Genomic DNA, 72,089 nt, shown 5'->3' on the forward strand with positions numbered 1-72,089 from the left:
CAGTCTGGGTAAGGTTGAATATTGTTATCAACCATTTCTATCTTGTTATCTATCTTGGATTTTCTGGATCTTTTCTTAAGGGCACATTTTTATAGGGAAAAGGAGAAAGGGAGCATGAAACCACTTGTGTCCTGAAGGAAGGATGATAAGAAAAGGCTATTTTAAGAGTAACAAACTGGGCTACATTATTTTCTCAGTCGCCAGCCCAGCAGGCATCCACGTGAAACAAAGCTTTATGAGGCTCACCTGCAGCTCACTGAACAGTTCCTGCTCTGAATGAGTAGGAGAGTCGATTTATACCAGTCCACCGCCTTCCCACTTTGCTTAATGATGCTTCTCATCCTATTGTGATGAAATCTAGACACAATCATATTCCTGTTTTAACTAGTTGTTCTGGCAAAGGGTCTCTCTCCAGAACTCATTCTCGCATGTTGGCAACATAGTTAAGAAAAACATGCCCATTTGCCAGCTCCCCTCATTGTCTGCCCTAATTGGGGGGTGGGGGTATTGCTGTTCCTCTCAAAGTGGTGAGGAAGGCAAAGGGATGCTGTGAGAGGAGTGACCCCCTGCAGGGGCGATCGCTCCCAGTGTCCTCTTAGCAGAGACGTCAGACTGTGCAGGGCTTCTGTGCGGCTTCTGCATGACAGAATCTGAAGAGTCACCGGGAGAACTTTGGGGTTAGACAAACTTAACTTTACAAACCGTTTATAACTGAGCAACCACGGAACAACCTCCTACACCAAAACCCACGGAGTGTGGTGAAAGCAGTGCCCAAAGATGTGTCGACTTAAAAGAATGTGCTAGAGCTCAACAAGGCTGAAAACTAAGAAACCCAAAAAGATAGAGATGATAACTCAGTTTTTTAAGTAGAAAAATTAGTAAAAATTAAAGCATATGTGAATGAAAAATAAGAACCAATAAAACAGACCATTGTTGATGAGTATGATACAGAAAGGGCTTTCCTGGTGGCTCAGTGGTAAGAATCCACCTGCCAATATAGGAGACATGTGTTGGATCCCTGGGTCGGGAAGATCCCCTGGTGAAGGAAATGGCAACCTACTCCAAAACTCTTGCCTGAGAAATCCCATGGAGAGAGGAACCTGGCAGGCTGCAGTCCAGGGGGTTGCAGAGAGTCAGACATGACTTAGCGACTAAACAACAACAACGATACAGAAAAAGAGATCAAAAGAGAAGTCATAAAAAAATAACATTAGGTATGAAAAGGGGCTTATAAATTGGGTTACAGATGAGATTTTTTAAAATTCTAAGATATGAGAGGCCTTCCTTGCTCTGCACCAGTGAAACCCTACGTGAAACACATTGCTTATTTCTATAGAAAAAGGCAAATTATACTCTCATAACATCTCCCATGCATATCTGTATTATAGTACTTATTACAGTATATAGTTTTTTCATTTGTCTCACCCACTAGCCCCAGAACTCGTTCATGGAAGGGTCTATATCTTACTTATGTTGGTACTTTAGCTCTAGGCATGCCTGGCCTATAGTTGGTACACAATAAATTTTGGATAAGTGAGCAGAGTCAGAGAAGAGTAGCATGATGATGAAAGGGCTGGAAATTTTGCAATGAGGAAAGGCTGGAGGAAAGAGGGCTCTCTGATTCTCAGAAGAGAGGATTACAACACACACCGTAGCTGCCTTCAAAAGTGGAAAGGGCCATCATGGGGAGGAGGGTTACATTTTTCTGCGTAGACCCACAGAATAGACTCAGATGAATGGGTACAGCGAGACAAATAAGGTTCAAAAGGCAGAAGAGCCAACTGGATAATTTGACTTAGAAGATGCCCTTCTTCCCAGAAAGCCTCTATTTAACTTATTTAAGAGTAAGAAATATGTCTCATTTCTCTTAAATTGATTGTAAATCCTCCTGCTTTTCTTCTCATATACGAACCCCCCCACACACACACATACCCCCAAATCACCCGCAGACAGCCCAGGACAGTGGACAGTCAAGAACTCTTTCTGGCCAGCTTCAGGGTATAGCCATGCACGTACTACTTCCCACACCTCTGGTGGATTTCCAAGCTTCAGAAATGAGGCTTGTCAGTTTAGTATGAAGCCTGATTCTCGTAAGACCTAATATTCCACTGAGCTGTCTGCCAGACATTGCCAGTATCAACATTCTGTTCTTCACTCCGAATTGCAATTTAAAATCAATCGGGCTTTCCCCCAAATATCACAGCCACCTGTTTAAATCCTCTTTTCCTCTATGCCCAGCTTGAACATATTTCTCCAAAAATTGGAATTAATGGCTTCATCAACTGTGTTGAATGTAGAGTTTAGACTGACTTTTTCACCTGGTCACAGCTTCTCTCTTGAGATGCTCACTGAATTTATATTTTCTATGAAGACCACTTTCAGACAAGAAATGCAATTACAAAAATTGCATCTGATATTGGTGATGACTTAGGTCTGTATCTGCAATGAACCAAGAAGCAGGGTGTCTTCTAAGCCAGAGAACAGAAGCAGGATGATGAAAAGGCTGGAAATTTTGCTGTGATGTTTGTAGGCCCTTGCCTATCTGTTCATAAAGTGAGAGCCTAAAACCAATAAGAAATCCAGTGCATGTGGGAGGACCCATACCCTCGTAGGTTTCTCTCTAGAATGAGTGCAGGGAAGGTCCACTGCATACTGGTGAACTCCTAAGTTCATGGAGGGGGCTTCTCTGATAGCTCAGTTGGTGAAGAATCCACCGGCAATGCAGGAAACCCTGGCCCTGGTTCAATTCCTGGGTCAAGGAGATCCCCTGGAGAAGGGATAGGCTACCCACCCCAGTATTGTTGGGCTTCCCTTGTGGCTCAGCTGGTAAAGAATCCGCCTGCAATGCGGGAGACTGGGGTTCGATCTCTGGGTTGGGAAGATCCCCTGGAGAAGGGAAAGGCTACCCACTCCAGTATTCTGACCTAGAGAATTCCATGGACTGTATAGTCCGTGAGGTCCCAAAGAGTTGGACATGACTGAGCAACTTTCACTTAAATTCATGGAAGTTCTTTTCTCCAGGGTAGAATCATCAGGGTAAAATCCTGGCAGCTGAACCTCGGGGACAGACAAACATCCCACCAGGGCCAGTTAGGTGACTTATACGACCCAGTGCAAAATGAAAACGTAGGCCCCTTGTTCCAAAAGCAGGAAAAATGCCATTAACGTTAACAAAATAGAAAGATTTTCCCTTTTTTCTGTAATCTCTCTCTCAATTGGTCATGGTGTTTTTAAGATGCTATTTAAAGTTGTTTTAAGTAAAAAATAAATAAAATTTTACATCATGAGCATGAATTTTACTGTTCATTTTTATATTGTACCATGCCAATTCTAAATGCAGTCATCAGAATTTTAACCCTTAGGCAGAATCACCAAAATTACATAATTTTTGCTTCATGGAGTGAAGTTGCATATACATATTTCATTCTTACCAAAATAATGTCTAACACACACAATTATTTTCATTTCACTTCTTGATATGCTGTCGCTATATACTCTACCTTGAGCTTACCAAAGAGTAAGATAGAACTGAAAGGGAACCCTGCCTTGCCCAATCTTTCCCCTTTCTTCTTTCTTCAGCTTTATTGTAGGTGGTTTGGCCAATAGAGGAAAGTATCAGGAATAAGAAAGGGCAGGATACGGTTCCTTGTGGCTGTGTTAGATTTATCTGAACAGAAAGCATGGTCCCTTGGGATGTGCCTCAATGTCCTCTCTTACAGGTTAATGTGCTCTGCTTACCTTGTATTACAATTTTGAGTCTTGTTCAATTACCACATATATGGGTTCATTGGAATTCTGTTCCCCTGGGGCATCACAAAAACTATTCACAAACGCACATTATGTCTAGCTCCTCTCCTCATAATCATGCTCCATCATCCCACTGAGCTTCACTTACAAAACACAAGTTCAAAATGAAATTATTAAGGATTTCAAGATGGTGGCATTCAGTCAAGCACGGGACCCTCCTGAGCACTGTGCCTGGAAAGCTAGCCCTGTGTCCTAGGCATCATTAGGCAGAAAGTGAAAGTCACTCAGTCATGTCCAACTCTTTGTGACCCCATGGACTGCAGCAGGCCAGGCTTCCCTGCCCATCACCAACTCCGGGAGCTTGCTCAAATTCATGTCCATCAAGTCAGTGATGCCATCCAACCATCTCATCCTCTGTCGTCCCCTTCTCCTCCTGCCTTCAATCTTTCCCAGCAACAGGGTCTTTTCTAATGAGTCAGTTCTTCGCATCAGGTGACCAAAGTATTGGAGTTTCAGCTTCAGCATAAGTCCTTCCAATGAGTATTTAGGGCTGATTTCCTTTAGAATTGACTGGTTGGATCTCCTTGCAGTCCAAGGGACTCTTGCAGTCCAAGGGATTTCTCCAAGCAAGAGTACTGGAGTGGTAGCCCTTCCCTTCTCCTGGGGATCTTCCCTACCCAGGGATCGAACCCAGGTCACTCTCATTGTAGGCAGATTCTTTACCATCTGAGCCACCAGGAAAGCCCAAGAATACTGGAGTGGGTAGCTTATCCCTTCTCCAGGTGATCTTCCCAACCCAGGAATCAAACCAGGGTCTCCTGCACTGCAGGCAGATTCTTTACCAGCTAAGCTAACTTTCCCTCAAAACCCTTTTCCCAATCCACTACCTCACCCTCACCTATGATAATATCTGTTTTCTCTGAGTCTGCAACTTCTCCTGTTCAATTATTTCAGAGAAGAAATCTGCTCTATGTTTAAAAACTATACCTTGAATGGGAACCAGATCCACTAGGTGTGTGGGATCCAAGTCCAAGATTGATAAGAGTTTCAGTGGGACAAATATGAATAGAAAGTTAGGAAACTTCCTACAGCCTGAGTGGGGCAAAGGGGGGTGTGAGGGAAGAAGTGGGGAGAAGAGGATATAAATACTGCATAAGAGCTTAGAAAAGTAATGTTATTGACACATTGATTTTTTCTTTAACTGAAAATTATTGAGTCTATCAAAATATATTTTGCACCTTAAAAAATGTCTTTGATAAGTCTGGCATTGTAAAAGTTTGTGACTTCTCCAATGTTTTTGTTGGAGTAGTGGGAAATAACAGATTCTGAAGTTTACAGTCATAACTTTGAACCCTGGTCCTGACACTCCCCAAGGGTAGCTATGGATTAAAAAAAATAAAGCTTTGCTTTTCTCTTCTGAAGATAACAGAGGTAACGATATCTAATCTCAGGTCATGCTTGCAAAAATGAAATGAAATTTGAAATCGTATAACATAGTGCCTAAGAAAAGTTATGACCAAACTAGATAGCATATTGATAACCAGAGACATTACTTTGCCAACAAAGATCCGTCTAGTCAAGGATATGGTTTTTCCAGTGGTCATGTATGGATGTGAGAGTTGGACTGTGAAGAAAGCTGAGTGCCGAAGAATTGATGCTTTTGAACTGTGGTGTTGGACAAGACTCTTGAGAGTCCCTTGGACTGCAAGGAGATCCAACCAGTCCATTCTGAAGGAGATCAGCCCTGGGTGTTCTTTGGAAGGAATGATGCTAAAGCTGAAACTCCAGTACTTTGGCCACCTCATGCAAAGAGTGGACTCATTGGAAAAGACTCTGATGATGGGAGGGATTGGGGACAGGAGGAGAAGGGGATGACAGAGGATGAGATGGCTGGATGGCATCACGGACTCGATGGACGTGAGTTTGAGTGAACTCCAGGAGCTGGTGATGTACAGGGAGGCCTGGCGTGCTGCGATTCATGGGGTCACAGAGAGTCAGACACAACTAAGCGACTGAACTGAACTGAACTAAACACTATTTCTTATGCACGATGAATACATTTCCTGCCTTGCATTATATATTACAAATATCTCTTATGAACATATTTAAGTGAACCAAACAGTAAGTTGAGAATGACAGTAGGCCAAGTAGGGAACTTCAGGAGTTCCAGTGTGTGTCTTAGTCGCTTAGTCGCTTCCAAGTCTTTGTGACCCCACAGACTGTAGCAGGCCAGGCTCCTCTGTCCATAGAATTTCCCAGGCAAGAACACTGGAGTGGGTTGCCATTCCCTTCTCCAGGGGATCTTCCCGACCCAGGGATCAAACCCAGGTCTCCTGCATTGCAGGCAGATTCTTTACCAGCTGAGCCACCAGGGAAGCCAGGAAGCTTCATAGCTGTCAAGACTTTCAGTTTGACCAGAATAGAGCCCTGCAGAAATATGCAGTTTCAATATGTATCCAATACAATGTAAATTGCTTAAAAAGGTAACAACACAAACTTCACATAAGCCAGTACATGACCAGGTGCTAGGTATCTGATATCTGATAGGAGTAAGGGATTTAGAAGGTGATCACTCTGGGACGTGGAGCTTAGCAGGGAAGGTGGCAATTTGGCTAGATAGAGAAGATGAGGCAAAGCCATTACTAGGTTGGCCAAAACGTGTATTCAAGTTTTCTATACCAGCACGTGGAAAAACCCAAACAAACTTTTTGGCCAACCCCATACATAGGCAACCATCCACACTATCTCATAGGAAAAAAAGCCTTAATGATTCTCACAGTTAGGAGTAACCTTGTAATACATATTCTTTATGCTCAACCAATTTGGGGGTTTGTGCTTGCTTTTGATATCATAAAAATCTCTTATGAGAAATGATGGCTTAAAGTGTAAGAAGTAGTAAGTAGGATGAGAGGACTTGACTCTCACTGATGAACACAGGGAAGTTCATTCTGCTCTTGTCCACCCGCATCCGCTCTACAGGAAAACAAATGCTGTGGAACAGCTACGAAGCTCCTTCACAGGAGTTTGCAAAAGGGAGAAGAAACCTTTCCCACTGCTCCAGAGCTTCAGAAAGCAGTAAGGAAATCTACATCACTCCTTGCCAGGGAAACAGGACAGGAAGTAAACGTCTAAAAGATCTCCAGGGAAGGTTCCAAACAGGACAACCCACGAACCCATGAAGCCAAAATTAGGATCTGCTTTTAATTCTGACAACAAGAATATTCCAGAATTTGCTAATGCTTGCTGGTGAAATCATCCCCATCTTTTAGTATATTCTTGGATCCAAGACTGGCCTTCACAGTGGATGGCATCAGTGATCAATTATGAGTTTAAGAGCACTGGAAATTCCCCCGCCCCTTGTAACTGCCATTCTATGGTTGGAAATTCCTATATTTACACTCATATCTGCAAGAGCCCACAATAAAAAGGCAATGCTGTTTAGAGGAGTATCTAGTGTTGGTATTGGCTAATTCTCAGAGAAGATTGCCCTCCGCTGAGGGGAAAAAGGAAAACAAGTCCCGACGTTTCTGAGAACCAGAAGAACAAAAGGGTCCAAAGGAAACAGAGAATGTTCATGAGAACCATGACCTCCTTCTCCACAATACACTGTCCTTGGGCCTCCTCTTAAAAAATAAAAATTAAAAAACTTGCTTCACTTCTAGAATAGTCAAGGTTCCTAGCAGTTTTTCCTGCAGATACTTTGCTCAACCATGACTCCATTTTGCTAATAAACCACCCAGGAGTCCTGTTGTTACCACTCACTTCACAGGTGGAATAACTGGGCCACAAAGAAACACCTGCCTGAAATGGCATGGATCATCAGATACACGAACAGTTTTGCACTTGGGAATTGCAAAATCCCCAATCCACGGAGCCAGAATCTCATGAGCACAGAAAGAGCATCAGCATGACTTTCCAGTTCTATTACTGGCCCTTGCTTTCCAACTGGCTTCACTGCTTGACAGAGAAGTATGGCTCCCATCATGTCCATGCATGGAACATACATGAAGTAGTCTTTTTTTCCCCTCCTTGATAGACAAAAATAGCCATGCCTATACCAATGCAAAGTAACTGCACACATTTTTTTTTTCACTCTTCAGATTTGTCCTTAGAAACTGACATCTACTAATAATAGCAGTTGAATAATTTTTTTTTTTTAATGGACTGGGACAGACAGACTTGTTTTTGACTCCCTGGAACTGACAGTATTTTCTTTGGTGGAGGACCAAATGGAAAACTGTGCTTGGTTTCTGAGACACAGGAGCTCTGTTTTGAGAAGAAATCAAACATCAAGGGTCATAACAAGTGTTCCATGGCAAACCTGTGTCTGATAAGCCTTTTCTGAATGCCCCAATTGCAGCTCCAAATGAACTTCTCTACAGGTGAAACCTCTTCCTTCTAGCACCCCCTACATTTGATGAGGCAAAAGAAAGAAGACTAAGAGTGTAGCTGCCTCTTAGAGGACATTCATGGACATCAGGAGAAAAGCAGAAGAGGGTATGTATACAGAAAGTTGAAGGAATTAGGATTCTTATACCAGAAAAAAAAAATTGGTGTTTAATGGGAATTTAATTGTTAGGTAACTAACATGAAAATGATTATAACAGCAACAATAATAACAAAGCAACAACTGTTCCATGATTAGGAAAAAATACCAATGGGCATACGGAGCATTCTGAAGACCTGGGAAGCAACCCAGAGCAACCTGAAAGTGAAAAGGTGGTAGCTGCTCAGTTGTGTCCAATTCTTTGCAACCCCAAGGACTGTAGTCTCTCAGACTCCCCTGTCCATGGGCTTCTCTAGGCAAGAATACTGGAGTAGGGAGCCATTTCCTTCTTCAGGGGATCTTCCTGACCCAGGGATCGAACCCGAGTCTCCTGCATTGTAGGCAAATTCTTTACCATCCAAGCCACCAGGGAAGCCCAGAGCAGTGGGGAAGAGAATGATGCAGGCTCTGAGAATAAATTCAGTTCAGTTCAGTCACTCAGTCATGTCTGACTCTTTGTGACCCCATGAATCGCAGCACGCCAGGCCTCCCTGTCCATCACCAACTCCCAGAGTTCACTCAGACTCACGTCCATCGAGTCAGTGATGCCATCCAGCCATCTCATCCTTGGTCCTCCCCTTCTCCTCCCACCCTCAATCTTTCCTACCATCAGGGTCTTTTCAAATGAATCAGCTCTTCGCATCAGGTAGCCAAAGTATTGGAGTTTTAGCTTCAACATCAGTCCTTCCAATGAACACCCAGGACTGATCTCCTTTAGGATGAATTGGTTGGATCTCCTTGCAGTCCAAGGGACTCTCAAGAGTCTTCTCCAACACCACAGATCAAAACTATCAATTCTTTGGCGCTCAGCTTTCTTTATAGTTCAACTCTCACATCCATACATGACCACTGGAAAAACCATAGCCTTGACTAGATGGACCTTTGTTGGCAAAGTAATGTCTCTGCTTTTTAACATGCTGTCTAGGTTGGTCATAATTTTCCTTTCAAGGAGTAAGCGTCTTTTAATTTCATGGCTGCAATCACCATCTGCAGTGATTTTGGAGCCCAGAAAAATAAAGTCTGACACCATTTCCACTGTTTCCCCATCTATCTTCCATGAAGTGATGGGACCAGATGCCATGATCTTCGTTTTCTGAATGTTGAGCTTTAAGCCAACTTTTTCACTCTACTTTATCACTTTCATCAAGAGGTTCACTTTCTGCCATAAGGGTGGTGTCATCTGCATATCTTCGGTGATTGATATATCTCCTGACAATCTTGATTCCAGCTTGTGCTTCTTCTAGCCCAGCGTTTCTCATGATGTACTCTGCATATAATTAAATAAGCAAGGTGACAATATACAAAAGTATTGACGTAATACTTTTCCTATTTGGAACCAGTCTGTTGTTCCATGTCCAGTTCTAACGAATTTTAAGCATCCCTTTACTACCGTGTGAGATGAGTGCAATTGTGCGGTAGTTTGCGCATTCTTTGGCATTGCCTTTCTTTGAGATTGGAATGAAAACTGACCTTTTCCAGTCCTGTGGCCACTACTGAGTTTTCCAAACTTGCTGGCATATTGAGTGCAGCACTTTCACAGCATCATCTTTTAGGATTTGAAACAGCTCAACCGGAATTCCATCGCCTCCACTAGCTTTGTTCATAGTGATGCTTCCTAAGGCCCACTTGACTTCACATTCCAGGATGTCTGGCTCTAGGTGAGTGTGAGTGATCACACCATCGTGTTTATCTGGGTCGTGACGATCTTTTTTGTACAGTTCTTCTGTGTATTCTTGTCACTTCTTCTTAATATCTTCTGCTTCTGTTCGGTCCATACCATTTCTGTCCTTAATGAGCCCATCTTTGCATGAGCATAAGACCATGATCTAAAATGGGAGGATTGTTAGCTCTGCTCAGACATTTATTTTTAAAAGTCCATGGGCTACTTTCAGTATGTAAGAGATAAATATTGATAGCTACAAGATGCCATCTGATGTTCTGTAATAAGTTCAGAATACCTATTACTGCATCTGAATTGCTGCCACAGTAACAAAATGATGCAAGGAGCGGGTGGAAGTTAAACCAGGGCTCATCATCTCTCTCTTCAAGTGAGGTGATGATACCCATTAGCTATCAGATGCCCTAACGAATATGAAACAGCTCATCATGTGCAGAGTTTACAAAAGAAATTTTGGAGAATTGGTTCTGTACCTCCTGAATCCCATCACTCATTTAAAAAAAAAAAAAAAAGGATGGACTAAGGAGAGAGAGAGAAATAGCAAAGAGACTGTGTGGAGAAGGTAGTTGCTTTGAGTCTGCCCATTGATAAGGAGTGGAGGGCAAAAGCCTTCTCTGTCAATCTCAGCCTAGATGGGATGAGGGGTGGGGAGGGCTTCCAAGGGACATCAGAAGATCTGGAAATGGGTTTTCTTCTGTCAGGCAACACAGAGGATTGGTTCCTGCCTCATCCCTGAGAAAGCTGAAATAGTCCAAGGAGGTAGGCTAGGCTGGAGGGTGGAATTGGGACTGGCCTGAATTCCCTAGTAAAGATGCACCCATAATCCCTGGGAAGCAGATGTGTGCTAAAGGGCTTTGCATTGGGTCCTGTACACGAAGGTGCGATTGGTGGGGATGGGGCATAGCACCAAGATGTTGGTGATGAATCCACCAGAGCTGCATTCTGACTTCAGTTTAGTTATGAGGACGTTTTGGCTGTAAAAACTACAACAGCATTGAAGGATTTAAGAAAGACGTGAGAAAAAAAGGAAATAACTTGACATTCAGAGCAAAGCAAAATAAGGAAAATTCAGTGATAAACTTTAAGGTAAGGTGTCACACTACTGATAGAAAGAAATTAAGAGTTTTCAGGCAAAACCAGCTGTCAGACAGGTAGAAAATATGATAGAGCCGTTGAGAAAAGAGAATGCTCCTGGAACAGATGGGCGCACCTCTGAGCTTTATAAAGCATTAACTAGCTGTTTAAATAAGTCCTTAGCAGATGTTTTCAATGTAATTTTGGAGGTGAAATGGAAAGAAACAAAAGTCCAAGGCACAAGGGGAATTGATATCACATAAAAGAGACATTCTTGAATTCAGCGTGCAAGTTATTGTCAAAAGTTCCTCTTTTTTTAACTACCCACAGTATTTGTAACATTGGAGTACATTCGCAAATCCTGCAATTAAAATAACGCATATTATATTATTAGTCTTTAAAAGAAAGAGACGTATTTAAATATGTCTTTTACGTCATGTTTAAAAGACATTCAAGGAAGCTACATGGTATGTACAGCTATTCAACTAGATCAAAAAGGTGAGTATAAGCTCCATATCTGCATTGCTACTTGTAAGAGGTTTGTTTTTGTAATGGTACCCTGTTATAAATGAATAAATTTATAGGAGATAGACCACAGAAGGAGACAGGGAAAGATGCTTATAGATCTTGCTAAATGTATTGATAATACAGTGGTGAGAATATACAGAAAAAGAAGAGAGTTGATTATATTATACAGAAAATAAAAGGGGCCATGAGTTTTCTTATGACTCATACACATACATATACAAGCAGATCAGCAAATATTTATAAAGTGCCTCTATATGCCAGGGAGTGAACTAGGTGATGTACAGGGAAGATAAATAACATGTCGGCCCTACCCTCAAGGAGCTGACTTTCCTTGCTGGCTGTTCTTCTCATTACTAGTACATATTGTTATCTGATTTTCCCTATAAATGCTACTCACACCTATAGGGATGGTGGAGGGGGAAGTAAAGATGAGGAGCCGGAGAGATGAAGTAGAAGCATCTATGAAGACTCAGACTCCACACGAGAGAGGCTGGAAAGGAAAATGTGTAAGATCATTACTCCACTGGGATGGAGACCCGTATATTTAACTACTCAGCCCATTTACCTCAATGCCTTCACTACATGTCATCATTTAAGGTGGAAGGAGAGAAGGCATGAGAGAAGAGAGGGAAGATAGCATCCATGCTTGGAAAATCCAGGCATACGTATTGAGAAAGGATGTGAACAATCCAGGAATGAAATACACAGAAATGGAAGGAGGAAACAAATGATTAACTAAACTGCCACGTTCAAAATTCACATCATTCAACGGGTCATTGAATCCAGCAAATCAGTTCAGAACATGGGTTATTTGCCTTTAAATAAACCAGGAGTAGAGCCAAGATTTTGCCACTTACCAGCTGTGTAACTTCTAAGTTTCCTTTTCCTCATCTGGAAAATGGGAATAAAAACAGCACCCATGAAGGGTTGCTTATAAGGAATGAAATCAGATAATGCACATGAAACACACGTATCTCAGTGCAAGGCACTTACAAGAATTCAACAAATGTTTCCTACTGTTATGGATACCAGAGCATCGTGTTCGCACTGCAGAATTGATTGTTGGTGCATTCAACAAGATGTTATAGAGCATCTAAGATATGGCAGACACTGTGCTCAGGATACAACAAACGATAAGACTACCTGGTTCCTACCTTCATAGAGCTTAAATTCTAGGAGATTTACTCTAGAAAGGTGACGTTCTTTGCAACATTTTTGGCATCAGAAAATTTCAAAAGAACCCTTCTAAGACTCATGGCAGATCAAATAACTCTTACAATAAAATAGGACAAACTTCCCTATAGGAGAACTAGAAGGGGAAAAATGAATTTGAAAAACATGAGTCTGAGACAGGATGGAACATTTATCCGACACTGGATCTTGTGGTTAATTTAATGGTAATGACCACGAGCCTTGCTCTTCCACGCTCAGTTCCTCTGATGGTTCCCCTCCTCTTTGCCTTCACTGTCACTCTCCTTCTTCCTTTCTTAGCATCTCAGAGCAGGTACCAGACTCCTTACTGAAAAAAAGCAGAAGAAGGGATTTTTTGAATGTGAGTTGAAAATGAATCTAACTCATGACTCTCTGTTAGTCACCTCTCAAAAAATGCACCTCAAAGAATTTTCTACATTGTTCTTTCTCCCCAAACCAAACAATAATCCTTTTATCTTTGATGATCTGCTCGCCCATCAAAACTTCTTACTCTTTTGCTATTTGTAATCACCTTTAAATTTCCAAACTGTCATCAAGTAGTCCATCTAGGGAGAAAACAAATCCACATACTAGGTAGCACATTGCCTATAGGATTCATGCTTGGTGATAACTGGGTAATCCAAACAGGGAAACAATATTGCTTTAGGCCACACCAGCTCTTGATGGTGTCACTGGTCACGGGAAGAGAGGCAGATTCACAGACAGCATTGTGGGAGTTAATGAATGGCCGACCAGATGGCGCCTGTCAGAAGGTGTTGACTCTCTAGACAACTGAGACTGTTTCCTGGGAGTAAGTGAGAGGTGCGGCAGAAACGGACTGCATCTCAATCACACAGAAGCACAGAGGCTCACTATTAACAAAATCATCACATCGCCAGGCATATTTTTCTTCTTATGACTTTCTGTTGTTTGTTTTATATGATAGACATGGAGGAGGGTCTAGCTGAAAATATACTATTCATAGTAAGCTATGCTATGGAGTAAATATAAAAAACCATATATAAACTGCATACTGGTATTCTTAATATCAGACTCTGTGAGATAATGGTAAACTTGCCTGGAATTAAATAAGGGTATTTCAATGAATATACCATGCACTGCTTAGAAAGAATAGTTGAAACACAATGACCTGTCGATGTTATTGAAAGACATTCAAGCAGGTGGAGCCCACACTGAGGACATGCCGATACTTCTGACTTTCTAACACAACACAAATAAACCACTCTTCCCAGTTTGACCATGTTCACTTGTTGCTTTACACAACAGGGTGAAGTTTTCCAATAACATGCTCACCAATGTCTTTGATAGGTAAACCCTGACACTCAAATGATGACTTCTTAACAGACAGAATCAGAAAAAAACTTCATTGGTTTTTTGTGGTGATCAGAGAATGTTACATCTGGTGTGTTACTGTCAGCTAGTACATGAAATCGGAGAAGGCGATGGCACCCAACTCCAGTACTCTTGCCTGGAAAATCCCATGAATGGAGGAGCCTGGTGGGCTGCAGTCCATGGGGTAGCGAAGAGTCGGACACGGCTGAGCGACTTCACTTTCACTTTTCACTTTCATGCATTGGAGAAGGAAATGGCAACCCACTCCAGTGTTTTTGCCTAGAGAATCCCGGAGACGGGGGAGCCTGGTGGGCTGCCATCTATGGGGTTGCACAGAGTTGGACGCGACTGAAGCGACTTAGCAGTAGCAGTAGCAGTACACGAAATCAACTAAATAAAAGCCATCATCTAACTATGGGTAGGCAGTTGGATCTGAGTGAAGAAGTCAGCAGATTAGATGATCCACTTGTCAACTATGAGACCTCAGACAAGGTGCTTAATCTCTTGCCTTGGATTCCTGGCTGTAGCAGAGATTAGCTGAAATGAATGAAAGGAACTTGACATAGAAGCTGGCATGAATTTAAATCTCCTATCAATGCTTCTCTTTGCTGACTACAAAGAGCACTCAGTCAAGTTCATTCATTCATTTCATTCTTATTTTTCCATTCTCCTTAGTTGCTAATCCTGCATTCATCTTCAATCTTGCATCATCCTGAAAAGGGATCTAGAACTTCAGAGATGTATCCAGAAATTTGCTTTGTTACCTAACACAGGAAGCAATGACTACAAGAGGATGACCAAATATTGACTACCACATTATCCTTTTTTGCTGCTAGAGTCAACCCCCTCAACAAGGATCTACTGGTGGGTTTTTCCCCTACAATGTCTTCTATGCTGAGCACTGAGTAGGTCTTGGGAGCAAAGCATTCTTGCAGAGAGTTTAAACAATGCAGTTAGCAGAAACAGGTGAAGTTCCATATTCTTAGCACTGACCAAAATATGTGTCATTTCATTCTCTCTGAGATGTAATTTTTTTGTTGTTGTTGCTTGTGAGATGCACGTCTAATTACATACACATTTCTCATTACATGGGGTTACCCACTCACTCAGCCTCCATCTCCTCCTGCATAAAAGATTGAAGTAACTCTCAAGATGTGGAACCAGTTGTTTTGGTCAAAATAACAATGGCATATATTTGTTTCCAATAGACTTGATAATGAAATAGAATGAATGACAAAATGAGAAAGATTTTGACAATCCATACACATGCCTTCTAAAAGCAAAGAAAGGCAAAGGGAACACTGAATTCAAAAATGGACACTCAGCGGCCCACCATGAGTAGCATGGCTCGGAATATAGAGGTGATGATGACGTCATTTATGATGCTAGTTCAGCCACGTGGAGTCCGATGTGCAGTGAGCGCCATCAACCTCAGACTTGAAAATGTCATTGTATCTACCTCAGAAAAGCCTCCAGCTTTTAGCTAAATTCCAGCTGAAGACTTCCAACCATGAGGAAGATATCTGTAATGCTAATTCTGAGAGACTACAATTCTACTGACACTATTGTCAAGTTGAGTGAAATCAGTGCTTTCACAGACAATGAGCTGCGGACAGTTCCACTAATATTTGTCTCAGGTCACTCTTCTCTCAATACTATCCTTGTATCTGTCTCACCTGCGTCATTAGTGAGACGAGATTAAGATTCAGGTACACTCAGTACTGCTGATTATCTTCATGTTGACAATAACCTATGCATCACTGCAAAACAGTTGGCCTCCTAAGCCTAACCCATTCACTTCGTCACACATCCACTGAAGGGCTCCCCTCTCAAACATTTGCAGGCCATCTAGATCTAGTTATTTAGAATTATTATGGGCACACTTAGAATGATTACATGCAAGAAGAACATCACATACATGAAACTAAGACATACTATACATATGTCAAATAAAAGTTGAATTTTAACACAGCTTTCCTCCCTAAAGATCTGTGATTTTCACATTTCAAGGTTCCAAATCAGGATTCAGTTCAGTTCAGTTCAGTCACTCAGTCATGTCCGACTCTTTGCCACCCCATGAATTGCAGCACACCAGGCCTCCCTGTCCATCACCAACTCCTGGAGTTCACTCCAACTCACGTCCATCGAGTCAGTGATGCCATCCAGCCATCTCATCCTCTGTCATCCCCTTCTCCTCCTGCCCCCAATCCCTCCCAGCATCAGTCTTTTCCAATGAGTCAACTCTCCGCCTGAGGTGGCCAAAGTACTGGAGCTTCAGCTTTAGCATCATTCCTTCCAAAGAAATCCCAGGGCTAATCTCCTTCAGAATGGACTGGTTGGATCCCCTTGCAGTCCAAGGGACTCTCAAGAGTCTTCTCCAACACCACAGTTCAAAAGCATCAATTCTTTGGTGCTCAGCCTTATTGATTCCTCATTTCCCCATTAGGGCAACAGCTTTTCTCCCCTGGGCTAAAAAGACAGAATGGAGACAATGCTCTGGACAATTTGGGCCAAAAGCCACTTCAACTTCATGTATTTGTGCTGAATAGCATTTTTGCCTCATTTCTCTTTTTCACTTTGCATTTGCAGAGCCAAGGAAAGAAGAATACTGAGAGATGATGATGTCACTTTAGGGTACTATAGGACCGGGCTGTAAGAAGACACTCAAACTAGCTAGTGTATATCATTCCTCGTGGCTCATCATATGAGGCTGAGCAATTTAAATACTGTAATTTCTGATCTTCTGCCCCACCATGGTAGAACCACTTATAGTTAGGTCAAGTAAATGTCTAATTTCTAAGTCGAGTGACTTATTAGAAATTAGTGTCTAATTTCTAAGTAGAGTGAATGTCCCCATCACTGAAGCCTGTCTTCGTCTTCGCCTCCCTGAAATTTCCCCAAACTGCCTAAGAACTCCCCAAATTCCTTTCACATGGGGTTTGTTGCAAAATTCCACTAAGATTGACATATATTCACTACTCTGCATGAAACAGGTAACTATGAGAACCTACTGTATAGCACAGGGAACTCTACTCAGTGCTCTGTGGTGACCTAAATGGGAAGGAAACGCAAAAGAGGAGGGATACATGTATTCATAGCTGATTCACTTTGCTGTACAGCAGAAATTAATACAACATTATAAATCAACTATACTCCAGTAAAGTTTTTTAAAAAATAGTAGAGAAAAAGATCATTGCAGAAAGTACCCTTGATCTTGACATTTCCATCCCTGATTCAGCCCCTGTGTACTTAGGTACCAGAGAATGTCTCTTATTTCTCAAATAAATTCACCTCTTTGCTAAAAAAACAAAAAGCAAAATGCCACTAGGAATAAGTTGTGCGTTTACTCGTTTTTATATTAAGGGATGAGTATCTGTAGAGGAGGTACCTTCTCCCTTCTCCCATTAAAACTCAGCACTGGATGAACAACGTCCTCATGAAAAAGATAGGTCTCTCAGGGTGTTCATCTCCCTCACCACACCCTTTACCAGGGTTTCCCCTGCTGCTGATCCCCAGGAACACTGAGCTCCCCTTTGATATTCTAAAGCACAGGACTAAAGCCACTTTTCTCAGGGTCTCTTAGCACAGCTGATACTGACTAAAATACTCCAGTCTTTACTTCGTATTAAAGTTCAGTGCTGGCAAGGACAGGGGACCCGGAGGAAACAAGAAATGGAAGGAAGAAAAAGAACTAATATTCTAGGGTCTTTTGTCTAGAAGGTTTCCATGCCTAGGAACTATTTCATTTCATTTTCACATCAATCCTATCAGGGAGATTTTGTTTTTCACACTTTATAAGTGGTAGGCTTCCCAGAGGGTGTAGTGGTAACGAATGCACCTGCCAATGCAAGAGACGCAGCTTTGGTCTCGTGGGTCAAGAAGATCCCCTGGAGAAGGGAATGGCAACCCACTCCAGTGTTCTTGCCTGGAGAATGCCATGGGTGCAGGAGCCTGGCAGGCTACAGTCCATGGGGTCACAAAGAGTCAGACACAGCTGAGGGACTGAGAATGCACGCATGCACACGAGTGGTACAACAAGATGCAGAGAGATTTAGTAACTTGCCCAAGACCCACTTTTGGTGAATGGCAGAGCTGGCCTCCAGACCCAGATGTGCATGAACTTAGGTGCATACACCTGGATCACACGGAGCCCAAAGGATGCCCACGACTTCTTGGTTAAGTTGCTTGAGCATGCTAATTCCCCATTCCCATGCCCAGTCTACTCTGTAGGAGAATGTTCACACCTTCCAAAGGGAACCACCTCTCTGGTATCTGGTTAAGCGCATGGGTAAAAAGAAGAGCATCATCCCTCAGTGCCTCTCTGGAGCTGACTCTGGTTTCTGGCTGTCCAGCCTGAGATATTGCTTTCAAGGTGACTGGTTCTCACTGAAATCCAGTAGGTCTTTGATCTTTACAAACAGAGAATAAAACAATACTACCTTAGAACCATACTACCATCCATATATCTTCCACACAAGGGTTACATGCAAATACAACAATAAGAGTATTTCTCCTCAGATAATAATATTGTATTATTTTCTGAGGCAGGTACTAGGTACAACAAGGAGGAGGAATGTGGTAGAAACCCTCATAATCACACAGGTTGAAGGAAGAGCAGACTGGGGTGATGGAAACGTTCCTTTCCCCTCTCTCTCCTAAGAGCCTGCTCATTTCCAAAGGCTCGTCCTAGTCACAGAGCTTTTTTCTGATGTCTCCATGAGGTCCAAATTTACCCATTTTCTAATCTTGTACCATTTTGTTTATACCTTTATTACTGCCCTAAAATTATGCTGTCTCGTGGTATAATTAGTTGTTTACGATCTCCTCCCAAATAAAGTATAAAAACTCCTTGGAGGAAGGACTGTGACTTATCCCACGTATTTCTTAAGGCCCATTAGAGCCAGTAACAGTAGTAATAATACCAGCAGCAATCGCTAGCATTTATTGAACACTTACCTTTGAGTGCCCCAGCCACACAGCCCTTGAGATAAGGATTACCAGTCCTTTTTTAAGATGTAAGAACCAAGGTTTTAAACAGCGAAACAACTTCCCCAAAGTCATGCAACCAATATATGGCCTCAATTCCATATCTGACTAATTCCCGGAGGATGTGGGTTTTTTTTTTTCCCCCAGTGACCACTAAATAAGGGTTTACTGAAGGAATAAGGATAGTAAAACTTCACCTGTTTCCCAATTTTGCTCTGTAAGTGGCCCAAAGTAAATCAACTGGCAGAAGAGGTCTTTTGGTTGCTGTTTTTATTATCTAATAAGGTCCTGCCTACGTGAGCGCCATTTCACTGGCTCATATTTCCAAGATGCTCAAATATAAAAGTATACAAATATTATGAATATAAAAATAAAGACGAGACTGTGTGAAAAGCTAAAGGTGATCAAAATGTATAAACTTCTAGTTATAAGATGGGATACAATGCAGAGCACGGTCACTGGAGTTAACAATATCATATGTTTGCAAGTTTAAGAGACAATAGATCTTAAGTTTTCTTCACCCAAAAATAAACGTAACCGTGTGGTGATGGATGGTAACTAAACTTATTGCCGTAATCATTTCGAGATACATGTATGTATTCAGTCACTTCAGTCACGTCTGACCCTTTGCGACCCTATGGATGGTAGCCTGCCAGGCTTCCCTGTCCATGCAAATCTCCAGGCAAGAACACTGGAGTGGGTTGCCACTTCCTTCTCCAGTGGAACTTCCCAACTCAGGGATCAAACTTGGTCTCCTGCACGGCAAGCAGATTCTTTACCAACTGAGCTACAAAGCTTTTGGTTCTCAGTATATGCATATATCAAATCATTATGTTGTACACCCAAAACCAGTACAAAGTTATATGTCAATTATATCACAATAAAAATAAAGATGTATATAAAGATATAATTTAAAAAAATTTTTATCTCTCCCATGATTTAGGTGGCCCTTCTTGAATGGTATTGTCTTTTTTTTTTAAGAGCCTCAGAACCAGCATTAGGTGCTTTTTACTTATTTTTTTTGACCATGAAGCTTGTGGGATCTTAGTGCCTCTACCAAGGGTTGAACCTGTGCTGCCTGCACTGGAAGCTTGGAGTCTCAACCACTGGACCACCAGGAAAGTCCCAAGGTGGTCCTTCTTATACGGAAAAGACTCTTAGCCTCCAACAAGCCAGCCAACTCACCAGTTTTACATGATGGTCAGTCTCTCTGTCATAAAGGGTAAAACACATCAGAGAATTTTCTGAGATCTATATTAGTATAGATTAAGTGATATGAATCAACAGTGTTATTTTTTAATAGAATGAAAGTCTGTAAGGGAACCAAGTAGTCTTCAGGTTATTTACTATGGGGAAAATAAAATGATTCTTCATCCCTGGATGAATCTCACTTCATGGCATTGCACACAAAATCTACTTACCAGAGGTCAGCGCTGTGAATGTTAAGCAACTTTTGTGTGAGAATATTTAGATTTATCCTAGCTTTTCATACAAAGACTGCCCCTGCTCCACTGAGGCAGAGATGAGTCTTATACCTGGTGATAATATTAATCAGATGTGAAGAGACAAACAATGAGGGAAGTGGAACTGCCATACTCATGGTGGGGAAATGAGAAGTAGAGAAAGAAAAATAAAGATAATAAAGTCACACAAACATGTATGAGCATATACTTGGGAGAGAAAATGGGAAAATAGCTATTAGGCTCAGTTGGTAACATATATAATCTACAAAATGATGGGCTTAAATCAGTATTAATCTAAATTGATATTATAAGGTTAAAAATGTTTTCTGCTTATTTGCTCAATCAACTAATCAAATTGGTTTGTCCTAACAACTTAACTTGGGTTATTAATTATTAATCACATTAGGCTATTGTCAGGCAAAACAAGGAAAAGCTAAAAGTTCTTTTCCTCAAGCTTTCAGTCCCCTTCACGGCACATTTTTTTTATGCTTACCCTGTGCCAGGCACTGTTCCCAAGTCCTGTTGTCCCACTAGACCAAGGAATCCTTGAGGGCAGGAATGTGAGAAAACCATTACAACATAGCAAGGTCAATACTAATCAGAAGGACGGCCTTTGGAAAGCTTCCCAGAAGAGAGATTGATTGAGGTGGTCTTGATTCATGGGTAAATGTTATGTATTTGAGACAACATGGGCCTGAAGGCATTATGCCACTTTTAGAAAAGAGTAAGAGAATCCACTTGTGGCTCAGCTGGTAAAGAATCTACCTGCAATGCAGGAGACCTGAGTTCTATCCCTAGGTTGGGAAGATCCCCTGAAGAAGGGAAAGGCTACCCACTCCAGTATTCTGGCCTGGAGAATTCCACGGACTGTATAGTCGAGAGGGTTGCAAGGTGTTGGACATGACTGAGCGACTTTCACTTTCACTTTCTAGAGAATCCACAGGTCTTCCTAGGTGGTACAGTGGTAAAGAATCTGTCTGCCAGTGTTGGAGGCACAAGAGACAAGAGTTGGATCCCTGGATCAAGAAGATCCCTTGGAGAGCGTAAAAGTGTTAGTTGCTTAGTCGTGTTCGACTCTTTATGACCCATATGGATTGTAGCCCACCAGGCTCCTCTGTCCATGGGATTCTCCAGGCAAGAAAACTGGAGTGGGTAGTCATTCCCTTCTTCAGGGGATCTTCCTGACTCAGGGATCGAACCTAGGTCTCTTGCACTGCAGACAGATTCTTTACCATCTGAACTACCAGGGAAGCCTGGAGAAGGAAATGGCAACTTACCCCAATATTCTTGCCTGGGAAAACCCTATGGAAAGAGGAGCCTGGCGGGCTACAGTTCATGGGGTCATAAAGATTTGGGACACAACTTAGCAACTAAATGACAGCAAAGAGACTCCACATAGTACAATAGTGGCGTCTTTAAGGAAATAGAAGTAGAGGTAGCTGAAGTGAAGGGCAGGGGCCAGGCGCAAAGGGTCTCAGATGCTATGAGGTAGAACTGGGGCTTTATCCCATTGGTGATGCAGAAATACTAAGGAACAAAATGTATGCAGAGAAAAACACAACCAAGATCATAAGAGAGCAAAAAGATAAAGAACTAAAGATTTAGAGTTAAAAGTTCAGTGGGCTTGTCTTGAATAAACAGAAAAATGAGAAGAGCACTTGGGGCAGACACAACAGCCATTCCCAACTCCCTTTTCTCTTGTCTCGCTTGCATCCCACTATAAAGACAAAAATCAGGATAGCAGCTTTCTAGCCTCCTTTAAGCCAAGGTTGGGCATGGGCCGAGTGCCCATGAGATTCTGATCAGGGCACTGAGCTTAAGAAAACTGCAAGAGCTTCTCACATACACAAACACAAAGGAACTGGACAAGCTACTTAAAGATTTTTCTTTCCTAATACAAGGAAAGACTCATCAAGCAAGCTTTGTCTCACTCCTCCACCACTCCCTGCTTTCTTCCTTTGAGAAGCCTTTCAACCTTGTGAATTTTCACACCACCGTAGCTAATTTAAAATCATGGCAGAGGCGTGGGCACTATTTCCTAAACTGAGATCAATCTCTTAAAAAAAAAAAATCATTCCTGGTTGAAGCGTCTCACCTAGTGAACAGACCACCATTAACCATCTAATTACCAGCATTTATTTCCTGATGTAAGTAAACCAAATTTCATTTTGTTTACTACAACAGAGTAAGACAAAAAGCTACAAGTCAGATCCATGGGGACTAGAACAAAGTCCTATATGGGTTTTTGTTCCGATGGCCATACAATATAATTTACGGGAATGAGCACAAGATGGAAAGCCAGTTAGATGAGCAGTTAGACTACCTACAAAATGAGTATGCCAACTCGAAGCCAGGGCCTGGAATAAACACATTCCCTTGGGTCGAAGACATGTTGGACACATGATACCTGTGGATAAGGGCCCATGAGCAGTGCAGGGGAACTACTATACTCTTCTCTTCCTGTCTTATGCCTGCCTTTCCATACGATAGTGTTCTGCCTCTGGATAGTAGAGCTCCCAGGACCCATCTCTTTATGTCACGCACACTCACATAGCGCATGTGTGTGCTCAGTCCAGCTCTCTGCAACCCCATGGACTGTAGCCTGCCAGGCTCCTCTGTCCATGGATTTCTCCAGGCAAAAATACTGGAGTGGGTTGCCATTTCCTCCTCCAGGGGATCTTCCTGACCCAGGGATCGAACCCACATCTCCCGAGTCTCCTGCACTGCAGTCAGATACGTTACCACAGAATCACCTGGGAAGCATCTCTTTATGGTTAGAGATAATAGGGATTATTAGCAAAGTGGGTCTTGAGCCCCCGGAGCTAACCGGAAATCCATGTCCTCAACTGGGTTCTGGGTCAGAGTGAGACTGCTGCTGCTGCTGCTAAGTCGCTTCAGTCGTGTCCAACTCTGTGCGACCCCACAGATGGCAGCCCAACAGGCTCCCCCGTCCCTGGGATTCTCCAGGCAAGAACACTGGAGTGGGTTGCCATTTCCTTCTCCAATGCATGAAAGTGAAAAGTGAAAATGAAGTCGCTCCGTCGTATCTGACTCCCAGCGACCCCATGGACTGCAGCCCACCAAGCTCCTCTGTCCATGGGATTTTCCAGGCAAGAGTACTGGAGTGGAGTGCCATTGCCTTCTCCGCAGAGTGAGACTAACAGCAACTATTTGTCAACTTTAAACTAATGGAATTCTGCCCTTCTAAAGTTGGGATTGGTCCTAAAAATAAGGAGGCTGATTGCCTCCCCCTGAAGGACAGGTGGTGGGGCCCTGAAGGAAGGAAGGAGGACCACTCATTAGGAGAGGAGGTGGGATCCGATAGATCCATCCCTATTGGTAAAATAAAGTCTTGAATCTCTTAAATTTACTCACTCTTGATTGTCCTCCAGCTACTCAAATACCCAACGCAGAGATTTTGCCAAAAAGTAGAGCTACAAAAAGGAGGGATTTTTCTGCGCTTAAATTTTAATGAGGGCCCCTTAGAAGTAGCCTTAAGCTCCTCTCTCCCCTCAAAAATGGATTCCAGTGTATTAGACCCCTGGGGAGATATTAAGACAGAGCTTAATTAAAAACAGAAACTATCAGCTATTTAGCTCTAGACTAGTTCATTTTATACACTATCTAAAAAGGTCGGTAAGGACTATGTTAATAATAGTGAGTAACAAAGTCATACTAAACTAATACCACCCCACATTTATAAATCCATTTTGTAATACCCCCCTTGTATTGTTACATGCTTTATTGTTTACTTTTTCTGTGATTGCTAATTGTTGCATAGTTCTCTGTTGGGGGTTGGAATCCCTTAATACATCTCTAGGAGATTCTTGGTTTCTCAGCTTCTGAAATGACAACAGAGCTAAAAACAGAAGGAAATTCAGTATCAAACCCCTGCTGGTGTGATTCCATATAGCTTCCTCGGAATGGTAAGATTGTGTTTATCCATTTGCACATCAACTCCAACCTGGGCAGGAATATCAATTGCTTTCCATAGCTGCTCTCATCTTTGTTTTTCTGAACGTGAGGCATGCCAATGGTGCATGCTGATGAGCCAGTATCCTCTCAATGAGGAATTGTATTCATCATTGAACTTCAATCTGTCTGAAAAACAGATATTTTTTGATGTGAATATTTGAGGGCAGGTGTAAAGTTTGCTATCAATAAAACAAATGACAAATCAATATAAGATTTTATTTAGAACTAATGTATTTTTAATAAGTTTACTTTGACAAGTATACAGTATGTGCTCATCACTGATTCTGATGAACGCATTGATCAGCAAATGAGATGCTGGCGTGTGGAATGCATTAGCTCAGGCATTCTATTTCAAGGGCTTGAATTTTGACAATCAGAATCTAATCATTTAAATGCCTTGTAATTGTCAAGGTCTGATCCACCAATATGATACATGCCTGAAAATAAGCATTTTTAAAAGAGCGCGGCATAAAATCTCAATAAACTGGTAGCTTCTAACTGTAGGGAAAGAATTCAACAAGAGAGAAGCACTAAACAAGACGGAATGAAAAACGGATCCAAGTTCTGGAACAATGTCACTGTAATGAGGAACAAAAGGTTCACTTTAATGAGGGTTTCCCTGGTGCCTCAGACGGTAAAGAAGCCACCTGCAATGCGGGAGACCTGGGTTTGATCGCTGGGTTGGGGAGATCCCCTGGAGGAATGCATAGCAACCCACTCCTGTTTTCTAGCCTGGAGGATCCCCATGGACAGATACAGCACAGCACAGCGCCCACAGCTGTAGCCGTTGTAACACTGTTGTACATACTCCAGGCTGATTCTGAATGCTCTGGGTAGATTCAAGTGGTGGCTACAAGAACTGCAGTTCTTGGGACATCACGTGCAAGAAAGAATCCTTTGACTTATGACTGCAGCAACGGTGAGCAGAGTCTAGATCTGCATGTGCTCAAAAAGACCCATCCTATCATTAACAAGACACCCTGGGATCCTGATTGCCTATGGCCTGATGTGCCCCATTGCTTTCAGGATCTAGGACTGAGCTTCCAAAGAGTGCTCACTTTAAGAATTATCTGAAATAGTCTAGGACCTCTAGCGTAAATGGGTATCTTTATGTGTACAAACAACCTGGAGTTGCATTGGACAGAAATGCTAAAGGAATAAAAGATAAGCTTGAAAAAGAGGTGCCTCACCCCCACCCCATGTTAAAAATATATATATCACATATTGAGAGTTCCTCATATAGTTTGGATAAAAATCCTTTTTGATAAAATTCAAAAACTGTTTCTAAAATTCTCATGAAAATACAAAGGACCTAGAATAACCAAAACGACTTTGAAAAACACCAAGGTTATAGGACTAACATGAACTGATTTCAAGTTTATTTAAAAGCTATAGTAAGTAAGTATGCCAGTATTTATAATTTTTTATCAACATAAAAAATTAAATAGATGGAACAAAGAATCCAGAAACAGACTCACATATCTATGACCATTTGGTTTTTTGTTTTGTTTCTTTATCAAAACTAGTGCAAGAAAAAAAATCAGATATTCATATGCAAAAAAGGAAAACTTGACATGACCCACATTACATCAAAAAATTGTTTAAAACATGGACTATACATTCAAATATAAAACCTAAAATTATTCAACTTCTAGAAGAAAATCTTGTTGATTTTAGGTTAGGCAAATATTTTTAAACCAGGACTCAAAAAGAAAAAATTGATTGAACAGACTTCATCAAAACTGAAATGTTTGCTAAAATTTTACTATTCTAAAGGTACTGTTAAGAAAATGAAAAGGTTGGCTACAGATTGTGAGAAAATATATGCTTGAGAAAAAAATATGTTTGCAGAACATATATCTGATAAAGGACTTGTATGCAGACTATATTAAAAATACTTATAACTCCATAAGAAAAGCAAACAATCCAATAAAAAAGGCAGAAGATATTAAAGAAGACATAAGGAAGACAAATAAGCACATGAAAATTTTCAACATCATTAATCATTAGAAAAACACTCATTAAAACTACTAGATACCCACAAGAATGACTAAAATAAAGAAAAATTTATAAAGACAGACGATGCCAAGTGTTGGTGAAGATGTCTAGCAACTAGATTCTTATGCATGGCTTGTGAGGATGCAGAACAGAACTGCCACTTTGGAAAATAAGCTGTTTTTTTTATCAATGATAACAATGATAGTTTTTTATCCATTTAAATACACACATACAATATGGCCAGCAATTCCATTCCTAAGTACTTATCAAAAAGAAATGAAAACGTGCCCATACAAAGAATTGTACTCAAGTTCAGAGCTGCTTTATTCACACTAATAACTGTCAAAAGCTGGAACGAACTCAACACTCATCAATTAATGGAGGGATAAACTATTAGTGGTACATCCTTACGATGAAATATGATTCAACAATAGCATAGATGTTCTCAAGAGGCTTATGTAAAGCAAGAGAAGCCAGACACAAAAGACAATATACTCCCTTTAGATGAAATTCTAGAAAAGCCAGACAAAAGGAGAAAAAATGATATGTACATACTGTAATGATTTTTTAATATACACAGGAAGTCAAAAGATATAATACATAAAAACGTTGACAGAGATTGTCCATGAATGGGGTTGGTGATATTTTTAAAGTTATTTTCAATAATTTTCAAATTTGTATGAGAATGTAGTACTTTCATAATATGGCCTTTAAGTGTACAGAAAGGTAAGCAAACAACACATACAAATACCTGTCCAAAAAAGGGACTGCTAGCAAATTTATCATGATAGGTAATTTGTTCTACTATATCACATCTACCTGTTTAGTTCCTGTTTTTCTTTTTTTTTTTTTTTTTTTTGCTCCAAAGAACTGGTCCTTTTGAACTGTGGTGTTGGAGAATAGTTCCTGTTTTTCTTATCAAAGAGCCTCTCAAAAAGCTTTCCTCACCTTACAAGTAATGGTCCAAACAGCTCAGCTTCCACAAAATGCAAGTCATTTCAGCAAGACAGCAAGGGCTGGGAATACTACCTGGGCAGGTAATTCCACGACTGAGTATCAGTACTGCTCAGGAAGGGAACCTTTCTCATTAGCTTTTGCAAATGCTACATTCAGTTTGACACAAAGATGTGTGACAACCAGCTTATTGGCATAGTTTTAATATGAGTTAAAGGTAGAAAACTATAGAAGTCATTTTCTTGAAAGTAATTGCAAAACAAGACATTATCTGTTATCGAAGCATAGGAAATGTGTTGAAAAACTTACAAAGAAAACTGATGCTGGGGGAAATTTTAAGTACATTTCATATTGACAACTCAAAATATGAGAAGAATGCCTGGTGTATGTTTGGGGGAATGTTCGTGCAAGATAACAGACTTTGAATATAAACAAGTACCTAGAAAACATTTTTGAATTACTTGAAAGGATATCTGTTCTTTTAAAAACGTATGGATTTGTGAAGTAACTACCAGTTAATACCGGAGGGGATATAGTTACTGAGCTGAGCAACAAAACTACACATTTCTCCCCCAAATACTCTACTTTTACTGACAAAAATACAAAATGAAAAAAGTAAAAAATTTTTGCAATGAAAAATACCTTGTATGAAATCAGACTCCCTCACCAAATATTATGCATTATGTAACATTCATTTGAATCGCCACTTAAAATATAAGCAATTGTTTCATTGAAGAGATAATAATAATATTTAACATTTGATGAATTCTTAGTCAATGCCAATAGCTATTCTACCAAATTGATATTTTGTATTAATTTATGAAGTACTTACACTCAGAAATGATACTTTTTCTCTGACTTTACCCAGAAATATTAAATTGTAGGATTGGTTTTTCTTACTACCTCTTCCTTTTAAAAACCTAGATAGCATATTAAAAAGTATAGGCATTACTTTGCCAAAAAAGATTCATCTAGTCAAAGCTATGGTTTTTCCAGTAGTCATGTATGGATGTGAGAGTTGGACTATAAAGAAAGCTGAGCACCGAAGAACTGATGCTTTTGAACAGTGGTGTTGGAGAAGGCTGTTGAAAGTCACTTGTACTGCAAGGAGATCCAACCAGTCCATCCTAAAGGAAATCAGTCCTGAATATTCATTGGAAGGACTGATGCTGAAGCTGAAACTCCAATACTTTGGCCACCTGATGGGAAGGACTGACTCATTGGAAAAGACCCTGATGCTGGGAAAGATTGAGGGCAGGAGGAGAAGGGGACGACCAAGGATGAGATGGTTGGATGGCATCAACGACTCGATGGACATAAGTCTAAGTAAACTCTGGGAGCTGGTGATGGACAGGGAGGCTTGGCGTGCTGCAGTCCATGGGGCAGCAAAGAGTTGGACACGACTGAGCAACTGAACTGAACTAAGCCGAACTGTGGGATAAATTAACTCTTTCAGACAAAGTTACCATCCATATCAGAGGAAATGCTCTTACCAAATATTCCTTGGTATTATTACTCTACATTATACAGTACATCTGTCCCATTATTTACGATTCTCTATTACCTGCATTACTCATTCTATTTATTGGCACATGTTGTCCGTCTAGAATATGTCCATTTGCTTCATTTGAAGGTGATACTTGCTCCACATGCAAAAGCTCCTGGAGAAGAAGGGCCAGTTTTAATTTATCTTTATTTTCCTAGGGCCCAGGACAGAACCCTGTAGGTGATTCAGTCGCTTTGAGCTGAACACCGTTAAGCACTAACATTTAAAAATAATTTTCCTCACCTTAGGACACAGTCTAATAACCTTGGGAGAGTCTCAGGTGTGAGGCAATATTAAAGTGCAAGGCTGTCTGCACAGGTAATTAATAGAAGGCAAGCAGGAGCCGGCTGGTTCCCTGAGAAAGTTCAATCAGGGCTTCTTTCATGGGGCAAAACCAGACACCAAGTACAGTATGAAATGACCTTCCTTCCTGTCCTGGCTCAAGGTAAACGGAATTAAGAAGCATGACACTTCTACGTGGCATGCCCAGGCTCTGATCTGGCTCATTACTAAGTAGATAAGCTCAGGCACCTCCGTCTACCTCGCCTAGCCTCATTTTACACTTCCACAATTTTGAAATAACCTCAGAGGTCTTAACAAAGCAATATAAACAAAGCACTCAATCAATGACAGTTATTATTACTACCTCTCTGTAGCCAGTTGGCAGAAGGAAGCTGAACGAATGGTTTGTTTAACCTCAGATTGGTCAGCAGATGGTTCTGGGAATGAAGGAAGCAAAGGACCTCTCTTGGGCTGGAAAATGGCCGAACCAAAGGCAAGGACGCCTGGATTACTTTCACCTGGTGAATCTGTTCATTTCAGTTCAGTTGCTCAGTCTTTGCGACACCATGGACTGCAGCACAGCAGGGTTCCCTGTCCATCACCAACTCCTGGAGCTGTAGGACACAACAAACCTATCAAGGGCTTACTGTTACCAAAGGCACGTTCAGGTGCCTGATGCACAGTGAGATCAAACAAACCAAAACGGACTTGGAGCAGAGAAAGGTTTACTGCAGGGCCACGAACTCCCGGTTTACTGCAGGGCCACGAACTCCCGGAAGGGTTTCAGCAAAGCACTTTTAAAGACAAGGTGAGGGAGAGGTGTGGTTAATTGTTGCAAACTTTTCTGTATCAGAATCCTTTGATCTTGCAGCTGTCCAAAGTCAGGTCATGGTGTTCCTGTAAACCTTGAACAAGACAAATGTTATTCTCCGTTCTGCCACTTTCTATCTCTATACAGACCCTTAAAGGTCAGAGCCCAGGGGATACCTTATCCTGTACATTTCAGGCTATAAGCAACATTCTCTTATAAAAGGTGCAGAGCCTGCTTGCCTAAGCCCAGGCAACAAGAGCCAGAAGGTTAGAAGAAAAGGAATAGATCCAATATGGAGTCAGATTTGTTCTTCTGAGTGAGTCAGTCACTCAGTCATGTCCAACTCTTTGCAGCCCCATGGATGGTAACCCGCCAGACTCCTCTGCCAATGGGGTTCTCCAGGCAAGAATCCTAGAGTGGGTAGCCATTCCCTTGTCCAAGGGTGTTCCCAACTCAGGGATCAAATCCAGGTCTCCTGCATTGCAGGTGGATTCTTGACCATCTGAGTCACCAGGCTAGTCCCTTTGTTCTTCCCTCTTGTATTACTATTCCCAAGTTTCTCCCCCTGCCCACTGGAAGGAGCGTCAATTTTTCTGAGTTGGTGGACATTCTGTAGCCTCCTCTTCCAGTAGATTCAGGAGGACGTGAGCCCCCAGAGGTACCAACCCAGGTTCAGCTCCAGCTGCAGTGACCCTGAGCCTTTCCCCCAAAGTCTGATGGTTATAGGGGGGTGGATCACTTCCAGGCTCCCAGTGAAGCTATACCTAGCTCAGGGGTTGGAGTTAAATATGGATATTTCAGGGAGATGGGCTGGTAAAGGCAAAGAGGTGTAAGTCCCTGTATTGAAGTCATTCTGCAATGTGTAACAAGCAGGACAGATGTGGTCCAAAGCTTCCAGCTTTCAAGCTTGAAATTTGGTGTCTCTCAACTTCTCTAATCCTCGGTTTCCTCAACCAGGCACATTTTCCATTATAACCCTTGCCTTGCCTGCCTCAAAATACTATGTGATAAGTAAACGAAAAGACTCACAAAACTGTATTTTGGAAATATGAGTGTTCATTATTTCCTTAAGTCCTTACTCAAGAAATAGTCAAGTGATGTATCTCTCAACCTCCTTGAGGATCTTGTACTGGACTCAGTCACTGAATTCAGCTCATCTGGAAAATGGGAATGACAACGCCATCTGGAGAGATTTGTGGGAGCTATGAAAATGCAAATACTCTCACGGCCTTCTGCAAAGTCCTAGGTCAGCCAAACTGTACCTTAATTAATTAAATGTTTCTCCCAAGACAATACCTCAAGTTTATGTCTGAAGCATACAGAAAAGAAGCAGAAATGTTTCTGCTGCCATATAGAAAAGCAGAATGGATGCTGCTATCTCTCTTCCTGGTCCCTCTGGGCTACATCTTCGGGTTACCTCTTTTCTCCCCCCTCTATTTTCATACATGCTTTATTTTTGGTTGGCATGAAGACCCCAAAGTTTTGTCATTCTTTGCTCCCTCCTTTTTCATTTGGCTGTTTTATTCCTAACAGATCCTCTACACTCCATTATACCCCATACTTTAGGATTAGAAAGACAAAACATTTCTCTAGGGGACCAAGCTGTGTGCTCAGCTTGTCTGGCCCTGATCCCTCCCAGGTCTGCTCTGGATGTGTTTGCTCAGAGGTGGCGGAGGCGTCATTAAGTTCCCGGTTCCCTTGGAGATTAGGGTTGCAGGTTCGCCCAGGGTGCATTCAGCTCACATATTCTTTCAATCTGTGTAAAAATTAAAATGCAGCAGCTGTGATGCCTGCAAATCTCCGTGCAAGAATGGTCTGCCTGTGCTGACCGAGGAAATCAAGTCCATTAGGACCACCAGGGCTCATTCTCCCTTCCAAGAAGAGAAGACTCATAAATACTAGCCTGCTGTAAACAGCAAGCAAAATGTTTTTATTTTTATTTTTTGGCTGCGCTGCTTGACATGCTGGATCTTAGCTTCCCAATCAGGGATGGAACCCATACCCGCTGCACTGGAAGCAGAGAATCTTAACCACTGGACCACCAGGGAAGGCCCAAGCAAACTTTTTAAAAAATGTATTCCCTTTGGCTTTTTAATCTTTGGCTTTTGAATATGAGCAAAGTAATATGTTCTCAGACATCAGAAGAATGAAATCAAGGCTCTGAGAAATGAGTAGATCAGGATTTGAATAGAACAAAATATTCCAAACTTTATCAGAAAATCCTGGACCATCTCACTCTATTTCTCCTCATATCCAACATCCCCAAACCATGTATTCTTTCCAATGATACAAAAATTTAAAAGATCATTTAAAAGATGCTTAGACATTTAGCATCACATAGGGTATGAATATTAAAACTTTAATTTATTATAATTAAATCCCAGTGCTTGATGGGGATACAGCATAGCACAGCTGTTTAGATTGGTTACAATATTTTAATCTTTCTGAGGTCATGGTATTTGATGAGGGGCATACAATGGTGATAATCTGAGTAATTCCTTTGCTGTATCACTCCATGAACTGCCTTGCACCAATTCAGAGAACTCATCCTTAAGCTCCTATTCTTCTGGAATCACTTCTAGCACCAAAATCTGTTTCAGTCAGTGTTTAATCAGAGAAGAACTAGTGAGAAATAGATGATAACTAAATAGACAGGTAAGTGAAAGATGGTAGATAGGTAGATAATTTATTACAGAAAATTGGTTTATGTTTGTGAGGGCTAAGTCAGTAAGAAATTCAAAGGCCAGGCGATCAGGAAGTGTCCTGAATGGAAGCATCCTGAATAGAATAAATCTCCATGGCACAACCCAGTGCTGTCATCCTGGGTCCCAATTTCTTCTCTCTGAAAGGGAAACCTCAGTCCTGATTTTAAGTCCTTCCTACTGATGCAGTCAGGCCCATCCAGATTATCCCATAATCTCCCTCACTTAAGGTCCAGCAGTTATAGGGACTAGTTATACAAAATATATTCACAGCATCGGTATTTGATTGAATCACTGGTCTAGCATAGGAAAGACTAGTCTACTGGACTTTAGACAAGTTGACACATGAAAACATTATCACAAATATTTTAAAAATCCAATACCTAGGTATAAACCCTAAAAAACCAAATTTACAAGACCTCTGCTTTGAAAAACTATAAAATTATAAGGAGAGCTATGTTATAAGATGTAAATGAATGAAGAGTTACACCACATCCATAAATTGAATGGCTCAGTATTAGAAAGCTAATAATGCTCTCCAAATTTAGCAATAGATGAATACAATTATACTTAAGTCCCCAGCAAGCCCATATATATATAAAAATATATATATATATATATAATGTACATTATATAACACATACACATATATATATAAATTGACAAATAAATTGTGGCAAGAAGGCAAAAATCACTACAACAGTTCTGAGCAACAACAAAAACCTGGATAATTTGCACTCTAGATATCAAGACTTATTATAAAGCTATATTCACTAAAATAGTATAAATTACCATTAAAATATCAAGAGAACAGAATAGAATGCAGAAAGTGAAATATACACATGAGGTCACTCACTGCAATGCATTGGGGAAATGACAGAATTTTCTACAGATGGTTCTGGGTCAACTGGATAACCATGGAAAAAAGTAAATCTTTATTCTCACCTCATATCATACACACACACAAATCTGTCCCAGAGATACTGTAGATCTCAACATGAAAGGTAAAACAATAAGCTTTTAAAAGAAAATACACGAGAATATCTTCATGACCTTGGAGTAGGCAAACATTTCATAAGCAGGACACAATGAGCACTGACTGTAAAAGTAGGTTTATCATTGTCAAATTTAAAAATTTATATTTATCAAAGGGCACCATTAAGAATAGAAGAGACACAGAAATAGACTCACATCTGTAGAGTCAATTGACTTGGGCAAATATGCCAAGAAAATTCAATGGGGAAAGGAAAATGTTTTCAACAAATGGTACTGAAATCAATGAACCACCACAGGGGGAAAAAAAGAAAAACGCCTCAAGAAGTATCATAGACCAGATGATAATGGTCTAGTTCTTGACCTGAGCACTGATTATAGGGCTGGATACCTATTGTGAAAATATTTCAAGCCATACGCTACACTCCCATGTGTACACTACCCTTCTATAAAAATATGTGTGTATACACAGGTAGACTGATTGTATATTTTACTTGAAGCCCTAACCTACATGCTATTATTGCTTCCCTGGTGGCTCAGAAGTTAAAGCGTCTGCCTCCAATGCAGGAGACCCGGGTTTGATCCCTGGGTCGGGGAGATTCCCTGGAGAAGGAAATGGCAACCCACTCCAGTATTCTTGTCTGGAGAATCCCATGGATGGAGAAGCTTAGTAGGTTACAGTCCACGGGGTTGCAAAGAGTCGGACACGACTGAGCAACTTCACCTCACCTATCTCTAACCCACATTCTAGTTTCACAAGGCTAGAAGAAATCTTCTCTGCCTTTAACTTCAGTAGTTTTTATTGGTGTCATAGGCATTTGGATTGCCATAGCAAAACATACCACAGACTAGTGATATGTAACAACAGAAATTTATTTCTCATGGTTCTGGAAGCTGGAGGTCTAAGATCAGGGTGCTGCATGGTTGGGTTCAAGTGAAGACTTTCTGAGCTGCAGGTTGCTGACTTCTTGCTGTATCCTCACATGGTGGCAGCGGGGGGAATGAGGGAGTTATTCAGGGGGCTCCACCCTCTCAACCTCATCATCCTCAAAGGCCCCACCTCCTGACACTATCCCTTAGGCATTAAATGGTTTTCAACACAGGAATTGAGGAAGAAGAAAAAAAAATACAACTCTATAACAGTTGGTGAGTCCTTTATGGGGCAAGCTACTTTCTTCCCTGTAGTAATAGTACCACGTACAGATTTTATTTCCTCTAATAGATTGCAAAAGAATCTATCAAAAGAGTTAACCATGTCTGGGCCATAGCAAGTACTCAGTAATTACATGTCGAGGAAGTGAATGAAACTTCCATTTGGTTTTAAAAGAAGTCTAAAATCCTTTTGGATTTTGAAACTTTGAATGTGTTGCCTATCTCCCAACCAAAAAAATAAAACAAAAACCAAAACTGTTCTGACCCTATACCTCTACATCATTTCTGAGCCAACTAAGAAATCAAAACGGAAATCTAAAAATAAATAGAGGCTTCCCTGGTGGCTCAGACCTAAATAGTAGTGAACACTCTCCAGATATGTGGGTTGCAACTAAAGCAGTACTTGTAGGGGACTTTAGAACCATAAATGCATCTTTTAACAAAGAACAATGGCAGCAAATGGATGAGCATTTCACAGGAGGTCATGGAAGAGAGAGGGGTCTCAGATGTTTGTTGAACCTGTCCCTAAACTGCTGTTTTTAAAAATACTAATAAATAAACTTTTTTCTAAAGGAAAAAAAAGCCTAAAATCTCAGTGTTTTGGTTTTTTTTAAGTCATCATTATAGCATTGAAACTTTTAGGATTAAATGAACTGCTGACAATGCATGGTGTGAATTAATTTTAGGCATAAATCCTACAAAAGGTAATTTCTTATTCATAATACATATAGATCTCCCTGGTGGCTCAGATGGTAAAGCATCTGCCTACAATGTGGAAGACCTGGGTTCAATCCCTGGGCCTGGAAGATCCACTGGAGAAGGAAATGGCAACCTGCTCCAGTACTCTTGCCTGGAAAATCCCATGGACACAGCCCACAGGGTCGCAGAGTCGGACGCAACTGAGCGACTTCACTTCACTCACATAATGCATGTACATTTCCATCAAGCATTATGGCTGGTACAATTTTTTCATCACTTGAATATCAATAATTTTTTCATTAAAATGTATATTTTTAACATGAAGCAGTCCCTATCAGGTTTCCCTGGTGGCTCAGAGGGTAAAGCATATGCCTGCAATGCAGGAAACCTGGGTTCAATCCCTGGGTCGGGAAGATGCCCTGGAGAAGGAAATAGCAACCCACTCCAGTATCCTTGCCTGGAGAATCCCATGGACGGAGGAGCCTGGTGAGCTGCAGTCCACAGGGTTGCAAATAGTCAGACACAGTTGAGCGACTTCACTTTCACTTTCAGCCTCTATCAGTGTGGAAGAGAGACAAGCACTATAGTCCAGTGGTTGATTCATTCACCAGATACCTGGACTAGATGCTTGCCTCACATCCGCATTACACCGTGATTATTTGTTTACTTTCCACAAAGTCAGACACGACTGGGGAACTGAGCACACACAACGTCGTCCTTATACACTGGGCCCCTCAAGGACAGGGACCCCCATCTTACCCATCTTCTTATCTACCACACGTATCCCATTTCTTTACTTTGGGTTTTGAAATGGCTTCCCTTGTGGCTCAGCTGCTAAAGAATCTGCCTGCAATGTGGGAGACCTGGGTTTCATCCCTGGGTTGGGAAGATCCCCTGGAGAAAGGAAAGACTACCCTCTCCAGTATTCTGGCCTGGAGAATTCCATGGACAGAGGAGCCTGGTGGGCTATACTCCACAGGGTAGCAAAGAGTTGGACACAACTGAGCAACTTCACTTTCTGTGTGTAATTGTCTTCATATCAATATACTTTCTCTACTTATGACACAGTAGATTCCACATTGGCATATGCTATCAAAAAAGTGACATCTCTTTGGGGGATATATGTAGCCTTCAACTCTTCTCTGTCTTTATATTGTTGTTGCCCTTGCTGTTTAGACACAAAGCCATGTCTGACTTTTTGCAACCCCATGGACTGTAGCTAGTCAGGCTCCTCTGTCCATGGGATACTCCAGGCAAGAATACTGCAGTGGGTTGCCATTTCCTTCTCCAGAGGATCTTCCCAACCCAGGGATTGAACCCCCGAATCTCCTTCATTAGCAGGTGGATTCCTTATTCCTGAGCCACCGGGAAAACCCGTGTCCCTGTTGTTGTTGTTCAATTGCTCAGTTGTGTCCAACTCTTTGCAGTCCCATGGACTGCAGCATATCAGGCTTCCCTGTCATTCATTATCTCCCAGAATTTGCTCAAACTCATGGTATGTTTGAATATACTCATGATCATCAAGCGTTAAAAGGCCCCAGGTAAGCGTCACGCCCATCATTAACCCTGCCCCCTTTGATTATTAATCTCTCTAAATATTACTGAGCAACTAACACTAAATATTTCAGGATTGCAAATATACTTTCTTGCAAATGAATTCCAGTTGACTGATAGGGATGTCTTGAGGTCCTCTATTGAGAAAGAATCTGAGGTTATCTTCACTCTCAGCAATAAAATTAGTAAAGAAGACTGGACAAGTGGTACACATGCTGTATATTTGCAATTCCTTTCCTATGGCCTTTAATTATTTAATCCCAAAGTGAAAAGTGAAACAGGCACTCATTTACTATTAGTTCCTCATTCAAGATATACCTTGAAAACTATGACAGGTTCCTAGTAGCCAATATAGAGATTTATTTTTTCTTTTTAAATTAATTTTTATTGGAGTATAGTTGAGTTACAATGCTGTGTTAGTTTCTACCATACAGCAAGATGAATCAGCCATACATATACCTATGCATGTGTACATGGCAAGTTGCTTCAGTCACGTCCAACTCTTGGCGACCCTATAGACTGCAGTCTGCCAGGCTCCTCTGTCTGTGGGATTCTCCAGGCAAGAAGACTGGAGTGGGTTGCCATTTCCTTCTCCAATGCATGAAAGTGAAAAGTCAAAGTGAAGTAGCTCAGTCGTGTCCAACTCTTAGCGACCCCATGGACTGCAGCCTACTAGGCTCTTCTGTCCATGGGATTTTCCAGGCATGAGTACTGGAGTGGGGTGCCATTGCCTTCTCCAATAGTATCAACAGAACTAGCTAAATGCTCTAGACCATTTCCTCATAGGGCCTTATGGACAAGATATTCTTGTTATGGTTTGTCCCATTATTTTAACAATGTTGATTAATGATGTTTCATAACACTTTGCTTAAAAAAATAGTAGTCTTTTAAACATTATGATAGCTCATCCACCTTGTGTAACTTTCCTGCTCATTGCAGAGACATGTTCCTATACCCATTTGACAAATAAGAAACCGAGTCATAACAGAGCATAATGTAGCAAACCAGAGAGCTGAATCTGTGTTTCCCTAACCATAGAATATTAGATAAGAAAAATGATGTCCTGATAATTATTCTAGTATCTTCTAAAATAATGTTCTGTTTTTGTGACTTCCCAAGAGAAGTCCCTTTCATGAACTTTTTTGCTTACTCACTGCATGCTTATACCTTGCTTAGTATAAAAAGTCTAACATTCCAACACAGGCAGGGAGTAAATTCAAATAAAGTGGGACTAGACTTGTAATTGTCTTCCAGAAATACAAAGCTTAAGTAGTTGTATTTTCTTCTTTCCTTCTCTTCAAGCTGAGTTTACTTTTTGATATAGGTGTCCAACTGGCATACACACCTGTTGCTCACTCTTCATCGTATATCAGTAAGAGAATGTACGTTACAAGTAAAGAGAGAAAGAAAACTTATACAGAAATCACACAAGAACATAGCTTGGTGTTGCTGTTCTCCCTCTCTTTCTTCTTCTTCTTCTTCTTTTTTTTTTTTTTTTTTGTGTGTGTGTGTGGCACGGCAGCCACAGGAGCTAGGAATGGCTTGAAAGAAAAGTTTGTGGTTCCCTGTGGCCCGCGGTCAGAAGGTATGTTGTGTAGATGGATGAAACCCTAAGATTTGGGTCATTTATTTTGAAAACCTGGTATATTTTACAAGCTAAGCATTGGTTACTGCTCCCTAAAACCAAATACATTTTCATTTTCTAATTCTACTTTCCATGCAACTTTCCATGAAAAGAAGTAACAAGAAACTCTATTTCCTGGAGCCACATCAGGCTCTTAGGAGTGACTGCCTAGCTAGGTAAAGGCTAGTCCTACATCCTTAAGATCAAACGACACCTCTAATCTAAATCAAGACCAATTTTGACTTGTGAATTGCAGAGTTCTAAATATTATGCGATTCATGGGGTCGCAAAGAGTCAGACACAACTGAGCGACTAAACTGAACTGAACTGAAATATTATTTTAGTTCCTGTCTTCAGATTCACTCCTTTGGATTAAATGTCTTTTCCCCAACGTTGAGATTTTTAAAACGTCACCCAATTATTTCCTAGTAAAGCACTTTCTCCTGTTTCTTAAAGAATTTGTTAACTCTTGAAATTGTCACTCCACCAAAGATTTGTGAGTATAATTAATTCATTTTCTTGGTTTCATAGGTGTGATATCACATGTACAAATTATAATCTATAGATCTACTTCCTGTCAGGGAGCACCACGTATTCAGCACAGCGATCTATTACACCACACACTCATCATTCATTAGCACTAATGGACACTGTGTGCACAGACCTCACTCATTAACCGGAAGAGTAAACCCCCTTGCGTATAAATAAATCACACTCCCAGGTACAGAAAGGCATTATTTCTATCTTTACATTTGCCTTTCAGTGCTTGTCTAATGAATGCAATTGGACTGTTCTATAATATCTTTTATTGTAGCAAAGACTTGGTCTTGCTGGGAACAAATTCCACGTGCTGAAGTCTGTCCATTTCAATCCTAACAGCGTTAGAAGTATCACTATCCTTTACTCGGTCACTAATATTTCATGTCAAAAGACGCACGATCAAAGTGGAAGACTGTTATTATAATAAGGTAGAAGAGCTTCCCTGGTGGCTCAGTGGTAAAGAATCCACCTGCCAATGAGGAGATGCGGGTTCAATATCCATGTCGGAAAGACCCTCTGGAGCAGGAAATGGTAACCCACTCCAGTATTCTCAGCTGGGAAATCTCACGGACAGAGGAGCCTGGTGGGCTACAGTCCAAGAGGTCACAAAAGAGTCAGACACAATTTAGCAACTAACAACAGCAACGATAAGGCACATAGGTCTGACAAGCAGGGAAAACTTCTAAGTTTTCCTGCTAAGTTTCACGCAGAGAGGCCTCTTGAATTCTGGACGTCACCCCTACCTATTTCTGTCTGTCTGTCTGAAATGGGCATACACGATCATATCATCAGTATCTGTGTTCTGACTTCCTCAACTGTAAAATGAAATAATAATATTAGGACTGAGCTTGTCAAGCTGTTGGGAGAATTAAATGAAATAACAGACATGAAGCATTTGTCACAAGACCTGACACAACAGAACATAAACTAGGAAAAAAAAGCTGAGATGGTCTACCAATTAATTGGAGCCACTTAAATCTTGATAACAAGGTCCTACTGTGTGGCAGTCACTTTAAGGGATGTTTGTCTTACCTTATCCCAAGAATTCCTCACTATTTGGACAGACAGTTATTATGTCCATTGCACACGTAAACAATACCGCAGTTTATAGGAACCTGGATCAGAGAGGTTCAGCCATTCTCTCCAGGTTGCACAGATTCTGGCACAAGGACTCTGGGATTCAGGTTAATGCTCACTCTCTGATTAAAACAACAAACTGAAGGACAAATGCAGGAGAAACTTTTTGTTCTAAAATGATATATGGGAGTGTGCATGCTAAGTCACTTCAGTCGTGTCCGACTCTTTGCAACCCTATGGATTGCAGCCCACCAGGAGCCTCTGTCTACAGGATTCTCCAGATAAGACTATTGGTGTGGGTAGCCACATCCTCCTCCGGGGCTGCCAACAATTAGAGGTCTAATTGTTGCTTCTCAGAGAATTTTTATAGAAAATAGTTTACTGAAACAGAAAAATGTTTTTAACAATATCATCAAGTATGGAGAGATTCATTTATAGAAACTAGGCATCTTTCAGTTCAGTTCAGTCACTCAGTCGTGTCCGACTATTTGCGACCCCACGAATTGCAGCACGCCAGGCCTCCCTGTCCATCACCAACTCCCGGAGTTCACTCTGACTCACGTCCATTGAGTCAGTGATGCCATCCAGCCATCTCATCCTCTGTCGTCCCCTTCTCCTCCTGCTCCCAATCCCTCCCAGCATCAGTCTTTTCCAGTGAGTCAACTCTTCGCATGAAGTGGCCAAAGTACTGGAGTTTCAGCTTCAGCATCATTCCTTCCAAAGAAATCCCAGGGCTGATCTCCTTCAGAATGGAGTGGTTGCATCTTTAGCATCAAATAAATGAGTTTCAGAGTAACTTTGTTACCTTGCAAGCCATCTCAGCTCAAACTTCTCCTGCATCACACATGGTGGGGGCATGGGGCAAGGCTGGGTATGGGAGGGAGCAGGGGAAGATATCTAGTCAAATTTTTCTATTTGTCAAAATTCCCTGGTAAAACTGCCAGAATTCCTGACTTGGTTTAAAAAAAGAGAGAGAGAGAGAAAGAAAAGGGTTGGTTTGGAATACAAACTACAAAAGAACAAGGATGCTTTTATCCACATTTATACAGAGATTTTTTTTAATGTTTACTCATAATGATTAGTGTTTGAAAAGATTAATCTAGTATAAAAATAGTTTTAAAGTTGTAAAAAATGTTTTAAATAAATAAGAGGCTCTGAGAACCATCTAGCATTTACAACATTGTTAAGTACTGATTGAAGTGTCATCTTAGCAAAGCTTCTAAAATTTCTTGCATAAACTAGTGCCCTTATATGTCTACATAAACAGTTTCTCCACTGCAAATAGTCTGTAGTTTCGGCTCTCAACAAAGACAGATACCTCAAGCAAGGATTTAGTATTAGCATTTCTTCACAAAATGGTGAAATTTTATTATGACCTTTTCTTCTAATATAGCCTGGTATAATCTACATTATATTTAGATCCAAAAAACTAGTGTAAAAATCTCCATGTTAAAAAAAAAAAAAGTGGCATTTTGTTGTAAATCAGAGATTTTTCTATATAGGCATGGCTACCCTTCCTGTATGTATAAATTAATAGAAGATTTTTTAAAACTCAGTTTAAAAAATATATATACATATATATCTAAAACATATAAATATATAAAATATCGAGAGGACATTAATAACATTCTGTGTTTTTTTCTCAAACTCAATCCAGTCCTATTCTTTGAGTTGTATGTTTTGTATCTGTCACGACTCAGAATACTTAAGATTCTAAAATGCTGGATTCTGAAACATAACCATTAGAATAGTTGTTACATATTTAATTTCATGCTCCACTCAGCATAAAGCAGTTGTGAGACTACAGACCAAGGCAAATTAAGTGGTTCCTTAGATAATTTCCTGCTTAATTGAAAGCAGGTAGCTTTTTAAAAGTAATAACTGGCTTTGTTTCAAATGATTGTAAGGTTATTTCTTTTTTTTTTTTTAATACATGGTCATAGGGTAACACTCTTAGTCCAAACACAAAGGCACAAAGGGCTGGAAGTCTCCCACTGAGTCTAAGGGATAAGAATGTGACCCAGTGCTGGCAACAAATGAATGGAACACTGCATAGAGGTGTGTAGATATGGGGGCATGGGGCAAAGTGGAGGGAAAAAAGAAAACACACACACACATGTATATGAACATATACATATATCCTTTTTTCATTAACATGAACAATAAATTAGATATCCTTTCTATCACTCTGCTTTACTCTTAGCATTGCTTTAATGTTAGCAAGTCGTCAGTTATGGAATTGGCAGCCCCAGTTCATATCTAACAGACAGGGATTCCTTATTATAGTATAAAACTAACCATCAGCTATAAGACTTCCTTGGTGGTCCAGTGGCTAAAGTTCTGTGTTCCAATGCAGAGGGCATGGGTTCCATCCCTGGTCAGGAAACTAAGATCCCACATGCCATGTGGTATGGCTAAAAACAAAGAAAAAACTAACTTTAGCTGTGATATACTCTGTCTTACTTTAGGAGATGCAGTACAAGGAGTGACTGAATGTAAGCATACTGACTGAATGTAAGCATACCAACAAGAAAGACACAAAGGAATAAGGTTTGGCACAAATACCTCTGTAATTAGTGGACTACAGAGTTCTGTTTTGCCAGGAGTAGGTATTCAGATCTTTTCAAATAAACTGGACCTGCTAAAAACCTTTTAAATTACAGAAAGGATAGAATGCTTTCTTGTTGCCTGGATTTAAGAGAAAAACAGAGACAGAATGAGGCAGAGAGAGAGGAACAGATGTTCTTCAGAACCAAAAACTTTACAACATAACAAGGGGAATGTTGCTGTTTAGTCACTCAGTCATGTCTGACTCTTTGTGACCCCATGGACTGTAGCCCGCCAAACTCTGTCCATGGAATTTCCCAGGCAAGAACACTGGAGTGGGTTGACATTTCCTTCTGCAGGGGATCTTCTCAGTCCAGGGATTGAACCCACATCTCCTGAACTGACAGTCCAATTCTTTGCCACTGAGCCTACCAGGGAAGCCCACAAGGGAAATACATATATTCAGTTTTTACATTCAATTGCCAAGATGATTCCCGAAACTGATAACAGTGAACATCAGTACCCTACAGCTATGGGACAATGCTAGAGATGCATTTTGGGCATTTACTAAAATTCTAACTTGTCTGCCGAGAAGGCAGTGGCACCCCACTCCAGTACTCTTGCTTGGAAAATCCCGTGGATGGAGGAGCCTGGTGGGCTGCGGTCCACTGGGTGGCAAAGAGTCAGACACGACTGAGCAACTTCACTTTCACTTTTTCACTTTCATACATTGGAGAAGGAAATGGCAACCCACTCCAGTGTTCTTGCCTGGAGAATCCTAGGGACGGGGGAGCCTGGTGGGTTGCCGTCTATGGGGTTGCACAGAGTCGGACATGACTGAAGTGACTTAGCAGCAGTAACTTGTCTGAGTCTTTTTTTATTGAAGAAGAGTGGATTTACAATATTGTGTTAGTTTCAGGTGTACAGCATGATAGTGACTGGGTTTTGTTTTGCATCTGGATCTAAACTTTACACCTTATATAATAATGAACTTAAAATGAATTATACACTTAAGTGTAAAATGTGAAATTATAAAACTTTTAAAGGAAAACATGAAAATCTTCAAGATCCAAGGTGTGGTGGAAATTTCTTAGACACAACACCAAAAGCATGACACCTTTTAAAAAAAATCAAAATACTGGTCTTCCTCTAAATTAAAAACTTTGTTCTCCAACAGAACCTTTTAAGAGTATAAAAAGACTGGGACAAAGTACTTGCAAATCCCAGGATCTGTATCTAGAATTTATGAACAGCTCTCAAAACTCAAACAAAACAACCTAATACAAAAATGGGCAAAAAAAATAGGAAGAGAAATTTCACTGAAGAGGATATGTGGATGGCAAATAAAGACACTAAAAGATGTTCAACATTACTAGTCATTAGGAAACTTCAAATTAATAATATCATAGTGAGATATCACTAGACACATATTGGAACAGTTAAAATAAAAACTGCTGGCAAGGATAGGAGAAACTGGCTTTTTCGTGCATGAGTGTTGGAAAAGTAAAATAGTACAGCATTTCTGGAAAATAGTTTGGCAGTTTCTTAAAAAACTAAACATATACCTACCATATGAGCCAGGAATCACACTCCTGGGCATTTATCCCAGAGAAATGACAATTTACGTCCACAGAAGAACCTTTAAGTGAATGTTCATAGCAGCTTTATTTGGAACAGCCACCAAGAAAGGAAACAACCACAGTGTCCTACAATAGGTGAATAATTAAATGGTGATACAGCCATATGATGAAATACCTCTCAGTAACAGAAAGGAACAAACTACTGTTACCTGCAACACCTTGTATGGATTTAAAGAGCATCGTGCTGAGTGAAAAAAGCCAATCTACGAAGGTCACAAGCTTGTAAGAATCAATTTATATAATCTTTCTCAAAGGGCAAAATAATAGAGATGAAAAATAGGCAAATAGCTGCCAACCTTTGGGAATGGTGGGGGCTGGGTTACTACAAAGGATGACACCAGGAAGATCCTAGTTGTGTTAGAATAGTTCCAGGCCTTGACTGTGCTAGTGGCTACAACAATCTGCAAATGATGAGATGACACAGAATTACAGGAACACTATACCAATGTCAGTTTCCTGATTTTACAGCTGTTTAATAGTTATGTAAATGTAAACCAAGATGGAAACAAAGTAAAGGATATATTGAACCTTGCTGTACTGTATTTGTAACTTTCTGTGAATTGATAAGGGGAAATTAACTTTAAAAAAAAGATGTCCCAGGCCATACCCTAGACCAAGTAAACAAAAATTTCTAGGGAAGGAACCTAGCCAAGCATAGTTTTTAAAAAGTTCCTAGGATAACACTCAAGTGTGGCTAGGGTTGGAACCTCTGGCAGCTAATGCTGTTACTGAAATTACAGGTGAGTGAAATACCTGTGATTAAGTCTAGTTAAAGACAGAAAGGAAGGGGAAAAAATAAATATGCAGATCTATTTTAAATAGTGCCCCCCCATGTTGAAACCTGGCACTTAAATGAATCCAAATAATATGGCTGGGATAATCAGTCATCCGTTAAGTTATAGACCATTTTATACAAAAAAGTCAACCCCAATAGATCGTTCTTTGGATTCTAAAGCACTTGGTATGGATGTTATAATTTTAAAATGCTTAGGAGTAATTACAATCACACTTAAATATGCAGCAATTTTAGAAAATTAATGTTTCACTGAGTCCTCATTTTTGATGGGTAACAAAATGAGTTCGTGGGTTTAAAGAAAAAAAAATTAACAAACTGATGACTGCCACCAGCAGTTTCCTGGGAAACGTGAAAAGTAAATACTGCAATCTTGATCGTGAATTCTAATATATTAGTTACATTAATGATCATCAACTACTACGTCGTAGTCTCTTTACAAATAACTGTGCCCAATGTGCTTAGTAATCACTCCTTAGCACCATCATCCAAAGATACTCACTGTGCATCATCTATTCAACTGAGTCGGGAGATGTAAAGTTTAGGAGAGTCCTTCTCTGCCTTCGAAGTGTTTAAAATCCATTTGGAGACTGAACTAAACATATAAACAACAAATAAAGCAAAGAAGTATATGCTGAAATCTGGGCTAATGAAAAGTAGAAAGGGGCCAAAGGGCTTGTTTTCACTAGAGGTATTTTTGCAAGAGCTGGAAAGGGAATTTGCCTCCTCCCGGCTCAAGAATCCCGCAGCCCAGCAGCTTCGGCAATGCAAATTTATGCTATCCGTGGGAGGGTTTCGCTTGGTTCTGTTATGGACTTACTTCCAAAAATGCAGATGTTCTGAAGCAAGAGTTTTGTCAAAAAAATAAAAGTGAAATAAAGCATAAAGTATTACCTCCCACCCAACCCTGGTCAACAGCTAAGTCTTCACTCCCTTCACCTCCCCAACTCGCTCACCTTCAGGGCTTAAAGAGTTTTGGATGGGGGTGGGCTGGGGTGAGGGTGGAAATGGGTTGCATACTGAACTATCTGCCTTACTCGGAAAACCAGCAACCTCTTCCATATCTCCTTTTTTCTCTCTCCCTCCCTCCCTCTCCTTGCAAATACTCTCCATTCTTATTTACACCACTACAACTTCCCAGATATGTTTTCTCTCCTGGGATGATTCATCGTTTTGGAAGCGTCCAGTCCCTAACTTCAAGTTCCTAAAAGTCTTGAAGTCTGCTTTAAAAGCAAAATAAGAACCGCCGCGTTTTAAGAGGGGATAGCGCGAAACTCTTTCTTTAAAAAAGTTGTTTTGCGATCGTGGGAGGCAATGAACACCTACTCTGACATTCTTCTCTAGGACAGCCGAGGTTTATCATTTTCGCTATTATGGCGATAAATTTTCCTCCTTTTGCCTTACGCCTTTTGGCAGGAGCCTAGACTCTGCAGGTGTGAGCGCTTCCAAGGGCTGAACCCAACCGCCAGTAGGTCTGCCGAGCCTAGCATGGGATGCTGCCCAGCAAAACACAGCCCAGGGAGACGCGACGGAGGAAGGGAGGCCGCAAGCACGCTTCAGGAGAGACTGGGATTAGAGCCCTAGAAAACTAGAGGGAGAGCATTTCCCGGCAGGGGGAAGCCGCAGGAGCCTGGAGAAAAAGAGAAAGAAAGAAAGAAAAGAAAAGAAACCCACGCCCGCGTTCCTAGACTCAGCGATAGCGCGAGAGCGCTCGGGCTGCTCGGGATGCTCCAGCTGGAAGTCATTGTGCCGGCTGGCGTCGGCGTTGTCAAGGCGACCGCCCGGCCGGCGCCAGCGGAGGGGGGGAGGCGGGCTCGGTGAATGGGTGACGTCACGCGGCCGGCGCCAGGCAGTCTGGGCGGCCGAGCCAATGAATCAGCTGTCGGGGGAGCGAGCGCGGCGCGCGGGAGGAGGGTGCTGGAATGCGCCGGGAGCCGCGCGGCCCAGGCCGGGGAGGCGCTGCGCCCGGTCCCAGGGCGGCCGGCGCGTTCCAGGCGAGGCTGCGCTGGCGCTCCTGGCTCCTCGCGCCTGGGATGCGACTGGGCGCCGCGGCCCGCTAGCTCTCTGCGGATTACCCCACCGGCGCGAGCTCTGCAGCAAGGCTCGGGTGCTAGGCCCGGTTCGATGAGAGGGGACCTGTTTTTCATCTATGGTGACTATGCCGTTTACTCATGAGAAAAGGGAAAACAAAATGAAACTTGTCCTTGTAGATAAAGTGGGTTTTGAAAGTATTGATTTGTTTCACTGCGGCCTCACTGTGTTCTGCATTGTGCTGGAATCACACACGCACACGCACGTACACACAGAATCAGAGGGCTCAGAAGAGTTTAAGATTGTAAGGGGAAGAAAGAAATGTATCAGACTTAGAGCCGACTGCACTTCCTTCCATTAATCCGCGGTGCTGCACTATACAGTGTCAGAAAGGGTCGAGGTGAAGGGCTCCCGTTTTCCAGTGTCTTCATGTTTTGTTTTTCCTCTGCCCTGACTTTCTGCATTAGACAGTGACCTTCAGAAAGCCAAGTTATTTCAGTTATTTCATGGTTATTTCAGTATCCTCGGCCTTTAGCACTCTCTCAGACACATGATAAGCACTCTGAATTGTGATGGAGAGTCTACAACGCAAAAGCATATAATCTTTGAGTAAACGCTTGAGTTAAATGAATCCCCCTGAATTGCTGAGCATCTGTTTGGGGTGATTACTTGTTACTTTGGCGGTGTCAAGATTGGTGATGCTGAAACTGGAAAAGTAAAAAGTATGATCTGAGCATTATAGAAGGTGTTAAACCAGCCCTCCCAGCTGCAGTCATTCCCCTCTCTGGGCCTCCAGTGTTTCTTCATCTGTAAAAGTAGATTTGGAGAGATGTTTTCTCAAGATCGCTAAAGTTCTGTAAGCCCATCATAGTATTTATCAACCATTAAAACAAAATTCTGAGTTGACTGTTCCCATAATTGTATTTGGTCAACAGGAAGAGCATACGTTCATTCAACAAATAGTTCAGGGTGCTGCTATTCTAGTTCAGGGTACTAGAAGTTTTGATTGAATTTTTTTTTTTAAGTTAGGAGATAGGATCTCTGACCTGAAAACCTCTAAAGATATCCAAGTAAGAATCTAGAAACGCAAAGAAGATGCTTTGTTGTTGAGTTGCTAAGCCGTTTCCAACTCTCTTGTGACCCCATGAACTGTGGCCAGGCTCCTCTATCCATGGGATTTCCCAGGCAAGAATACTGGAGTGGGTTGCCATTTCCTTCTCCAGAGGATCTTCCCCACCCAGGGATTGAACCAGAGTCTCTTGCATTGGCAGGAGGATTTTTTAGCACTGAGCCATCACTGAAACTTTAAAGAAGCTACTAAACTGTTGTAGAACAGTGCAACTCAAAGTTTGATGTGCATTGAAGTACCTAGTCTGGTTGACATGCAGACCTCAGGAGCAGGATGGGATTCTGCATGTATAATAGGTGTCCAAGAGTTTCTGGCTCATGGACCACACTTTGAGTAAAGAAGGTCTACACTACAAAGTACTCATCATATCTTAGAGTAAGAATATGATGGGTGTAAGGTGGTACCATTTCCTGAAAGCCTCTGGAGGAGGTGAACTTGAGCCGGGTGACTGAGGATGTGATAGGCTGAGGGGAAATGAAAACACCTCAGGAGAAGAAACAGCATAAATAATGATGACATTGGAGGGAAAAGAGCAAGAAATAAGTAGGGCAGTAGAGAGGATTTTGATGGACTTAATTTAAAAATATTTGGGAAAACTAAAAAGATGAGTATGTGTAAAAGATGAGTATGAGTATGTGTGTCTGACTCTTTGTGACCCCATGGACTGCAGCCTTCCAGGCTCCTCTGTCTGTGGGATTTCCAGGCAAGGATATTGGAGTGGGTTGCCATTTCCTCCTCCAAAGGATCTTCCCAACCCAAGGATCAACATGAATCTCTTGTGTCTCCTGTGTTGGCAGGTGATTCTTTACCACTGTGCCAAATGGATATTTACTGGTGGGATGGGTAATGAAATAGAGAATTTACTATTGTAGAGCTGAAAAGATTCTTAGAAGTTATCAACTCTGACTATTTTGGTGCAAATGAGGAAACTGAGCATAAAAATGATTCCGTTAGGTGATGACCGAGCTTGCAGTGGAAGCCAAGCTGAAAATATAGACTGCATACCTTCTGTACAAAGCAATTCAGTTCAGTTCAGTCGCTCAGTCGTGTCCCACTCTTTGTGACCCCATGGACTGCAGCACGCCAGGCTTCCCTGTCCATCACCAACTCCCACACTTGCTCAAACTCATGTCCATCAAGTCAGTGATGCCATCCAACCATCTCATCCTCTGTCGTTCCCTTCTCCTCCTGCCTTTAATCTTTCCCAGCATCTGGGTTTTTTCAAATGAGTTGGTTCTTCACATCAGGTGGCCACAGTATTGGAGTTTCAGCTTCAGCATCAGTCCTTCCAATGAATATTCAGGACTCATTTCCTTTAGGATGGACTGGTTGGATCTCCTTGCAGTCCAAGGGACTCTCCAAGAGTCTTCTCCAACACCACAGTTCAAAAGCATCAATTCTTTGGCACTCAGCTTTCTTTATAGTCCAACTCTCACATCCATATATGACTACTGGAAAAACCATAGCTTTGACTAGATGGACCTTTGTTGGCAAAGTAATGTCTCTCTTTTTAATGTGCTGTCTAGGTTGGTCATAGCTTTTCTCCCAAGAAGCAAACGTCTTTTAATTTCATGGCTGCAGTCACCATCTGCAGTGATTTTGAAGCCTCCCAAAATAAAGTCTGACACTGTTTCCACTGTTTCCTCATCTATTTCCCATGAAGTGATGGGACCAGATGCCATGATCTTAGTTTTCTGAATGTTGAGTTTTAAGCCAACTTTTTCATTCTCTTCTTTCACTTTCATCAAGAGGTTCTTTAGTTCTTCGCTTTCTGCCATAAGGGTTGGTGTCATCTGCGTATCTGAGATTATTGATATTTCTCCTGGAAATCCTAATTCCAGCTTGTGCTTCATCCATTCTGGCATTTCGCATGATGTGCTCTGTATATAAGTTAAATAGGCAGGGTGACAATATATAGCCTTGACGTACTCCTTTCCCAATTCGGAACCAATGTATTGTTCCATGTCCAGTTCTAACTGTTGCTTCTTGACCTGCATACAGATTTCTCAGGAGGCAGGTAAACTAGTCTGGTATTCCTATCCTTTGAAGAATTTTCCACAGTTTGTTGTGATCCACACAGTCAAAGGCTTTGGCGTAGTCAATAAAGCAGAAGTAGATGTATTTCTGGAACTCTCTTGCTGTTTCAATGATTCAACAGATGTTGGCAATTTGATCTCTGGTTCCTCTGTTCCTCTGGTACATAGCAGAGTTCTTGATACAAGGAAAACCATTTGTTATGGTTGTGCAAACTGGAAATATGAAGGAAGAATGAAAACAGGAGAGACAGAGCTATAGGAAATAACCTAAAGTCCAAGCATGGAATTCTGGATAAGATCTGGGAGATGAGGAAATAAAGGGAAAGATTTAATCTGAAACTTTTGGATTTTTATATAAGTTATAATGCCCGGAACCAGCTGATTAAGTCTTCTTTTTTCCTGTAAAAGAATTACCTTCATCCTTCTCAGATTCCAATGCAGTATTTCCCAAACCTGACTTCACATCAGCATCACCCCAGGAACTTAAAAAAAAAAAAAAAAGGAATGCCTGGGTTCCACCCTGCATGAATTTAATCAGACTCTCTGGGAGTGAAGTTCTGGCATCAGAATTTTTAAACCTCCCCAGGTGATTATAATGTGCAGCCAGTGTTGAGAATCACTAATCCTAATATACAGTCACTAGCCGATTTCATAGACTTCATTTCTGCCCCTGAACATTACCCCTAGTGCTAACTATTATATGAGCACTACATCATTTTTAATACTTGGTGTATTTTGTGGTGGATTTTGATGGTTTATAGCACATTTTCGGAGCTCGGTGTCATTTATCCCTCATTAACTGTCATGGCTTAGTTGTGAACATATCCTGATATTTCTCATTGGCAAGAAAAGAAAAAGTGATTTGGCACATTATTGGATGGAAGTGATAAACCTGGTCTATGAAACTATATGGTACCATAGTGTGGCAATGTGTTGACTTACAGATATTTTACTTGATTTTATCTTAGCTTTAACAGTCTACATTAACAGCCTCTCTAGGATTACAGCTGATGAAAGAGGTAAGTACTTAAAATACCTACATGGAACTTTTATTTTCAGTCTTCTTGCAAAAAATAATTTAGTTTTTGCTGAAAAAATAATCCTGAAAGTGAGAAGTCCTTATGGCTTTCTCTTGGGTGACTAATTTAATTTTTAAACCTGCATGGATTCATTCATTCATTCATTTCCCCCCAAATAATTGAGTACCTATGTGCAGGGACTTTTTCACATATGAGGATGCCAAGAGAAGAAAAGCAATTTTTCTGTCTTCAAAGAGGAAAGGAGGGACTTTCCTGGTGGTTCAGTAGCTAAGACTCTGTGCTGCCAGTACAGGGGGCCTGGGTTCAATCCCTGGTCAGGGAACTAGATCCCACATGCTGCAACTAAGAGTTCTTTTGCATGTCGAAACTAAGACCCAGTATATATTAAATTAAAAATATTTTTTTAAAAAGAGGAAAGGATAAGAACAATTAATGTGAGGTATTCTATTTTTCGGTCTGTACCTTTAAAATGTACCTGACTTTTCCACACTCTCTTACGGCTGAATTCTGTATTTTTAAAATTTTACTCCATTCTGTTAAAAAACAGAACCTAATGCATCTATGTGTTCAAAAACCAGTGGAGATGGAAACACAGAGCACAGACTTGTGGACACAGTGGGGGAAGGAGAGGGCGGAAGAGCTGGGAGAACAGTGTGGATCACATTGCCACATGTGAAATAGGTAGCAAGTGGGGATTTGCTGTGTGACACAGAGAGCTCGACCCTGTGCTTGGTGAGAACCTAGAGAGGTGGGATGGGGTGGGCAATGAGAGGGAGGGGACAGATGCATACCTGTGGCTGATTCATGGTGATGTATGGCAGAGGCCAGCACAACATCATAACTTCCCCCAATTTAAAAAAAAAAGTTTAAAAAAATCAAATTAAAAAAATCAAATCATTATTAAAAAACAAAAACAACACATGAAAGAGTATTTTTCCCCTTCATTTTCATCCCATATCTGCCCAGTGTCCCACTCACATGCCCACAGAAGTCTCTGTTGTTATTAATGATTGCTCATGTATCCATCCAGAGTATTTTTATCAATATACAAGCAAATAGAAATAGATTCTTATTTTCCACATTTTTACACTGTTTTGTATCTTTAAAAATATTGCTAAGTTTTTTCCTATATCAGACATTATTTTTTTTTCATTTTATTATAACTCTATAATATTCTATTGTCTGAAAGTACCATAAAGTTCTTTATCTTATTCCTATTGATGGTGACCTAGGTTATTTACCATCTTTTATTATAAAGCTGCATACACAACCCCATATCTGTGACATTTTACACACATTGAATTTATTTGCAGGATAAACTCCTGCATCTATCTGAAATTACAGTGTCTTTAGAGAGTGCATGTTAACATTCCTGACTGTTTCCTTAAGCTAAATTCCTGGGAATGGGATTGCTGAATTGAAAGTCATAAATATTTTTAAGGTTTTCATATTTACTGACAAATTACCATCTGAAAAATTTGTGTTGATTAATATTCCCCCTTGCATAGTGAGTACCCGTTTCTGTGAAACCTTGCCAGCACTAGAAGTGAATTGTTTTTTATAAACCTTTGTTCGTTTGGTAGGTAAAGAATGATTTGTGGTTGTATATATATTTGTATATTTATATATACATTAACATACATTTCTATAACACTGAGATAGTTAAAATTTGATTCCATTTGCCACTGCATAATAGGGAGCTGTTTGTTCATTTCATTTGTCCAGTTTTGAAGTTTTTAATTTTCTTACTGACTTTTAAGAAATGGCTTATATTTATTAATATAACTAATAATAATAATATGGCTCCCGTTACCCTGTTCCAGGTGTTGTGCTGTGCATTTTTAATTGGTCCTGTATACTGTAAATATTTTACCTGAGTTTGGCATGTGCCTAATGTTTATTCAAACAGTATTTCCATTTAAAAGGGTTCCCTTGATAGCTCAGTTGATAAAGAATCCGCCTGTAACTCAGGAGACCTGGGTTCGATCCCTGGGTTGGGAAGAACCCCTGGTAGAAGGAAAAGGCTACCCACTCCAGTATTCTGGCCTAGAGAATTCCATGGACTATACCAGTTAAAAACTTACAGAGGCTTTAAAAATTATGTGATAAAATAAATTAATATTTGCTTTTTGTTTCTTTGCTTTAACACATAAAATATCTATGCCATTCAAAAATCAGATTAGCATTCATCTTTATTTTTTCAAGTTCCTGAGTTTGAATGATTTTTTAAGCCCAGATCAGTCATATATACACACATAAATATGAGTATTTTCAAATAGTTATATACCTATAGTGTAACTGTCTTTTCTATTTCAAGAAAACATTTATATCCTTAAAAAAAATTTTTTTTTTTTTTCAAAAAACACAGATAACTAAAAAAGGAGGTGGGACTCAGATTACCCACAGTCTCACCAACCTAAACTAATCCTTACTAACAGAGCAAATCCAGATAGTTTTGTATTCACCAAATTCATGTATAAAAAATAAAAAAGAACTGATACAGATGAACTTACAAAACAGAAAGAGACTCACAGCCTTGCTGCTGCTGCTAAGTCACTTCAGTTGTGTCCGACTCTGTGTGACCCCATAGATGGCAGCCCACCAGGCTCCCCCATCCCTGGGATTCTCCAGGCAAGAACACTGGAGTGGGTTGCCACTTCCTTCTCCAATGCATGAAAGAAAAAAGTGAAAGGGAAGTCGCTCAGTCGTGTCTGACTCTCCGCAACCCCATGGACTGCAGCCTACCAGGCTCCTCTGTCCATGGGATTTTCCAGGCAAGAGTACTGGAGTGGGGTGCTATCGCCTTCTCCGAAAACATAATTATGGTTGCAGGGGTGGGGAGGAAGGATAATTAGGGAGTTTGGGACGGACACGTTGGGACACGCTATATTTAAGATGGATAACCAACAAGGAGCTTTGTGTAGAACATGGAACTCTGCTCAGTGTTATGTGGCAGCCTGCATGGGAGGGGCGTTTGGGGGAGAATGGATACATGTCTACGTATGGCTGAGTCCCTTAGCTGTTCACCTGAAACTATCACAACGTTGTTAAAATGTGCTATACCCCAACACAAAATAAAAAATTAAAAAGAAAAAAATATTTATGTATAAATATGCCGTACTAAGTAACTTCAGTCCTGTCTGACTCTGTGCAACCCTATGGAGAGTAGCTTGCCAGGCTCCTCTGTCTGTGGTGATTCTCCAGGCAAGAATACCAGAGTAGGTTGTCATGCCCTCCTGCAGGGAATCTTCCCAAACCAGGGATTGAACCCGTGTCTTTTAAGTCTCCAGCACTGGCAGGCAGGTTCTTTACCACTGGTGCCACCTGGGAAGCCCATAGGTATAAACACATGTATATAACTAAATGTACGTACATATGTTTTACAAAAATGGCATTACACTGTGCCTATCTTTTGTAACTCACTTCCCCTAGCCACTCCCTTAGCTGCACAGGTGACTATCATTCTGTTTCAATAGCTTTACATCTCATCATTAGTCATCGATGGAGGAGAATTCTCTGATGAGATCATGTCACTTCCAAGGGAAGGAAACCTGGGCAGAAGCATTCCAGGAAGAATCTTAACCTGCCATAGACATGGGTTCAGTCCCTGGTTCGGGAAGATTCCCTGCAGGAGGGCATGACAACCTCCTCTTGTTTCTCAAAGACTTGCAGTTTCGCTGCCGGCCTAAATGCCTGCAAAAAGTGGCTAACATAGTGGCCAATCATTAACCTACCCTAATAAGACAGACAGCTCAGAAAGAAAACAAAAATTACTTTTTTAGCAAGGCATAGCTCAAGATACTCCTTTAGACTGGTTGCCTTCAGTTTGCTTTCTCTCCTTTTTCCCACACCTCCTTCTCTTTCCCCTACCCACTCTACACTCATGTCTCCTTTTAGATAGTTTTAAACTTATGCTTCTTGTTCATTTCTTAAGAAAAGTAATGACAGGGTTTGCTCTCCCAGAGACCTGACCTTGAGTTTGCCCTAACTGCAGCAGTGGCATAGACCCTTCCATCAATTATGAATGTGCTGGTTTGTGCAGAGGCTGTGCCAGGCCAGTGGTACTGTTACCTTATTCTGAAGACTTTCCCTTATAAATAAATAATGAAATGTTTTGGTGAAATGCCTTTAACAAAGGCAGGAGAAAATGTTACTTCTCAAAAGGCTAAACACTTTAAAGATTAAAAACTTTCAAAAAGCCAACGTTCCTAGAGGGCTTCCCTGGTGGCTCAGATGGTAAAGAATCCACCTGCAATGCTGGAGACCTGGGTTCGATCCCTGGGTTGGGAAGAACCCCTGGAGGAGGGCATGGCAACCTACTCCAGTATTCTTGTCTGGAGAATCCCCATGGATAGAGGAGCCTGGTGGGCTATAGTTCGTGGGGTCACAAAGAGTTGGTCACGACTGAGCAGCTAAGCATAGCACAGCAGAAAGATAGAAACCGTTTATATGAAAAGAAAGGAAGAAAAAGAAAGACATGAACTGGAAACTCTATAAAGTTAAACTGGTGCCCAGAGTTCCCTTGAGGGCAAGTGTAGTAGACTCCAGTGAACAATCAGGAATTCCTTGGCAGGCCAGTGGTTGGAACTCAGAGCTCTCACTGCTGGGGCCCTGGATTGGATCCCTGGCCAGGGACCTAAGATCCCACAAGCTGTGTGGCACAGCCAAAAAAAAATATAAGTGAACAACCAGAGAATCTAACATAGATTTTGGATATGCAATGACACTTATCTCTATATCTCCAAATATCTTCCTAGGTTGTACATTTAAAAGAATTAAATCTCTGCACTTAAAAACCTTCATTCGTGTCTATTAAACATAATATTAAAACTTTGCAATAAGTAATTTCAATGACAATGTTATTACCTAGTAGTATGTATAATAGGTTTTTATTATGAAATTTTTTTTTCTGTTTCAACTAATTCATATTAGGCTTGTGTATTAAGCTAGCTATTCGACTCTAGGTAGTAATTCAAGTAGCTTCATGAAGTACAATGAGCGTTAGCTGCCTAGATGGTCTGTTCTGTACTGTGTATTCTAGTCATTTTCTAGCAAGGTAGAAAATACTTGATGGTTGCCACTAGAGGGCAAATAGCCTCTGGACTCCTCTTGGACCAAAGAGCATCTCAGTCCCAGACAGTCAAAGTTTTCAGTTTCTCATATAACCTAGTCTTAAGCCTTACACTGCCAACTCTTAGTCAATCCACAGGCTCAGCAAGCTAAGACCTCTAAAAGTCAAGATTTAAAAATGCTCTTTTACCATTTTACCAAATGGTCCCATTTGGGATTATGCATCGTTTCCTTGAGTGCCCTAACTCCTGACTTTCTTATCCTAACCCTTTCTGATCTCAATCTTAAACCACACTACTCTGCCAGCAAGGTAACCTAACCTCACAGCATTCAACAGCAATCTTAGACCTTCGAGGGGCAGAAAAGCACTCTCCAATCTGATTGATTTCTGGTTGCCTTTCCAATCTCATATCCTACCACTCCCCCTTGCACCAGTTCAGAATTACTCACAGTTCCTTAAACCCGCCCTTGTTCATGTCCTTGTGTCTTTGCTTAGGTTTCTAAATATCGGCACTGCCCATCACATATTATGAAGACTCAGCTCAGATATTACTGATGAGAAGCTTTATAGTCCTGCTCACCCTTATTCCTTTTACTTAGTGACAGATTTCATTTCTCCCTCCTGTTTGCTCCTCCAGCATCTAGCAGACACCTCTGTTAACAATGCTAACTCTGCTACTGTGATTATGTCTAGCAGAATATATGCGTGTTCCTTCTGTTCTGAAATGTAAACTCAGCTGTTTTGTCTTCTTTTCTGCATTAGAAGTTGTTAGGGGTTCTAAAAGAAAGATGAATGCAAATAACTCCCCTCCTCTCCAGGAAGCAGAGACCAGGCAATTGTGGGTTTTAAAGACTTGAGTTCTCTCTGCCCTTGAGTAAGGAGGTACAAGATTTCTGCTGATGAAAATTTGAACTTCGTTGCTAGTTTTAAAAAGCAATTAGGGCTTTTGGCATAAAGAAATATTTGGAATTCTGGAGAGGCTGAGGTAGACCGAAAATGGTCCAGGGAGGCCAAACATCATTGCTCAGAGCCAGGAAAGTGATTTGAAATGCAGCTGCTGCCTGGAGGTACCCCGTGGGTGGGCTTAGAGAAGAGCCTCTGATGATGGGCAGTGATGATGTACTTGGGAGCAATGCTGAATAAACCCTGCACGGCCCTCCCCAAAAGACTGTCTAGTTGAGTGGGCACTCTGCCTCAACTAGAAAAATAATCGCAAGATGTGATCCTCAGCCTATGATCAAGTCTTTTTATTTTTTAGGCAAACACAGACTATTCCTAAAAACAAAGATCACTTGTCATGGTGATCATTTTGGAATGTGTAAGAGTATCGAGTCACTATGTTGTACACCTGAAACCAATAATATTGTAAGTCAATTATATTTCAATAAAGAAAAACACCTGAAAAACAATCATTGACAATCATTGAAAACAAGGAGTGAGTAAGAAATCAGTCAAGAGGAATCTTAAGGAGACATGACAACTCAGTATAAAGTGGTGTTCTGGATCAGATCCTGGAACAGAAAAAGACTTAAATGAAAACTAAAGAAGTGTAATAAAGGCTTCCCTTGTAGCTCAGTCGGTAAAAAAAAAAATCTGCCTGCATGCAATGCAGGAGACCTGGGTTCGATTGCTAGGTCGGGAAGGGCCCCTGGAGAAGGCAATGGCACCCCACTCCAGTGTTCTTGCCTGGATAATTCCATGGACAGAGGAGCCTGGCAGGCTACAGTGCATGGGATTGTAAGAGTCAGACACAACTTAGCAACTAAACCACCACCACCAAAGAAATGTGATAAAGTGTAAACTGTAGTTAATCACAATGTACCAGGATTGATTTCTGAATTACATTTATATATGATATCAAGGTTAGATGTTAATAATAGGGGAAGCTAGTGTGGAGTATATGCAATCTCCATTCTATCTTTCTAATGACTGTAAATCTAAAACTGTTCTAAACGCTAATGTTTATTTTTAAAAAAGAAGGAAGGGGACAAGGAGGGGAGGAGAGAAAGAAAAACACAAACAAACTAACATGTGAGAATGTCTCCTTCAAAACCTTTAGGAAACGGGGCACACCTTGGGCACCGGGACCCATGAGTGCCTTGATTGTGGACACTGGTCAGATTATGCTGATTGACATCCCCAAACCCTGGTTTTAATAAGTTATCAGTGCATAATTATTAAATTAATATTTCTTTCCAGTAAGAGAGTAGCAAGAGGTAGTGAAGAGAATGTTTTATGTGTGTGATAAATAAAACTGCAAAATATATTTTGTTTACTTAAGCTGATAAAAAAAAATTTGTAGGACTATCCAGTTCAACAGTGTTTGCCCTGACTCTTAGAGTTTTGTATGAATAACTAGTAATAGTATCTTAGTGCAGAAAATAAATTCCATTCTTTAAGAATATTGTCATTTTTCTGATGTTAATTAACTTGGAGGAAAACCATCCTTATCATAGTGAGATGTTAAAATTGAGGTAGAAAATACATAGAGATCAGATACAAAACATCTAAATAGCTTTAACAAAGAGCAAAGTTTCAGGTTTTTGTTTTTTTTTTTTTCATATAAAAGGAAGCAAACGTGTTACAGTTCTCTTAAGCACTAATATTTGAAGTACATAGATTGAAAATGGAATGTACTTATATAATATGTTTTTGACATAAAATTGTTTTCTGTTTTTTTAGTTTAGTGAAGACCTCTTGGAAAACGACACATCAAAAAGCATTTTATCCATGATATATATTTCAATATAATTTGTAATAGGGACTTTTCTCAAAAATTTGCATATCTCATGATATTTGTCAATATCAATATGGTATGGTTTAATAGAAATGTACGCTTAAAAGAAGAGAGTATGGAAGAAAGAAAAGATGGCCTCAAAATTAAGGTTTTAGATCATTATCTATTCAAAAGCTTTTCCTCTGCCAGCATTCTGTGCATTGACTGAAGCAGCTGGGGGTCTTGCTGATGACTCAGGACCCCGCTAAGCTGTCTTGCTTATCACGAGGGAGGCTATCTAACACACAAATATAAAGCTGTAACCCTTTCTCCTTGGCAAGAAAGTAAAAAAAAAACCTAATAGATTTTTAGTTTGAACAGGTAACTCCTACTGATATTTTATTCTGGACATATTGTGAGAAAAGTAAAAAGGTCATTTTTTTGGCACTTTCAGAATAAATTTAAATCACTGATGTTTTAAAATAGACTCACTTTCAGATAGATATTAACATATATTCAAGAAAATATATTAATTCTAGATGATGATAATTAATGATATGAAGCTGATTCTGTTTCTCTCCGAAAATAAGAGGAATGAAGAAAAGGAGAGAATGCAGAAATGTACATGGTGGGAAGAAATAGGGTGGTAGGGGTTCTAGGTGGGTTAGAGAAGAAAGAAGAGAGGGTAAAGACATCTCTGTGCCAACAACTCTATGGTTCTATGGTGCTTGAGAAATTCATACGCATTTTCTAATTTTCTTCACAATATCAACAAATCAATTCTTATCCATATTTTAGAAATGGGACATTCAGAGAGTTTAGTAACTGGTCCAGGGTCACTCACAGTAAGAAGAAGATTCAGATATCAAACCTAGATTTCCTTGATCCTGTAGACTATGGAACCCAGTATGCCATCTCTCAGCATTTCCATATCAAAACTTTTCAGGTATGATTTTTTAGGTTGGAGGCTTTCTTAGGTTAATTCCTATATGTAAGAGCTTTAGGAGGTCCAAGTCATTGATGAAAGCTAACAGAACCTCATCAATTCTCTCAACGTCGTTTGATGACTGTAATCTTTGCTATCCTTTGTGGCCCATAAAGATACATTTCATTACTTCTGCCAAACGCTGTATGCTATCCTATAAACCAGGACAGTCTTCAGTTGGCAGTATTCTTAAAGAATGGAATTTGTTTTATTTTCTGCACTGGCGCCATTTTTGCTACATCTGCACTCACAGTGCTTAGGGCAGTGCTCAAAAATCTAATATCCTGGGTATGTTTTTTATGGCTCAGAGAGTCAATAAATTTTCAATTCTGTAAAAATAATTTCTTTTGGTTCATTACCATTGTTTCTAGTTCTCTGTAGACACTTTTCATTTTGTCTTTTAATTCCTTAAAATATGAATGGTGATTGTGTCTGAAAACTCCAGTGTCTGGATCCCATGTGGGTCTGTTTGTCTTGTCCATTTTTCTTTTGGATTTTGGTCATAGCCTGTCTCTTTCTTTAGCTGATTATTGTTGATCACCAGACATTGTATATTATAATTGTCAAGAGATTTTGTATGATGCTATATGACTCCAGAGAGAAGGTTCATATCCTTTAGGCAGGCAGCTAGGTTAGGGGCACTGCTGCTGCTGCTAAGTCGCTTCAGTCGTGTCTGACTCTGTGCAACCCCATAGACGGCAACCCACCAGGCTCCCCGATCCCTGGGATTTTCCAGGCAAGAACACTGGGGTGGGTTGCCATTTCCTTCTCCAATGCATGAAAGTAAAAAGTGAAAGTGAAGTCGCTCAGTCATGTCCGACCCTCAGTGACCCCATGAACTGCAGCCTTCCAGGCTCCTCTGTCCATGGGATTTCCCAGGCAAGAGTACTGGAGTGAGGTGCCATTGCCTTCTCTGGTTAGGGGCACTAATAACCCCTAAACTCCTTAATCTAATCAGCAAATGGAGCTCATCTGAAGTTGGATTTTTTTAATTCCTGTGAGAATTGGTCTATTTCTAGTTCACTATTATTCTTGGGTATAGCCCTTTTGAGTCCAAGCTGACTGCCTGAGATGTTGACCAAGATCTCTACTCCTTGGCAAGCACTACCTCCATGAGTCCATCCAAAGCTCTTAGTTCTCATCCTCTTAGCCCCAGCTTTCAAAATCAGCAATCACTTTAAAGAGAAAAGTGGACCCAAATACCAGGTTCATCTCTATGGACTTTTATCATCTTCTCGATCTTGACTTCACAATTCTTCACAGTCTTGCTGGCTTTGCACTGATTTTACACTTTTTTTTTTTTTTTTTAAATATTTAGTCTAGCTTCTCTCACTGCTCTCAGTGGAACTTATGCTGTCATCAGTGGAAGAGAATTCACTTATACCATATCAATCATTTTAAAACTTACTGTTAGTATAAAAATACCATTTCTATTTTTAAAAGTTTAGATAGTTGGCTTCTTGTAAAAAAGAAAAAACAAACAGAAATTATAGCAAACTGACCCTATGTTCCTGCACATCAGCTGTCCCTTGAATTAGAGTAACTGCTGTCACTTTGAGACGGGTCAGGCATGATCCTAGTTCACAAGTCTTTCCATATCCTAGTTTATTGCACAGTTGCCTTTGTTCCTTTCTGCTACTGACCTGGCCCCATTAGGCATTTTGTGACCCCTGCCCCAAGTTTAAGGGACTATTTATAAATTAGACATCATGGATTTCAATAGGCTAACTCAAGTTCTTTTCCCAGAAAATTAGTTACCACCCAGCAGCAACAGAGACTTTGCTTACCTACTTTGGTGGTGGTGGTTTAGTTGCTAAGTCGTGCCCAACTCGTGACCCCATGGACTGTAGTCTGCCAGTCTCCTCTGTCCATGGGGATTCTCTAGGCAGGAAGACTGGGGTGGGTTGCCATTTCCTTCTCCAGGAGATCTTCCCGATCCAGGAATCAAACCCAAGTCTCCTGCATTGCAGGCAGATTCTTTACCAATTGAGTTACAAGGGAATTGATATACCTGCATTGATAACTTCTCAAAGAAATTTCTATCCACATAAAACAGTTGAGGTAAATCACACATCATTTTTATAAAATATTTTGCAATGAGTTTCCATCCACAAACATTTCTCTTTTTTACTTGCTAACTCACAAATTTTGATTATCTAATTGTGACCATACAATTCTAATCTATATCAATTGCTTAAAGACTTACAATTTCTTCTCTGAGTCTTATTTCCTTATTTCCTCAATTGAACTAATTAAATGATCTGCATGGAATTTTGCAAAAGTTAATCTGGGTATTAGTGAATGTTCAGTTGCGAGGGAAAGATCGACTGTCCTGTGCATTCTATCCATGACCAGCAAATATTCATTCTGTCTCTCACTCATCAAATATTTGAGCAGACAGTCTGTGTCAGGCACTATCCTAAATGCGAAAGACTATAAGATGAGTAAGACAGAGGCCCTGACCTAGAGAAGCCCTCTGTAGTAGGAAGACAGACACAGCAAATAATTCATACAATACTTGGTGATAAATACTATAAACGAGTTAAGAGCAAAGAGCTATGGGAGGGAGTGACTAGGTATGTCTTAGGAGTAGGGAAAAAAGGTTTCTCGAGGGAAGTAGAATTTCAGCCTACTCTTATGTGGATGATTTAGGCACTGGTGAAGAGGAGGAGTTTCCCAGGTGGCTCAGTGGTACAGAATCTGCCTGCAGGGGATGCAGGTTCGATCCCTGGGTTGGGAAGATCCTCTGGAGGAGGCAGTGGCATCCCACTCCAGTATCCTTGCCTGGAAAATCCCATGGACACAGGAGCCTGGCAGGCTGTGGTCCATGGGGTCACAAAGAGTCAGACACGACTGCGTGACGGAGCAGGCAGGCACAAGCACTCTAGGAATACCCACTGTACAGTAAAGCGTGGCTATCCTGTCTGGGTTTACTCGAAAGACTAATGGGTCCACAGAGCTCAGCACAGTACTTAGCACAAAGTGGTTCTCCATACTTGTTTTGGGTGAACGAGCAAACTAAAGAAACATGGGGATGTTTACTGTAGCTACAGGTCAAATGATAAGGAATAAACTGGAAGGAGATAAGATACATAAGATAGTAACAGCGTATGAAGATAACTGTATCTCCGAACATTACATACAAGTTTTCATCTAGATGCTGCTGCTAAATCTCTGAGATACTGCCCTTTGCTTAAGTCCAGGAGTATAGCACAGTGAATAGGGTTTTCAATATTATGACTTAAAAGAGCCCGTATTAAATTTTGACAATAAAGGAGAATACCAGAAGGCCTGACAGTAGCATCAGATATATAAATTGCTTGAAGTAAAACAATGATAGTACATCTTTGAAGTTAAGGTTTTTCCCCATCTGTTATTTCTATTAACTCTTCCTGATTCCAAACCTCAGTAGCTATCCATTTTGTCTGAGGTCTTTATAGTTCTCTCAGTCCTAATTTTCCCCAAAAGTTGGAGATGCAATGTAGTATCCTGGATTGGATCCTCAAAAAGGATAGTAGTTGAAAAACACTGGGTTAGATTCAAATTGTCTGTAATTTAGTTAATAGCTGTATAACAAGGTTAAGTTCTTAATCATCACGAATGTATCATAGTCATGAAAGATGTTAACATCTGGGGAAACTGCGGAAATGGTACACAGGAACTCTTTGTTCTAGTTCTGCAACTTTTCTGTACATCCAAAATAATTCCAAGTGAAAAGGTTACTTTTTTAAAGTTAGAATAGTAAGGATTATATTCACAACATATATATCACATACTGGATGAGCTGCTATTCCCCTGTCCAGGGGATATTCCCAACCCAGAGATCGATCCCAGGTCTTCAGCATTGCAGGCAGATTCTTTACCATCTGAGCCACCTGAGAATCCTCTATTACCTACAGAGAAATCAAATTCACTTAAAGACTTACCTGTGATGTAGTACTATCCCCTGGAATGACTTAGGCACCCCCAAATTCAGGGTATTTATGGCCTCCTTTATGAGTATCCTTTTGTGCTGCTTTTTGCCTTCCAGACTGTTTGGGCTTTACATTTGTATTCTAAGGGAAAGGCATATGTATCTTGTTTTTTATGCTTATTGTCTTCACCCAGAACTGATATTCCCAGGATCCCTCATTAAGCTAGAAAAGTCACTGGGAAGTAAGCCATACTCCTTAATAATAACACTAAATAAAGAACAGCAAAAAAATAAAAAATTACAGTAGAAATTCTTTGCTGGTGTAGTTCTTCTTTTTATTCTTTGTACAATAATTCACATCTGTTGTGGAACATTTAGGAAGTAAATACAGAAAATAATTTTGTTTTTATTGGTATAAATTAATACTTCATTGCAATAAATAAGAGGGAAAGAAAGCACCCAGTGAACATACTGTCTTTAGCTGGCATTTAAGGTGATTGTGGAAATAGAATAAAATGCTAAATTATGTTATGACAAGCAGATGCTTTAGGTAATGTCAGGTAAACAATGCACAGCTTAACATAGCAGGCAGCATGTTTTCCTGGGTTACTCTCAAGGTGTGCACATATACAGATAGGATCAGCATAATTGAAGACCAGAATCTTCAAGCATCCATTGACTTACACTGTAGAGAATGTAAGTTTAATAATGATGTGGTTGAGTCACTCTTCTCCAAGACTACAGGCAGTAAAAGGACCCCAAAACCACTAAGAAGAGCATTCTCTCTAAGCATATGAGAAAATAGCATCCTCATAAATGTTATTCTGAAATCCACAGGCAAAAAGGATCAAATAAAACAGGGACTTCAAAGGTGACTCAGTGGTAAAGACTCTGCCTGCCAAGCAAAAGATATGGGTTCAATACCTGGATCGGGAAGATCCCCTGGAGATCCCCTGGCAACCAGCTACAGTATTCTTGTCTGGAAAATGCCATGGACACAGGAGCCTGGTGGGCTGCTGTCCATTGGGTCACAAAGAGTCGGGCACGACTTAGCAATTACACAACAATAACAAAGCGGAAAGGCCAGGGGGAATGATGTAAGAAGGAAGAATTTTCTTTGATTCCTACAAAGCAACTGGACAAGTGAGATTAGACTCATACCCAGAGTTTCTGGTTAGCTGTCAGAGTTGCTTCCTGCCCACAGTTGAAGAAGCGAAAAAAATATAGGTGACTTCACAGACCACCTGGCAAACAGCTGATCTGGAATAGTCAGAGCTGAAAGGACGGGAGCAGATAAGAGGTGTTGTAGATGACCGATCGTAGTGTCAAAGGTGCCAGCTGGAGGGACTGCTCAGAGAGCTATGGGCAAAGCGCTGTGAGAAACTGAGCCTAGAATGTGCCCCTTAATCACAAGACTGATTGGAAGGACTGATCCTGAAGCTGAAGCTCCAATACTTTGGCCGCCTGATGCGAAGAACTGACTCATTGGAGAAGACCCTGATGCTGGGAAAGATTGAAGGCAGGAGGAGAAGGGGACGACAGAGGATGAAATGGTTGGATGGCATCACTGACTCGGTGAACGTGAGTTTGAGTAGGCTCCGGGAGTTGGTGATGGACAGGGAAGCCTGGCGTGCTGCAGTCCATGGGGTTGCAAAGAGTTGGACACAACTGACTGAACTGAACTGAATCAAGACATTATGTTAGAGCTCATGCATTCATTTCATGTGTCCTATTTATAAGAGAAGTCCAACAATACAGTCACATGATGAGTACAAAATAGAAGGGAAAAAAATACTTACTTAGAGATTTTTTTTTAAAAAATCCTTTTACAGTGCTTTCTTCCAGTTGGAAAGTAGGCTATTTGGATAGCTGGCATCAACTGCATCATCAAGTCACTGAAAACACAGAAAGATAAAATTTCTACTTTGAAGAAATTACTACATGGCACCCTAGCAGACTGAAGTTAGAAGCAGGTGATAATATTTTTTTTAGTTGGATGGATAGTTTCCTATCTGTATTGAATATCTGTATCTGTCACCTATTTGAATACATCTAATTAAAAAGTCTTCCTTCTTTCCTATGCTTGCTGTCCCAAGGTACAAAGCAGTAGCTGGAAGATGAGATAGATAAAGTAGATCCCACTGATACTGGATTTTTCCCGGGTAGATGAAGTTTCTTAGTGCCTGTATTTGTAAGAGCATTTGACCTAAGGCACTCCCTAACGCTTCTGTAGTGGCTCAGACAGTGAAGAATCTGCCTGCAATACAGGAGACCCAGGTTCAATCCCTGGGTCTGGAAGATCCCTTGGAGAAGGGACTGGCTACCCATTCCAGTATTCTTGCCTGGACAATTCCATGGACAGAGGAGCCTGGCGGGCTACACATTCTATGGGATCCCAAAGAGTCAGAACAGGACTGAGCGACTAACACACAGCACAATATACAAGGCACTCCCTGCTCTTTGAAACTATTTCCTTCCATTTTCACTGGTCTCTCTTCTCACATCCTTTTCTGCTTCTTCCTCATCTTTCCAACTTCTGAACATTGGTGTGATATAGAACTTGATCCTTGGACTCCCTTTTTTAGCCACCCTCTCTCGCTAGACTGCATTATCCAGTCTTGTGGAGATAATACCATTCACGTGGGGATGATCACTCCCAAATTTACGTCTCGAGCACAAACATCTCCCCTGAACTCTAGATTCAGATATCCAATTTGGGTCCAATTTGGATCCTTAGTAGGCATTTCAGTTTAATACGGGCAGAACTAAACTGTCATTCCCCTATCCCCGCCCCTCACATAGGATTCTCTATCAGTAAATGCCAACACTGTCCTTTCAGTTGTTTAAGACCAAAAACTATAGAAAATTTTGACTCATCTTTTCCCTAAAACCCACAGGCCATAAATCCAAAATATATCCAGTACTTCTCACCACTTTTGCTAAATCAGCCGATCAAAGCTTGGATCGTGGCGGTAGCCTTCTGCCTACCTCTGTCCACGTATTCTGTAGAATGGTGTCAACACAGCAGCCTTAGGCTCCCCATCATGTCTCTCAATATCCTATGGATGCTTACTTAAAATAGCTTGAGGCCATTGCTGTTATTCTTGAAGAAGGAAAATCATGTGGTCTTGCAAAAGTCTTTGAAAACAAATGAACTAAAGTGTAGACTATTGGAGTTGGGTAGAACCCTGTAGACTAAGCGGTTCTAGCCTCTCCTTGCACTGGTCGATAGGGAAGCTGAAGGGGAAAAGATTACATGAATCTCAGGCAGTCAGTAGTACAGTTAGGACTGTGGTCAGATTAGGCTGCAGGTCTGATCATGTCTCCATGAGTTTTTCAGAATATCTTACAGATTATAAATCATATTTGCCCCCAAATCAGCTGATCTTTTTTCTGTAAATATTTGATGTCTACAACTTAATGAGTTTGGTGATGAGGCTATGTCTATGAACCCATTACTACAATCTATGCCATAAACATATTCATAGCCTTCAAAAGTTTTATCCTGCTTTCTTTCTTCTTCTTCTTGCTGTTATTCTTGTGTGTGCAGTATTAACTATAAACACTGTGCTGTATTCTATCTGTAAATCTCTAGCATTTATTCATCTTGCATAACTGAAACTGTACCTTTTGATTTATCTTCAGATAATTCAGTAATCACAGAAGTTACATAGTTCAGCTTCATGAAAAGATACATTATATGTAACTTCAGTCAAAGTACTACAGCTAAGAATATATTTTTCATGACTTATAATTCTGTTGAATTTTGAGATCTTTAGGGAGTGAGCTCATGTTGTTCTCACCGAACTCTGTGAGGAGTTTTCATTGTCAGAAAAAGGGCTCCACCCTCCCCTTAGCTGGTTATGATAAACAGCCCTGCCAAAGCTGCCCTGGTGGTTACACTGTATTGGGAGTTCTCCTCCAAAGTGAAACTTGGCTGGGCAACCGCCACTCCTCCTATCACTCCTAAGAGTCTATATTTGGAGAACCAGTTTACCCTGCTCTGATTCTTTTTGTGTTTATTTTTTGACAGTTTCTTCCTTTAATCATCCCTGGCTTAATTCTAAGCTTAAAAATAGAGCATGCATATGAATGATTAGTGATTAGGCTTCTGAAAGTGAGTATATATATTCACTTATAGATCGTGCGTATACACGCTGTCATGTCTGACTCTTTGCAGCTCCATGGACTGTATAGCCTACCAAGCTCCTTTGTCCATGGAATTTTCCAAGCAAGAATACTGAAGTGGTTTGCCATATCCCACTCCAGGGGATCTTCCCGAGCCAGGGATCGAACTGTATCTCTTTCTCCTGCATTGGCAGGCGAATTCTTTACCAGAGTCACTTGGGAAACCCCCTACTTATTAATATATAGATATAGATTATTAATCTAGCTGCCTCTGATTGAAGTTTTACTCTTTTGATTTTCTTAATCTACATTTATTCTGTTGACTGTAACTGCTAAATAATTTCACTCAGTCCTTCATTTTGAAGTGCTACCTCTGAGGATCATGAAAATTAAATGACTTATCTATATGTGGCGCTAGTGGTAAAGAACTTGCCTGCCAACGCATGGGACAAGAGACTTGGGTTCGATCCTTGGGTTGGGAAGATCCCCTGCAGAAGGAAATGGCAACCCACTCCAGTATTCTTGCCTGGAGAATCCCATGGACAAAGGAGCCTGTGAGGTTACCTGTCCATAAGGTCACCAAGAGTCAGACATGACTGAAGCAACTTAGCACGCACATATCTATACATGAAACCAATTCATAGTGCCCAGATTATAGTCACAGTTCAATAAATGGTAGGTTTTACATGCTGTCATATCATCACCACCAACATGCATCTCCACTTTATCCCCTCCCTAGTTCATTCCCATTCATAGTGTGTCAACCCCTGGGATGTCTACACAAATAACTCTCAAAAAATTATGTCTGGAATTATCTACCTTTACCTATAGGCTTGATAAAATCTCATATGTACATTGTTTTTAAGATTTATTATTACATTTACTGTTGATGACAGTATTTTTCAAAATGTGGTCCTTGAATCACTGCTTTTGAATTATGAGAAGCAGAAAAACTAGGGGTGGTCCCCAGATATCTGTATTTTAGGCAAGTACACAGGAGATTGGGTTATGCACACCATCATTTGGGAACATGTGCTAGTCTACTTTTAATCCCTACAATTTCATCAATGCCATCATTTTGCTGTTGATTTTTAAGAGGGTAAAAGAGATTTATCTTACCACAGCCTTAAACTAACCCATATTTGCAGAGTATAATTCTTTAGCTCATAATTAAAATATATAACTATACTACTACTAGATAAAGGTTAAAATCTCTAGGGGAAATAGAAGGATGAAGTACCAGTTGCTAGATAATGGCTGAATGATAATACAATGATTCAAACCTTGCCAGGGTTTAGGTACCTTCCTAAACTCCCCTGTGTCCCTGAACTGTAAGCTCCAAGTAACATAGTTAGAAGGGAGCTGGCTATTTCCCTGCTTTCATTAGAAGACTGAATTTGATGATGCACTATTGTATATGCTGTAAATCCTTTGTAGAACTATATAAACTCTACTTCCTAGAAAAGAAGTCAATAACAACGTGGAAGATAGCCAGAATTCATCTTTGCGATAGGACTATGGAGTAATGAGACTAGTTTTCTTGGATGACTTATAGAAATCAAAATTGATAACATAAAGCCATACTTTGTATTTCAAAAACACAACTGCTACATGACTATAAATATCTTCTGAGTTGTAGATGAGATTCTTGAGCTGGATGGTAATGTTCAACACATATGCACGAAGCAAACAGGATGCTTTAAAATCAGTGCTGAATCTCTTGCAAGATGAAATATTAGTACTGTTGGCATAGGCCAAGTACCTTTATCACCAAGGTGTCTGTTTATCTCTTTGTTTTCTTTAGTAAAGTAATTAGGCATTTAGAAGTGAAGACCAGTGAAGCATTTTACTAAAACTATAATTGCAAAGCTAATTGGAGATTGCAAATTAAGTGGGAATAGTGTGCAGAGTGATGTAAGGATGCCATCAAATCATAGAAATTACATTTGGAAAGGATCTAGATAATTTCCAGTCCAACCTCCCACCCAGATCCTCATATTCTGCTTTAAATATGTGAATATAGGGGAAATCCTATATCTTTATCTAGTAAATATTTATATCATGCTCCAGCAACTGAACTGTCATTAAAATAATAATTGATTCAAAGTACCTTCTCTCACATTTTTTCCCTCCTTGTATTTACCTTCCTAGATGTCAGACCTGGATTCCTGACCCGAAACCCTTGTATTTTCTCTGTTATCTCTGAAACATTGGTTCAGAGATATTTGTTATTTTAGTACCCAGAGACTTCCCAATTACTAATCCAAATTCTTCCGCTGGTTACAAGACAGCCTTTATTCGGCATGTATTACAGCCATGGTAGAATTATAAAAATTAACCGGCCAAGAGGAGAAGCCGTAATGTTCTAGACACCTGATTTTTACTCATGACAAGGTAACAAGAACTAACATTGAGATCTTTGGCTAATTTCCCTCCTCTGCCATGGACCATCCCACTAGCAAGTTGATGGACTACTGAGAAATGGTCTTTGAAGTTGGTTATCACCCTGGCTGCCCCTGTCTACTTACTCCTAAAACCTGGTACCCTCTAGAAATACAGTAACTAGAACAGAGATAGAACTCTGACTGCTATGTCTTCCCATTTTTGGAAACAATTCTAAATTTTGTAAGGCATAAGGCAGATAATGTTTTTGTTTTAGGTTACTCCAAGTCTGAAGGAAGGAGAAAGTCCCTTATAACACCTGCCATAAAGATCTTGAGGAGGACATGGCAATCCATCCCAGTATTCCTGCCTGGAGAAGCCCCAGGGACAGAAAGAAGTGTCTAGCAGGCTACAGTTCATGGGGTTACAAAGAGTCAGACACAACTGAGGGATTAAGCACATAAAGATCTTAGAACCACTGTTCGATAAAACACTAACCACTCTTTTTCATTTCAGCAGGACAGATATAGAAAGATGCCCCAGGAGCCTGATGGCTCAACAAACGTGCTATGGCAGGGTGAAGGAAGAGTGCTTTCCTATTGTCATTTCCTGTCCCTTCAGAAATGAAATAATGGACTTCAGACCTCCTGAATTACAGAAGCACTGTCTTCATGATCAGCAAGTTAGAATACTGATCATATTCCAACTGAGAAAATGAAGAATCATTTTCATTCTAAGGACATTTGTATTCCAAAATGAATTTTGCCAAAATAGGTAAGTTTTATTGGTAACACCCTTTCTAAACTCCTGGAGTTAAGTGAAACCTTGTACCCACTTAAGTGACATAGTTCTATGTTTGGTTGTTTAATAAAGTGAATCAGCACCTAAGTGTCCAAAAAGAACTTCATTTTAAAAATGCCTTTTCAGTTGAACAGCAGCAGCCAGGGCTCTGCGCTCCCCCGTGGCCGTGGGCCTCCACAGCGCCACAAGGCGACTAAGAACATGAGCAAGCTGAGGCACAGCCACCTCCATGGGTACATCACCAAACACACACCAAGTTCCTGAAGGACATGATCCGGGCAGTGTGTGGCTTCGCCCCTTATGAGCAGCAGGCCATGGAGCTGCTCACAGTCTCCAAGGACGAGTGGGCCCTCAAGTTCATCAAGAAAAGGGTAGGGACACATATCTACACCAAGAGGAAGAGA

At 40.7% G+C, this 72,089-nt stretch overlaps 1 long non-coding RNA gene and 1 pseudogene across 1 annotated transcript; one reads left to right on the plus strand and one right to left on the minus strand.

Moving 5' to 3' along the window:
- Positions 1-23,650: 23,650 nt before the first annotated feature.
- Positions 23,651-40,936, minus strand: LOC120870277. The gene is made up of 3 exons (XR_005722761.1): positions 40,681-40,936; positions 29,686-29,869; positions 23,651-24,667 (listed from the first exon to the last, which is right to left on the minus strand). It is a non-coding gene; the product is annotated as an uncharacterized LOC120870277 (long non-coding RNA).
- A 30,703-nt stretch (positions 40,937-71,639) lies between these two features.
- Positions 71,640-72,089, plus strand: part of LOC120870250 — an 815-nt pseudogene continuing 365 nt past the window's right edge.

This window comes from Oryx dammah, unplaced genomic scaffold (assembly GCF_014754425.2).
Source record: "Oryx dammah isolate SB20612 unplaced genomic scaffold, SCBI_Odam_1.1 HiC_scaffold_11, whole genome shotgun sequence".
In the NCBI taxonomy this organism is placed as follows: domain Eukaryota; kingdom Metazoa; phylum Chordata; class Mammalia; order Artiodactyla; family Bovidae; genus Oryx; species Oryx dammah.